Genomic DNA, 72089 nt, shown 5'->3' on the forward strand with positions numbered 1-72089 from the left:
GGGCTAAGCCCTTGACTAGGTAAAAGAAATTGAAATTTCAAGATTTTCATAAAAACAAAACTCACTCCAGTATGTATTTGCTGGACTCGAAATTCTGCTGTTACTTTCAATTCATTCCAAATTCGTATTGTCACTTTTCTTTTGGATGAATAAGATCATCATTAGTATGTTCCATTGACAAAGTCATGCTATACAAAGTGCTTAATCATGATATTGGTCATGAAGGAAGCTTGTTAGTTTTTCCTTCTGCTTGTATGTATCGCCCTCATCAGCCACAGCTCCTTAATATTGACGGCAGCACCTTTTACTTTTTGGATGCGCGAAGGCATATGGGTTTTGCTCCTTCCACTTGACAAGTCTTGATACTTAATTTCCCACAAGCTAGCGAGTATCTTTCTTACAGTATTAATTGCTCCATGCAGGCTGTTAGATAATGACAGCAGTGCTTGAAAGTGATAGTGCAACTGTGTAATGGCACTTTCCAAGCAGATCTTAGCCTCCTCTGAATTTAATGGAGGAAAGGCACCGTCTTTCTTTTCCAGATTACTCTGAATTGAACCCTAGGTTAATGAGAACATAGATATCATCTTCACTTTCAGAATGATACACCACACTTTCAGCCCATGTCGGCACACTAGTCTATTATCTTTGTGGAAGTGATTATTTGCTTCATCATTGACAAATTCAATTATTATAAAAAAATTAGTGAAAAACTATCCTTGATGGTCAAAAAAGAGTGGTAGGTAGTTTAAATTTTGACAATTAATTAAAGACATGGTTGGCTAAATAGTCTAATTTCAAAACAAATTCAGCATACATAGAAGGAAAAGGACAGGACAAACCAGACTAGAAATCAAAATGTAGAGGACGCGAAGATAATCCCCCAAGAGTGTGCCACAGACTATGAACAGCTAGCTATTCATTAGGTTTCAATTCTGAATGGCTCCCAGAAAGGAGTTTTGTTGCTGGAAAATCTTCCCACCACCCTGGAATCTAAAATCTTTAAGGCCTCCTCGGATTTGATGCATCTGGGTGTCTTGTACTGATTAACTGAAGACCCTTGAGATACACAAAAATCCATGAGCGCATCAAACGTTCCATGTGTCACCACCCTTACTTCCAAGGGTCCAATTGATTTGTCTTTCTTCCTACACCTCCTATAAACAGAATCGAGTGATTCTTCAACAATGGAGCAGCATTGCTCCATTATAACTGGATCAAGCTCTGGCAGATCATTAGTTCCTCTCATTTTAAGTTCCCAAAATAGTACATAATGACCTGGGATTGAGGCAGTGTCAGCGAAGCTAGTGTACTCAGTTAGAAGGAAACCGAGTGGCTCAAGGAGGACTTTCGCTTGTGTCACTGCCTTTAAGAGGTCTTCTTCATTGGTCTTGTCAGTATCAATGCTTAAAACCACATTTCGCCGGTGCACAAAACGAAATTGAGGAGCATTATTGTAGAAGCCGGTCACCATGAGAATGTCTCCAACTCTATATCTATACAATCCTGAGAAAAGAATAACAAAATAGTGAGAGACTGAGCTATAAACAAGGCATCATCTTTTTATCTGCAATCCATAATCAAAAGCATCTATAAAATTTGTTACTCTATTTAAAGGATGATTTGGGATCAATGAGTTGAAATCAATGATACAGTAAGTAGATGAGCAAAATTAGGCATGTTACAGTATCGAGATTCTGAAGAGGAAAAAAAAAAGTCAGCTCAAGGAAAAACTCACCTGTAAAAGTGGTGACAATCAGTTCATAGTAGTGACCAAGTTTGACATCCACAAGATCAACAGCTTCAACCTTTTCCTTGCCATTCCGATCTGTAACACTAACACCGTTGCACTGGACGTCCGGTACCACTTCTTTGTGGTTATTATCAACAGGCAAGAATTCAAAGTAGGCCATATTTGGAAGGAGGGTGTAAGAGACATCATAAGGGTTGCTCAGTGGTTTAAAGTTGATTCCCAAATAACATTCAGAAGAGCCATACATTGTTGAAACTAACGGAAGCCCACCGCTATAGAATTCAAGGGTTGGGATGTATTGGGCCATAGAACCTGTAACAATAACTTCAATGTACTTTGTTCTCGGCCAAAGCTTCTTGATTATTCCTTCCCAAGATTTCCCACTACATTCATCCTCGATTAAATCAGCCAATTCTGAATTGGGTTTGCTCAGAATTGACAATACCGCATTTCTGCAATTAGGGTCAGTAATCCAATCACTTACACTACCTGTTCTTATGTTGGAACATAATTCTTTCAAATATTCCTCCAAAAACTTGATAGCACGCAGGAAAGCTGATGCAAATATTGCACCTACTCTTAAAACCTCATCCCGCTGTACTAAACCACATAGCAATTGACAGTACATGCTCTGTTTGCTATCAGAACATAAGATGGTCTCATCAGGGCTTGTATAAACATTATAACGGTTAAAAGCCCGGTTTCTGAAGTTGTTGCTCTTATAGTAGCTGGTTAGGACAGGTCTTGCCATCAAGCCAGAAGGGGTGCTAATTTCGGGTTTGATAAACAAAAGATACATTGCTTTACCCTGGTCCAAGCCATCAACATACCTGAAAAAGAAAAATAAAGCTGTTTTAAGTCTACTCACCTTGCTTGCACTGTTCCATTATCTTATAGGCAGTAGCAAAATTCAAAAGAACAAGAATATGGAGAGAGTAATCTTACTTGTTCATTACAGGCACAAGGAGGTTATAAAAGAACGTCTTCCTTTCCAGTTCTTCAGCAGTCGAAGGCATAATTTTTGGCTGTCCTCCAGAAGTACCAGAGCTGCATATAATTAACTTGATCAATTTCTCAGAAAGAAAGATTGACTTGATGAGGACTTTCAAGGGAATTTATTGAAGAAATATGAGAGCATAATTGATAAATGTTTATACCTTGTGAGGAGCTCAGTAATTGGTTGAGTTGAAATGATAGATGAAGGCTCTCCGTTGGCAATTCGCTCGATACAAGGCTTGATATCCTCGTAATTCACAATGGGAACTTTATTCTTGAAGTTTTCCTTACCAGAATCACCATTGAGAAAGCTTTTAAGATACTCTGTATGTAAATTGGTGGCGAGGATTTCCTCCAATACCTGTTGTTGTATTTGGCATGCATTGTTGGTCAGGTCCTCCAAGAGCTTTAAGCCAGCTTCATTATCATTTGGATCAAAGACTGGCAACATTTTTTGCAACAATGGAAAAGCTAGAATGAAATGTAAGTTTTTGGTAAGAGTTTTTGCTAGCCTTACAGCATGTCATATGACTCTTTGGCTAGATGGTAACCAAATTAAGCTGTTACAAGTTTATGCTCTCTTTCTGTTCAACTAGATTAAAAAAAGAAGCAGCAGCAGCAGCTTGGCAGCGAAAGGCAAGAGCAAAGAGAATGGTCAGGACAGAACAGGAAGAGAACGACTTGATGGGAATTAATGCTTCTCATGCTTAAAAGGCTTCTCCCCTCTCTCCCACTCACAAGTCACAACTGGAATGTGTTTCTGAGTAGCTGGGAGGTGGAGAGGGAACGAATAAATAACAGATTCTGGAGGGGATTTTGGGAAATGATGTATATTCAAGATTTCCATTAAAAAAAAAAAAGAGAGGAGGAAATGTAAGGGAAGTAGAGGTTATGGAGGTCCTACACACGTGGCCTTGTCTTGTAACCTGCGCTTAGATGTAGCTCTTATTGGTCAAACTACCTATATAAGCTACATGTATTTTTATTTTATTTTAAAAAATTAAATCAGCCTCTTACACAATTTAATAAGAATAAATTCTTGTAGAATTTCAAACCCAATCACTGGCTTTGTATGTATGCTAAGATAAGCTTGTTCAGTAAGTATCCGATGTTGCCCAGAGTCCACCTCTCATGCTATATAATAAGATCAGGCAGGTGGAATGAGGCAAAATATAATGATTAACAATATTAATAAAGTCATGCATTAAATCTAAGGAGTAAGCCATGGGAGAAGAGGACAATGTTGTGATCAATTGGCAATCATGGAGACGATTGCTTTACAGCTCTTTTGCTGGTCAAAGAATCCTGACAGGGAAACAAACACCATTCTAGAGGGAGAGGGTGGGTTGGGCCGAATCTGTAAGTATTTCTATTGTAGAATTAGTCCATGATGCTGGTGTAGATTTTAGGCAGCCCCACGCAAGGAAATTTGCATGCAAAAACACCTCATGAGTCATGACTCTCTCTTTTTTCTTCTTTTTTTTTCCGGCAATGATATCTTTAATTTAATTTATGTGTCAATCCAAAGTCTAAGCTCGTAAAACTCAAGAAATGAGTAAAACCTCGCATAACTACTGTTATTTAGCATTTGCTCGTCACAATTTTGGCTAAACGTCGGATTAGAAAACGAGGAGGGGTCTGCTTGGAGTGTCTGTAATGGGACATGGAAGCAAGCATCCACAGCCAAGCATGTTGCTGAGACCCACATTATAGACTTCTGTGCCTCTAGGAGAATGAAAACCTTTTCAAGCTACTGACTTAATGTTCCTCGTTATTAATTGTTTATGCTCTCAAATCAATCTCTCGTGCTTGATCTAAAACTAGAAGGTATTCTCAACTTGTTAAAAAAAAAGAGAGAAAGAAAATGGATATAACTTGGTGAAAGGCCCAGCCTCTAGGAGCTGTTGCCATCTCTAATTCAACCCTCGCATACATGATGGTGGAATCCTTCTTGGGATGGTGAGCCTTAAATGAGGCGTATGGCCATTCCCATTCTTACCTAACTTTGAGGGGGAAAGTGTGCTTATATAAACCGCAATGCTATTTTAAGATAATTTTATCAAGTTTTCAGGTCTCTGTGGGCATCAACAAGGCATAATCAGAAAAATCTCAGTCATGAAATTATGAACAGTTTATTTACCACCACAATCCGGATATGTTTTTTGCAGAGGCGCTAGCTATCCATATGTAGATCTTCATTACTGGCATTAAAGAAGCAAACTCTGGCACAAATGGTCCCTTGAGTACCCTTTTCTTTTTTCTCTTTTCCAAAGGCTTTTGAAAAGATTATATATTAATTAATCTATCACCAATAATAAATTTGGAACCTCATGAATCATTTATTTGGGTGGACGAATTATATATATATATATATATATATATATATATATATATATATATATATATATATATATATTATGTGTGTGTGTGTGTGTATTGTCCAATTTGTCTCTAATTTGAGCAAAAACGAACGAATTGAATGTTGATTCCAGATAACTTCATACAGAAAACCAGATCTAGTCGTCAAAGATAACATAGAAAATTCAATTCAATTCAATTAAAGAATACAAGTATATGTTATACTATTGATTGCAAGTAATCTTTTAATAAAAAATAGAGGAGGAGGAAGAAGAAAATAAGAATGTGGCAAGGGTTTGTCATGGCAGTGAATCATGTGTCTTTTCAAGGACCCTACTCTGATATTAGCAAAATTATGATTGGAGGCTGACCAGTCGAAGCAAAATGTTGTCGGGATCCAAACTTGTAGCTCGCATTCAAGATTTGATCAGGATAATGGTACAAATATTCAATATGCTCAGTAATTAGATTTTCGCAGTGTTTGAATAATAAGTAATTATATTTTCATTTTAATATTTTTTCTAGATTTTATAAAATTAATGGTTGATGATTAAAAAAAAAACCTGATAATTATATGTTCAATTTCATTTTAAATACAAGTTTATGATGTATTATTTGTTTCGATTTGGTCTTCATTCTTTTAAATATTTTTTTTATTAAAATTATTTTTCTTTTCAATTTAACCTTTCAATCAAAAAAATTGGGCTATCCTCTAATTTATTTTTTATTTTGATTTTCACCCTCATTCTTTTAATTATATTTTTTTCAGATCCTTTAGTATAATTGATTTTTTTTTCCTGATTTCATCATTCAACGTATGATTTGTTAAGGATTGACCTTTATTATTTTTCTATGCGTGGTGTTTTCGATCTAATAACCCAGATCATGAGTTTAAAATGTTGATGTGGATCAACATCTTTTTCCTAACTTATTTTCTTTTTTGATTTCATTGTTTGCCATTATTTTGTTTTAAAAAAAAAGATTGGTTGTCGTTTTGTTCAAAAACAAATTTATATTGGTTTATTTCAATCTCATGACCCGAGTCACAAGTTTTAATTTATGTTTCAATTAATATCCATTTATTTTTCTTATTTAACATTTTTTTAATAGAGGTTTTTTAAAAATTATTTTGTATGTATTTAATTTTTAAAGATATTATTCTAATTCATTTATAATTTTTTTTATATTTTATATAGATAAAATATATTTGTAAAAATAAAAAAAATATTAGTTTTTAGATAATATTTCTAATATGTGCAACTTTGCATAATGTTTTTTTTTATTTTATTCAACCAATTTCATGTGTGTGTCTATTTCAATAATCATTTGATTGAATGAAAAAATGATTTTAATAAATAAATGTAGTAAACACAACTGGGTAAATGTCCAATATTGTGGGATCAAATATCTTGATCTATATTTTTCTTTTGATTTTTTAAGTTTTGTTTTTAGTTATCGTTAATGACTTCTTTTTTTATTTATTTACACATATGATTATCGATTTATTTAATTAGATGTCTAAATAAACTTTTTGTTATGCACCTTAAATCTTTTATGTGAGAAAAAATGTATCTATTTTTTTATTGGAAAAGATTATATGACCTATGAAATAACACATGTCAAATAGTTAGTTACAGAGAACTCTAACAAGCGAGGGGGGAGGGGGGCACACTGTAGACTAAGACTCATTGCACTATGCCCAAGAGGTTTTTTTCAATCTTTTTTTATATTTTCCCTTTAAGGATCTAATTGGAGGCTAATTTGGTTAAAATTCTTAATGAGTGGCGACATTGAAAGACAAAGGACTAGAATGAAACACGCGGAGAAGATGAGTGGTGTTTTTGTTCAACTTATTCTTTATTATTTACTAATTATAAAAATTAGATCCCTCTAATTTTTGAAGTTTCAACAAAAAATAATTTTGGTGCAAAACTTTATTTTCTATTTTTTTTTTGTTCCTAGTTTAAGAAAGGAGAGAGAAAATCACTAGATTCCGATGGTAAAGAGGGAAAAATGTTGTTGGCACCAATTCCGGTCACTAAAATGATCAATCTTTGTGTCAAACAATTTCATTTGACGAGGGGAGTTCAACTTGGGTGTTTTGTTTTACCTTGAAAGTTCCTAAAAAATAGATTTGAGCTCAAAAAGATTTTTTATTTTAGGTTTTGAGATGATTTTTTAGGTTTTTTAAGGCCATGAATGAGTTTATCAAGATGTCTAGGATGTTTTTCAGGTGTGTTAGGTCAAAAATAAAATTTTAGATCACCAAACCTTCAACCTTAATTTTTCAGCCATCACAATGGTCAGAATCTAGGCAAAATCAAATGATGTGTCATGAGTTTTTTTAAAGAAAACTTTGGGTAGACGACAACTGCCATGAAACAATTAAGGGCTCAAGCATGTGTGCCCTTACTAGTGGCTTATCAGGCCTAACAATGCCTGACCTTTTTATTTTTATTTTATTTTCTATTTTTTTCAAATTTATGCCTTTTTTATATGTATATTTCAAAATAATTTTTATTTCAAATTTAAGTTAATGGCTCTTCTCTCTTTTTTTCCTCTTTTAAATAACAATTATTGTTAATTATTTTATATACATTTATTTTTTGAAGAGATTATTCTAAGTCATCTATAATTGTTTTCTTTTTTATGCTATTACTAGTAGTATTTTAAATAAAATCTAGTTATCACACAAACTCGCAATCCTTTCAAACTCGCGATCTAGATCATAAGATTATGATTACCTAGTAGATGACAAATTAAAAAAAAAATCACAAATCTCAATTCCCTACCAATCTAATATTGAAAGATGAAATTAAAAAAAAAAATGGTTGGTAAAAATAGCAATCAAAAGAATGAAGATCAAGTTCGACACCAAAGAAATATGGCAATCCACTTTAGTTCTTAGAGAGTCCCCTAATGGAAATTGAGGTGAGGGAAAAAAAAAGAGAAGAAAAGAAAAAAAAGAAAAATGGTTCGCCAGAACCAAAGTAAAGCCTCTCCATCGACATATGTCACACATGAAGGTAGACTGCGATAAGATGATTTGGATGCATCAAGGCTGGGCAGAATCGGATGTAGTAAGACACTGCTTGCGCCGGCTAAGTATGGCGGCCTCTCCCACATGTTGGCACTTGATACGCACGCGCTATCTACTTTTCTAATTTTCTCCTTTCCCTTCAAACCAGTCCCTAGATTGACAAGTTTTAATTTCATCCCCGAAGCTTTAATTATTTTAAATCAATGAAATCAAATTTGTTTTCCTAAACCGAGCATCAACCATGGGCCAAATTTTTTTCTTGACATCACGACGCAAAGCTACCCGAAGCAAGCCATGAGGTTCGATCATGAATCAAACAAATATAAAAAGAATAAAATCGAAAAAAAACTTGACTAACTAAAAAACCACAATCAATTTACTATTTCACTATTGTAATTCACAATGCTCGTAACTCTTATGGTACAAGGAAAATTGCCAAATAAATATAACAACCACTTTAGTTTCTTTTAATGATTAAATAATATCATTAATTCACTAATGCAACATTAATTGGGTCGCAATGTGGCACTTAGTTTGTGGTGAACGCCAAAAAATAAAAATAATATATATATGGAAGGCTAAAAGGCTTGAATATTTCTTGCAAATGGGAGACTCCTTGTTCTGACTTGCAGCCAAAGGCTTAAGATTGTTTTCCCTAAACGCATTTTGTTGAATTAAATTAAATGTTACTCGGGCTTGCTTGTAACCTTACTGGATGGGGCTGGTTCAAGATGCATAAAAGCAATTAATGTTAATGTAACTTAAAAAAAGCAGGCAGTGATATCAAGGCAACGATCCCTATTAAAATCTGTGAAACGATGTTCGATAAGATCATTGAATTAGAGAAGAAAAATAGTACATTAATCCTTAATCAAAGATATTAGGACATGTATATCGGGATTTGCTAGATTTGGTTTCAGAGTTTTCATGTTCGAAGGAATAAAACAATGCAGGGGCGCTCTGGAGGGGACAGAATACCCTTGAAATGGGCAGATGAGGAGGAGGAAACAAGGGCAGGAGGCTCGTTGAGTTTTTTTACTTGGCCTCTCTTTATTAGAAATAACTATCATTGTTGACTAGCCAGCAAAACAATTGCAATCTGGGCTCTCTAGAGCATCCTCGAGTTTAAAGATGAAGGATTAGAGCCAGATTTCTTGATAAAAATGATCGGGAAAAACAATTGGAAAGAAAAATAGTTATAAACAAAACAAACCATGCTTAAAGCTGTAGAATAATAAATGATAAATTGTGGATCCCGAAAATAATAAATACATTGGTCAATTGCCTGTTTATTACCATTGCTCGATTGGGAAATACATACTGAAATAGCTGTTCCTTGAACCACATTAAGCTTATTTCAAAACCATCACATAGAGGTCGTTGGGTGAATGCTTGTTACGGGCCTATTTTATATTATTTTGCTTTTTTTTTTTAAGTAAAAATAAATGATAAGTGATTTTTAGTTATTATTCAGAAAAGAAAATATAAGGAAAATATATATAAAAATATATTTGATCGAAAAGATAAAAATATTGATATAAAAATAAATTTATTCCTATGATAATTTTTAAGTGAATTTATGTACTTTTAAAACAAGAGTTATGAAAGACATGTATCTGATATAATATTTTTTATTTTTTTTATTTCTAAAGTATCATTATAAATAATTTTCTAAAATTATTCAACTAAGATATGTAAGGACACAAATAATTTTTATCATAGTTTTAAAACTCAACTCGGCGGTTGATCAAGGGCAAAGCCTAGATCACGGGTCAGGTCGACTCGAGTTGACACGGGTTATAAGAATAAAAGTAATTATTATCATAGTTTTAAGATCCAACTCGAGGGTCGACCCAAGACAAAGCTCGAGGCACGAGTCGAGTTGATCGTTGATCCAAGCCAATATAAGAACAAAAATGGTTGTTATTATAGTTTTAAAAATTGACTCAGTAGGATTTATGGATTTTTCAATGATATAGTCAATAATTTTAAGTGGGATTGTAGTAAATATTTTTTAAAAAACTTTAAATTTTAAGAATAAGAGTGTTTGTTATTATTTTGTGTGATAAATGCTTTAAGAATTAAAACATAAATATTTGGGAAATAGAAAATACGAACCCTTTCTCTAGAGATATTTATAATTCCTAAACTTTATTATTTTGACGAAGTAAAAGTATGGAAGAGTCCTCGTAATAGTAATAATATTAATGAATAATAAAAATCTTTTTATAATCATGAAACTCTTTCGAAACATGAAGACATTGAGTTAAAAAGCCTCACTCATCAGTCATGCTTGGTGCAGACATCCTTAGTTCGTACCCTTTTATTCACATATTGCATATTGAAGTTTCAAAGTAGAACAGGCAACATCTGGTAATAAAAGCTAAAACATGTCTGCCCGTGGTTTGCATCATAATACGCCGTTTGATCGGAAAATTCTTACAAATACTATATTATATTAGCTAGTTCGAACTAGATTAATTACAAAACCTGAATCCAATCCTTGTTTTTACTCAATGTAACGTTAAGAACCTATCGAGTTCCTTACCATGTGCCGAAAGGCAAGAGGAGTGGCCTCGATTAGATGTTAGATGATGACATGATTTTTCAATTTCGCGTCAATGAGTGGTTTGGCATTGACATGGTTTTACTCTGATCAATATCGAGAGCACAAGACATGACGAAATTCACCAGATCCAAGACCCAGATGATCATAATATAAAATGGTCAAGTTGGGAAATTATGGATATATACAACTAAGAATCTGCATTAAAAAAGCAGAGTAAAGCATGATCACATGAGCATGGTGTAAGGTGACCCGTTGTATGTGTTAATGGCCATGCAGGACGGTGACTGAGAGCCAGTTGAGTTGATATCATGTGTATATGGACCGTTTGGGAACGCGGTTCAACCCATGTTTTTTAAAATTTTAATTTTTTTTTGTTTAAAATTAATATTTTTTTAATGTTTTTGAATCATTTAAATATGTTGATATCAAAAATAATTTTTTAAAAATAAAAAATATATTATTTTAATATATTTTTAAAAATAACTATAATCCCACCCTGAACACATAATTAATTAGCTAGGGATGGCTTTCAAATACAGAAGCTGGTAGACCCACGTTGCAGAATCTTGCGTAGCTCACTCTCCATAAAAGTGAACATACTTTAGCATAAAACATCAATAATAATATAGTAATAGCTAAGGTGGCTAGAAGTCTTTTCTTTCCGGCATATCCTTTTCACCAACCCCCCCCCCCCCCCCCCCCCCCCCCCCAAGACAGTGTTAAAAATATATCGGAGGAGTACAGCCAGAAAATTAAATTTTTTTCAATATCAATTTTAAAATTCAAACTTAAAAAGTCAAGAGAGGAAAGAAAGCTCCGGTTAACCCATTAAAATTATAAATTATAAAAAAATTATTTACTAAACTTTTCGTACTAAAATCTCATATAAATTAATGTATAAATAAAACAAATAATGATGAAGTGTGAATCTAATGATTGACCATGTAGACTTATAGGTTAAATAGATGATATTTTTTTTGGCATTTTCTTTGAATCAAGTTATATTTTAAATCTATTTTTTTAATAAAATAACATCATTTTAGAAATTTTTTGAATTGACTCATCAACTCACGAGTCAACATCCATAACCGAGTCCTTGAAGTAAATCAACCTCAAATTAGATATTATAACTATGTTCATACGTTAAGACGAGTTACGATTTAATCATTTGAACTGTGTACTTAGCCTTTTTAGCTATTACCAACTTTAGGCAGTGACCCAAATTCGAGGTAGCTGGCTGGTGCCCAACAAGATGGAAATGGAACTTCAAAATATAAAAAACAAGTTGGGCCAGGGTCCACTAAAGGATGGCCGATAGGATAAGGGGTAGGGGAGGTGGCCCAGGCCCAATAAACACCTATAAACAAGTTATTTTTACCCTTGATATGCAATACCATCAAACTTACAATATTAAGAATAAATAGAGATCATTATTTTTAATTTTATTTATAATAAATGTTATTTTCTAATTAAATTAAAATGATAATTTCTCTACTCACCAAAATTATATTTAAAAATAATTTGTAATTGTCATAAGAAACATAATTCATTGCTAAAAAGATTTCATCTAAATATATTTAATGATTAAATTAATTATATATCAAATAAAATATCTGTGCCCGTACAGAGTTTAAATCTAATATAGCTGGAAACATAGTTTTGAAACCCGACCCGGTAGTCGACCCGGTCTAATGATTGGGTCACGGGTCAGATGGGTTGACCAGGGTCAATCCAAAAAAAATTACAATGTTCGTGTTTGGTCGCTGTCATGTATTACACGAAAAGACCTAAAGCTAAAATCCATCATCCACTCTTGCATAGTCTTATCTTTATATGTCACTCTCCCAAATAAATCCAGCAGAGCCCCTATCCTAGCTGGAATTCAACAATCCACCATTCCCTCACCACAACAACTGCAAACCTGGTCAATAGCAGCAGTTCCCACAATAACCACGTAGCAGCTCCACCACCACCACTCTACATTCTCTACCGATTACAGTCCTTTTATCACCAAATCACAACATCTATTGCCCTTCTCACGCTACCCAAATCCTCTCCCCATAATAGCATTTACAAGCAATCCACAAAAAAACCCGAGCGGCCAGCCACCACTTTAAATCGATAGTCTCTCCACCATGGCCCTTCTCCTCCACCTCTCAGCTTTTTTACACACCCCGGTTCAGGGTATGGGTTCTTTCTCTATTAATAAAGTCCCGGTGTGAACTCCCCTACTGATCTGACTCCAGTAGATTCTCGAGAAGCCAATTCTCTCTCTCGATCTACTTTACCGACAAGAGTTCTGAATGAATGAGCAACGAGTTTGATTCTAGCTATTCAAAGTCAAAGCAAAGGAAATAGAATATTCTATAGCTATATCCTCAACAGTCTCTCGCTCCCCTCCCCTCTAATCTATTCTTATAAAGGCTGGAGAGAATTGTAATTGAGTTATAAAGTAAATGAAAAAAACAAACAGCACGGCCATTGAGCTATAAAGTAAAAAGCAGCACATCTGCTTGAATCTATAAAAAACAAAAAAAAAGGTGGCAGGGTCTCAGGCGGGTTTACTCGGGTCGACCGGGTTTCGCCGGGTCAACTTCCCGACGAGTTTTTACTTAGACCCGGACCGGTCCCAGGCCCGGGTCGGTCGGGTCCCGGGTCGACCCGCCGGGCCGATCCGGGTTTCAAAACACTGGCTGGAAATGAAAGGCAGAAGCTTAATCACAAATATATAATTTTTCATGCCTTTTGCTTTTATATTTTTCTAGTTATGGTGAAAATTAAATTAATTAAAATCAATATTTTAGATATGAATATAAGAATAGAAATTGAAATTACTGAATATTTAAAAAGATAGTAGTGAAAACAAAATAATTTGCTTTTTTTTGTTTTTTCCCCTTGTGCACCTCTTTTTTTTAAAGCCCTCTCATCAAGAGAGAATTGCCATCCAGATGGAGAGAAAAAGATACTATTCTAAAAATAACTCAAATAATTTTTTGAGTTACTTTAATGCCTTGCAATTGGAATAAGACATGATGACACGAATCATCACACGTACCCATTACAAGCAAAGGCTGGATTACATCTTGGTCCTCAAAGTCTATTCTTGTGTGATAAGGTCCTACCAACCAAAAAGAAATGCCTTCTTTTACTACCCTCTTGCCCTTAAAGTCTTGCTATTTTTACCAAAGTTTAAAAATGTGAAGATATTGACTTTTGCATTAATGAACCTAAAAGTTATTCATGCGAAGATTATAAGGTATGCAAAACAATATAGTACAATTTTTGTAGACGATGTGAGTAAATTAATGAATTATAGAGGACAATAGATGAGCCACTCGATAAAACTACAAGAGTTAGATCATCCAATCCAAATATCCAAGAAAATAAAGTGTGTGTGTTTATATATGAGATTATTATTTCAACTAGATAACTTCACTCGAAATTTTTAAAAATATTTTATCTATATAATATATTGATATTATATAGATAATACATTTATATTTGTCGATATTATAAAAAAAAATGGAAATGTTAGACAGACCATCAATAAAAAGAAGCTAGAATTTTTGTCAATTAACATGAAAACTAAATGAAGCTAAAGCAAGTTAATACCTATGAAGAATTATTGATGGGAGTGGTAACATTTTTATTGACTATTTTGAAAGTTTAATTATAAACATAAGAGATTATATTAAATAATATAAAAACATCCATTAGACTCGAAAAGAATATTAATATATGATAGTTGATTATAGTTGATCAAGAATCGTAAAATAATTAGATGATTAAACAATTGCATCTATTTGTTTAGTTTATAATTATATAAACATTAAAAAAATAATCTTTATAAAAAACTAGCATGCATATTAATTAAATATATAAACTTGTAAAAGATATAAGAAAAAAACAATCATAATATATAAACTAAACAAGTATTAAAATTACACTTGAATAAAACTAATTTAAAATATTTAATTGTTGAGGTCCTAAGAGAGTATCCAATCTAATTTTTTTTTCTTTCAAATTGAGAAAACAATAAATCCAATGTATTTCTTTCGTAACAATACAAGGACATTTGGAAGTTACAATATTTATAGACTTGAAAAACTTTTATTTTACAAACCCACACCAATTTTTATAGGAGCATTAACTTATTTTGAATTTTTTAAAAAAATACTACTCCGAGAAAATACTCATCAAAACCCCCTCAATAATTGAATTCCCAATAAAAAGGGACAAGTTTAAGGTTTATGTAATCAAATTAACACTAATTAATATAATAAAAAGGAGATTACAATACAACATGTAAAATTAATATGATACATATTTCTGGTTATTATTAATTAAGTGTTGAAGTAATTGTCTAGAAAATCTTTATGTTGTAAATTTTTAGGGTTATTTTATGTGGATGAAAGACATCTATTTTTTTTGTTAACTTCTTCTTGGTTAGACTAAAAATTATTTATATAAAATCTAACTTTTACACCTCTATCCATCGTAAAAATATTTAACCCATTACTATAATACAATGGATGCTGAATTTATTAGTCTCTAAACCTTAATTATCATTTAATTTAAAAACTAAATGACATATTAGCTCCCTTGAGGATATTTTCTAACACAATTATTAAAATATTACAATGTTATATGCTAAAAATTACAAAATTTTTGAATAACACATGCAATATAATAATTTAAATTATTATGAGTTTAACAATTCATTTGCACTTTTATATAAATAAATAAAAAGATGTTAATAAAATAGTATTTTGAGTCAGGATATAGAAAATATTATAATATTTTTTTACTAATATCTCGAGTTAGACCAAATTTCAATTCATAAATTCAAATAACCAAACGTAATGTTTTTATTTCAATAATACACTTGACGAAAAATATAGATTGCAGGGATAAATCTAAGAGAAAATGAAAACGACGGACCACATTAGCAAACTGCAAGGACTGCAGGTACCAAATACATTATCACTAACCGACATAAGTGAAAAAGAGTGGAATATCATTAAATGGACGATTATGCCCTTGGTTTTTTTATGTTGCCCTAGACCCTTCGAGATGAAAGGCCAAGATGTAACATAGGTCGGAATCAACGGCTCACAATCCTCATTCAGCCCTTTATATTTTTCTCTACCAGCCACAAAGCACCTCCTCTCTTTCTCGCTCTCCAGGGTTTCTAGTCCAGGGTTTCTCAATCCTGCGAAAGAAAGAAAGAAGGAAAGAAGCTGTTTCAAAGTTCAAAATGGTGAGTCCATGTGAATCAGGTTTTTAACTCTGCTATGATCTGTTTCGTTCTTCAACTGATCTGTTTTTTTGAATCTTGTTAATGAAAGGTTCTCCAAAACGATATCGATTTGCTTAACCCACCAGCTGAGCTAGAGAAGAGGAAGCACAAGCTCAAGCGTCTTGTTCAGTCTCCAAACTCTTTTTTCATGGTAATTAAAATTATCGTACATTTGCGTTTTTTTTTGCCGTCTGATTATATAGTTAATTTATGATTGTATTTTCTTGTAAAACCTTGCAGGATGTGAAGTGTCAGGGTTGCTTCAACATGTAAGTCCTGTCCTGGCCTTTTTATCTTTCTTGATGATTTTGTTTCTGAATAACAAGATTTAAGCTCTTATCTATTTAGATTGAAATTGGGTTGTGGGTGTTTGCTTAATTAAATTAATATGTTGTGTGCAGAACAACTGTTTTTAGTCACTCGCAAACTGTTGTGGTGTGTGGGAACTGCCAGACAGTGCTGTGCCAACCAACTGGTGGTCGTGCCAAGCTTACAGAGGGGTGCTCTTTTAGGAAGAAGAGCGAGTGAAGATTATGATAATTTACTGTCTTTATATTTTCGTGCCCTGTTTGGTAAATTGTTTTAGAGGTCTTTCTTAGGAATGATGACGATGCATTGAACACCTGGGGTTTTGATTTTGATGTTTAATGTTTGATTGTCTTAGGTTATCAATGACTACATGAGATTTTGGATTTGTTGGATTCAGAAATGATTTGAAGATCAATCTAAGTCTAATATGTAGAATTTGAGTTTTGTTACTGCCTTTTATTATGTTGTAGTTGATTATAGTTTGTGTATGCCTCTTTTGAGGCTCCAGGTTTCCACACTAAGCTGCATTGTGCATTTTAACCTTTTATCCGCTAGTTTGTGGTAGCTAGTTGATGGTATGGTAGTGAATGTAGATATTTAAATAGCCTTTACTATGGTAGTATTATTAGTTTAGCATGTAGTTTTTGGGCAATTTGTTTTGACGAGAGAAATGGGGTTCTTAGCATTCTAGCTCACACACTACTTGATTCTGGAGAATTACTTTTGCGTTTTATGAATGATGATAGTCCAGTCAAGGCACCTAGAAGACACATCTACTATGTCCTGTGCAATGTTCTACCTGTAATAATGTTTCTTGACTTTCCCCAGTTTACATGCCTCTGCATGGCATCTTTTGCATTGTTTATGGATTTCCCATTCTAGGGGATACTTGTTCCCCCAACTGAAGGTTAATGTATGTCTTCCTGGATTTGTGTTTCTTTGTGATATAGCCTGTATTGATTTGAGATTACTAGGTCCTTGCACAGTACTCTGGGTGGTAATTTAGGTCATGAAGAGTTTAGACATGACATGGTCTCTATGTTTCTCGATTAGGGATGGCATCACTGTCATTAGGGAATGAAGGTATCGAACTTTAAAATAGGCTGTTAACCTTGGTTGACATGTGTTATTTGATTTAGGTACAATGTTCGATTGTAAGTGAAATTAGGTTCCATGCCCCTTGGAGAGGACGTGTAGCAGGTATATCTATAAGGTTATGGTTTGCATCTACTGTGAAAACAATCCTACATGGATCCTCCCAACTATTCTTGAATTTAGTTCAGTTTTATTCTGTAATGGATTTATGTTTTTCATCCTGGAAGTAGGAACCATATGGGCATCGATATCGATCTATGTTGAAATCCCATGGAACTTGTTTAGAAAACAAATGCATTCCATCTAGGAGGAAGAGCATTGATCACGATCTGAATAGACAAAAAAATTGTCCTCTCTCAAGGAGTAGAATTATCGTAAATATCTTAGTATTTTGCAGCAGCTTATAGTTTCTTTTATCCATCGAAATGCATGCTGTGTGTGGTACTTAGCAATTGCATTTCTGATACGTAAATTTTTTCTTATTGTCCAAATCAATGTTGTTTTTGCCTGCCGTGGTAGTTTCTGTTTGGTTCAACAAAATGTGATTTCATTAATAACTTCCACAGTTTCTGCTTCCATTTTCTTGTAAGAGCTGCTTGTTTTATCATAGTTCGATGCACTTTGATTTGTATCCATGGTTTTGAACAGCAGCCCTCAGTGAATTTACTTATTTTCTTTTTCAACTTTTTGAGTGTTCCATCCTTCTTTTAAAACAGATGGTATCTCTAGTTTTGCATGTGTGAATGTGTGCTCTGGTTACTTTTATGCTACTGCCATTGTAAAACTATGGTTGTATCCAAACCCAAGTCCTGGCGATGAATCCAACGGCTTTAAGGAAAAAAAAACTCTTTTCCTGATCGGCTTGGGTATACTGTCTCTCAGACTAGCATTTTGCGGACGGATAACCAGAGTTCTGTGCCGTATGCTTAGAAGTGAGGCCTCATCCAAAATAATGGGTACGCTTTGTAGTTTCTGCTTCCACTTAGATGGTATCTTCCTTCATTTCGATGTTAAAGATGTTATTTTCTATATACCGCCATTCATGCATTCAATGAAATTTCTTTTCGATTTGAACTAAGTTGAATGCAAGTGGTATGTTGTGGTATTTAGAAAATAAGTGTAAAATCCAACGCACAAACTCGTGACATTTTGACTTGTCACGCGCGTCTTAATAAACTCAGTTATAATATTTAATTATTATAAAAAAAATTTAAAAATATATTAAAGTGTTTTAACGTTTTTTTTTATAAAAAAAGTGTGTAGGTAATTCGAAATGACAATATGAGACGCAAAAAGCACCCTGACAGTAATCCTTCCATTATCATACCTTAACGTTTAGCCTTTTTGATTTGATGAGCACTTAAAAGAGATCCACACGAGCCTATTCGATTGGTCCTTACAAGTTGTGATTGATTAGATGTGGACAGGGGCACGGACCCCCAGAATTCCCTCGTGTTTGGAATATTTGCACTTCTTTCTCGTCTCATGTGTGGAAAAAGTTGACCCACTATTAACGCTTTGAATGTAACCAGTTATTTAACCCGTTCATATTAATTATTTTTATTTTAAAAAAAACTTAGATGTGTGGAGATACATTTTTATATATAAAAAAACTCTAAATATAAATAAATAAAACTTATATAATCGTCTAATTAAATAAACCGATAATTATTTGTAAATAAATAAAAAAATTATTAACAATAACTAAAACTAAAACTGAAAAAATTGAAAAATAAAAACAGATAAGGATATTTGATTCTACTATATGAAATATTTATTCGATTTTATTTACTGATTTTTTTTTTCAAAATTAAAATTTTATTCAATAAAAAGTTAATAAAAATAAAAACACATGAAACCGATTGAATAAAAAAAATACAAGACTGTACATATTAAAAATATTATTTAAAAATAAAAAGTTTTTATTTTAAAAAATAAAGTTCATCTATATAAAAATAAAAAAATTAGATGAATAATAATAATAGTATTTTTAAAAATTAAATACATACAAATTTATTTTAAAAAAACCTCTATTAAAAAAGGTTAAATAAACAAAATAAAAAATCATAGAAGAGGGATATTAATTAAAACATAAATTAAAAAAATATTTTAAGAAAACACATATTAGAAAAATTAGTTTAAGAAAACACATATTAGAAAAAGGCGCCAAATAAAATAAAAACTAAAATTAGAATAAAAAAAGAAAAAAAGACAGCGATGGTCTAGGAATCACAAGTGCATTTTAAAAAAATTTAAAAAACAAATGCCCTGGTTTTTTTGGTTTACAGGTCTTATTGGATTTAACAAGTTGATTCTACTTTTAATTAGATGATAAAAAGGCAATGATAATAAAAAAAAACAAATTTTTTTATAATTAAAAGGATCATAATAACTTGAAAAGAAACCTTGAAAGTACAAAATTGAATAAAATAAAGACAAAAAAAGGCTAAGGTCAACTCGAGTAACTGTGATAGACATGTAACTTGGGTAATAAGAGGCGAGTCAACTTGGGTTAACCTGCAATACCCTTGGACCAGATCATCAGACTGAGATAACTTGATATAAAAGAAATTAAAAAAAACCATAAAACCAGTATTTTTTTTTAAATAAAATATTGTCGAACAATGAAATCAAGAAAAAACAAAAAATAAAGATGTTGACCTCCATTAACTTTTCAAACTCATGACCCGAGTTATTAGACTGAAAGCATCATAAATGAAAAATAAAGAAATTATAATTACAAAAAAGGATCTAAAACAAAAGATTGTAATTAAAATAATGAGGATGAAAATAAAAATAAAAAATAAATTAGAGGGAAACCAATTTTTTTTATTGGAGGGTTAAATTGAAAAGAAAAATAACTTTAACAAATAAAAAAAATTAAAAGAATAAGGATCAAATTGAAAAAAAAACAATATACCATAAACTTTGATTGAAGAATGAAATTGAAAACCAAAAAAAATTTAACAAAAATCCCAAAGAAAAAAAAAAATAAATAAGGACTGAAATTAAAATATTAAAAATAAAAAAGAACATCACATATTTTTTTTTTGAGGAGAGAGCAAACAAAAAAATGACTATCTATGATAAACTGTCCATTTGCCACCATCACTCGTCACACGAGGAAGAGGACGTGTAGGAGCCTCCAACGACATGATGAAAGGGTATGTTTGGTTACCAAGAGGCGCTGCCAGCACCACCTAAAGGGCACGAGCACCTCTCACTCTCTAATGCGTGGAGGAATATACACCATTACCTTTTTGAATATAAAAATCAATTATTCAATGTAAAAAACAAAAACATCGTTCATGAATCTAAAATCAACCAAAAAAAAAAACTATGTGAAAGGATGAAAACTCCCCTAGATGAATGTCTTTTTTTTTTTTTTTAAGGGCAAAAATATCCTTATACTATATTCTAAAAGTAAAAGATATAAATACCTTTAGTAAACAATTCTATTTTTTAATCAACAATTTCATTTTTTTTTATCTGGCAGATATATTAGTTATTTTACTATTATAAAAAAATGAAAAAAGTACCTACATCTATGACAATACTTTAATGACCAATGAACCATTGAAACAACCAAATAACCCCCACAACAAAGACTTTTTATTTTTTCATTAAAGGATAATATTGTAATTTTGTTATAGTAATGAACAGTTTTTTATATCTATTTGTACAACAATTTGCCAACGCATCTTAGAGTTTTGGTAATAATGTGAAGTTGATTCGAATAAATTCATGGTAAGAACTAGATGTAATATTCTTGGAGAGAGGTTGCAAGAATATAATGTCCGTGGAGCCGACCAGAAAGTAAATCCAAATTTTAACTTAGATATAAAAAAAAATGTTAAATTAAAGATTGGGACATAAAATATTACGTCTTTGACATTTATTCAAATTTGGAGGAACTTGTACTAAATTTAAGATATTTATATGACGTCTTTGACTTCTATTTACTTGACATGGATGTCTAGACGACAGTAAACTGATGTGGCCGCCTGACATGCTTTTGAGCTAATGTATAAACTAACTGTTGGATTGGATAAGTGCTTACGTCTTATGCCTCTCGAGGCTGGTGGTTGGGGTTGGAGGGAGCCACCCATCTATCCGCAGTTTTTTGTCGTCTCCTCCTCACTGCAAAGTGAAGTTCATTTTGTTCTTTTATTGTTATTTTTTTAATAACAATTTGCATTATTTAATTTTTCCTCCCTTGAGGGTGATTTATGCGGTCCACTATTGCATTATCTGTAGTGTTTGTGGTCATAGTTCCATTCACCACAGCATTCCAGCACTTGAGCCGTTTTATTTATTCCAACTTCTTGACTCTATTTTGTATAAAGCTCAAGGATGGAAAGATGCAAATGGTAGGAGAAATAACTAATATGGTACATTATTGAAAACCCAAGTGAGAGACTGCACATTGACGTGGAATATTGATAATATATATGAAAAATATAAAAAACAAGAAAAAATTTAATGATATCAAAGACGATCAAAATCGACTTTGATAGACCAATCAATCATGGTTGATTAAAATCGATCATAATTGACTCAAATCACTCATACCCATAGTATTTTTGTTTTTAAATAGGTACCAAAGTTTTATTTGGTTTATATTTTTCTAACAAGATTGGGTTAAACTAATGTTTAAATAATTTTATATGTTATTTTAGAATAAGATTATTATTATTGAATTTCAAATATTTTTAGAAGCTAGGAGATTTTTTTCTACAGTTTAGAATTACAATTTTAAAGGTTGAGAAATCCTAGTTTCTTTTTATGCTACATGCTATGTTATAGAGTCATGTATAAATATACTGCCTGACAAAAAGAAAATGGATTAAGATTTTCCGTGTCTCTCCAAATTTGTTGAAAACTTAACTATCAAGGATGTTATTTTAATTATAATTATATGTTAAAAATGGTAAAAATATAATTATTTAATATTTTTTTTAATAATTTAATTCAAAATAGATAGTGAAATTCGAAGGATGTAAATCCAATTTATATTGAGCCTCTTGAGAAACAAAACAACACATCTTCATCATACAGTAGAAGCTCCATCCAAAGTTCTTGTTTCTCACCAATAAGAGTTTCATTGGGTTTTCTTGGACGTGATCTTGAAGTTAGCTAACAACATGTATGCCCATAATCGTTAAGGCAAAGATAATTCAATAGAGTAAATTAAATCCTTCTTATTTTCATGACCGATAAATGAAAGGAAAAACAAAAATGTCAAAATCAGGTGATATAAAGGGAGCTGTTTTCTTTTTCCAAGTCCTAGTCATGCAGTTACCACACAACAGCACTATCTAGCAATTTACTAGTAATAAACAGCGACCAGGGGGCAGAGTTGATCTCTTCCCCTGAAGAAGCCTGCGAGCCTTTCCCTTTTGCTATTTGAGTCTAATGAGAATGCACAAACCCCTATTTCCCTGAAGGAGCACAGCCAACAACTCCATGTTGAGCAACTTGTTTGATACGTCGAAACGTTCAGTTTTTCAGTTGCCATTATTGACTGCGCGGCTACGTACTCTCCCTTTATAAACACCCTTAATCTCTTTCATTTAGCTTACTTCTCTCATATATCCTTGTCGGTGTCAACCTCTACCTTTTGTTTTTTGTTTTAATCCTTGGTTGCTACACACAGGTACTAGTTCTTCCACCATTAAAAGGAAAAGGGCAAGGCAAGCATTTAATTTATGCAGCACTTGAACTTGTTACCCCTGCTTCTTTTCATCTTCTGTGCTGCTATCTTTACTACTGTTAGATAAACTGAAGTTAAGGATATATCATGTCTACTTTGTTAGCAAGAACAGGAAGACACAGACAACGTTACGTTGATCAGTTTAGGCTTGTAGCCGGGTATGAGAACTTTTTCTTTAAATCTGTTTCATCTTTCATTTTAATTTTAATTTTTTGTTTTGGTTTAACGTTGTTTTGTGCATAATCCAGGCTAATTACCGCGTTCAAAAAGTTTTTAAAGAAATGAATATTTTAATGTGTTTATAGGAAGTTCAACTCTGGGGCTTGTCTGTGATGATTTTGTCTTTTCTTTAGAAGAAGCGATGTTAATACTGTTATTATGGTGTAATTAAGCAGATTCTTTACGTAAAATTTTGTTGATAAACATATAAATAGACCTGGACTCCAAGCATCGACTCCTCTTTACTCTGTTGTTGTACAAGTCTTTGGTTGAGGAATGTTAATCATTATAGAATTACGTGGCTATGTTCTTCCTCCAAAATCCAAATCGTGATACTCATATACAATGGACAGACAAGATGTCTCTCTTACTTGCTCAGATGGCTGTCCAAATCATTCTTCTGTGCTGTGAAAGACTTTCAGTGAAGGGTATATATATATTTTTGACTAGAGCTACCTTGTCCTTGTATGCAGCACTGATTTTAGTAGGAAAGCTACATGATGCGAAAGATTCTGCTAGTTTAGTCATGAAGAATGATTTCTTCATAAAAGAAAAAAGTTTTTCGTTTCAACAAGTGACATTAAGGGCTGATTAAAAATATATCTTTCTGGGAAGCTTCCGTCTGCCTAACAAAATTCTCAAGCTTAGTGACAGATCCCCCCTTAAATTATGAACTTTCTGGGATCTGAACAGTTTGGGAATCATAGTAGCTTTGCTGTCATGTTGTTCACATTGATATTGACAATTGACTTGGTGGACTCCTTGACACATGGCGCTTTAAGATCAGTGTGTGCTTCTTGTGTTAGTCGGCTTTTTAGGAAAATGTTAGATCTTACTTTTTTTCTACTGCTATTTTCTTTCATCGCTCCATTCTGATTGCTCTATGAAAAACAAGGTGCATTCCTTACAAACTTGACAAGAATGTCGAGGATCAAGGCTGCAATGGGGAGGACAGGGTTCTTATCCTCATGATCTCGACACCAAATCGTAGTGATCTTGTGTTCCCAAAAGTACATATCTTCTTCCTTTTCATATTCGATAATTGAGATAACAATTTTCACATTTGTAATCTGCATGGATTGTATTGTCAACGTAATTTTCAGAGTCATTAATTCTGATCTCATCTATCTATTACCAGGGTGGATGGGAGAATGATGAGACCCTTGGCGAAGCTGCATGTCGTGAGGCCATCGAGGAAGCTGGAGTGAAAGGAATTCTTGGTGTAGGTCTCTTTTCCCTGTGAGAGGCACAATTCTTCTGTTTCAAATGCTTTGTTATCATCAAATGAAAAATATTCATTTAATCGTCTAATTGGGGTGGTTTCAACATATTTCTATCTAGTTGCTCTTATTTCTTTCCAATGAGAACTACTTCTTGAGATGTTTAACCATTAAGATCATGTCCTTCCATGTTGCCTTTAAGCCCTGGATTTAGTTTGGATTGCTGGGATCAAGTCAGGATAGAACTTATTTCCCACATTTGTCGGTGTTGATCAATTCAGTTTCATCGGACACATCGGCTTCTTTGAGTAAAAAGAACAGCTTGCTGTTAATTATAAAGGAAACGAATACATTTCAGGTAGAAGACTTGCCTTGATTCCCTCATCTTGTATGTGAAATAATCCAAATGCTGCATATAAACATCTTACCGTATTACCCTGTTAAATATGTATTACTCTGAGAGGCACGGTAAAGTTACTGTGAAAGACTTGAGATACTTAATTGTCCGAGGCAAAACTTCTTCCATGAAGCTACTAGATTTCAGTTTCTTATGCTCTCAAATTTGTTATTAGTAGGATAGTACACCCTCTTTTAAGAGCCCAGATCAGATGATTGATTGCATATGGTTTGCTCGAATCATGTATAAACAAATGATTAATACCTATTTATTGAGAGGCCGGTTGACGAATTTGTGATGGAAATCTCACTCTTCTGACTGGTATATATACATCCAGGAGGTTACAACTCCAGGCATGCATCAAAATGAAATTTGGTTTATGTTTACTACAGGAAAACCCATTGGGAGTTTGGGAGTTCCGAAGCAAGAGCAGCCAGAATAGCTGCAGCTTGGCAGGAGGTTGTCGAGGCTACATGTTTGCGCTGCAGGTGACCGAGGAGCTTGACCAGTGGCCAGGACAGGCTAGTTACAATAGAAAATGGGTTAGTGTTTCTCGTGAACTTGTAATGGAAATATGAGAACTTACAATGATTCCTTATCTATATGAACTTTTTTTTTAATTTCATCTGTTACAGCTTACTGTAAACGAAGCATTTGAATGCTGCCGGTATGATTGGATGAGGGATGCTCTGAAACACTTTCTGCTTCTCTTTTGAGAAACAAGGACCTTGGCAGAAGGGAAGATCTGGGAGAGACTCGTATGATCCCAGTTTCTGATAATGGGGTAGAGAGCGCAACGCATAGTCCTATGAGACTGAGACCATCAATTGTCAAAATGTCGATTCCATTTGTACAGATTCCATATATCATTCAGACGGAATGAAAAAGACAATTCTCAAAATGTCAATTATTTCGTGAATTATTATATCTAAACTTAATATATAAAATTTAATTTTTTTCTCATAAATAAATATTCAACAAGAATAAGATATCTATTTGTTAATTTCTTATTAAAAGTTCCTTACATAATTTTTTAGATTATTTTTTTTTTCTAAAACCACACCGGAATTATTGAGCCATGTTTTTTTTTTTTTATATTAAAACTTACTTTTCAAATCAAGATAAGTCTTTATTTATAATACAATACTTCTATGCAATGACATAGAGTTTTTATTGGAGAGATATGTTTTTTTTTTAAAAAATTAATTTATTAAAATCTTTGTGAATATTTATTTGAATTGCTTTTAGTTTTTTTTTCAAAAATATTTTGCTAATAAAAACAACGTGTTATATATATATATATATATATATATATATATATATATATACTTGGATAAGAAAAATAAAAGTTTCCCAAAAAAAAAAATATTTTTTCTCTAGAATCTTCATCTTGACCGTTGCTTTCTTGTACAAATAACTATTTTTAATTATCTTAGAATTAAATAAAATTAGATTTTAAAAACTACCTGCAACATCACGTGGGCACACCGACTAACATATTTCAATAACATGACTCTCTGGTATGGGCATCACATCGTTCTATGCTAATACCAGCCAGTATTTTTCTAAAAATATTTGATATACAACGACCAATTCAATTTTTTTACTCAGGGATGAAAATATATTTTTCAAAAAATTGAGGACACAAATCTTTCAATTTGAGAACTAACATGCAAGAAAATACTAAGTTTAAGGACCAAAATAACTTTCACCCAAAATTCTAGGAACTAAAATGAAAATTGGCGAAGCGTATAGGCTTCGAGAGAAAACACTAAACAGGCATGAAGTATGAACCGGGGATTTTCATGATCTTCGATGCAGAATGACCTTCTTCATTACTTCCACGCTCCCTCAAAAAACCTTCTTCGATTACTAATATTTAATAGCATGGACGAGTCTCCAGATCAGCTTGCATGTATCTCGATTAATCCCACGTATCTTGAAATTAACGATTATATAAGTATCATGTGACTCTAAGATTTATGGGACTCGAACTGGTAACTTCTAAAAAACAAATCTAGAATTTGATCAGTTTAAGTACATCTTTTAGGGTTAATTATTCATATTTTTTCTTGACTTTGAACTTTGAAGGCTGAGTAGGGTTAATTTGCCAAAACGTGTTTCTAGCTACAGCAATCGTTTTGCAGTATAGTTGCAGAGAAGCCAGATGTAAAAGAGCAACAAAGGCAAAGGGGGCAAGGAATTCGGCTTTGTGTAGATGGATTTCCTCTTTCTATCAAGCTTCTTTGCCTTTTGTTTCGTGAAACCAGGCAGTTCCCTTTGACTCTCTTACGTTTTTAACACAAGTGATCTGTTCTATGCATACATTGGAATTGGAGATTCATGGGATTCAGCACCCATCATGTTCCTTGGCCCTTTCCAGTTATTATTAACTTACTTCGTTCCAAAAATTGATTTGAAAACTTTACCATCGAAGGCCTATCAGCACCAAATTCTTACCAAAATAATACTTGATGAAGCTGTGATTCCTTGGAAAAAGAAAACCCTCCAGTATTCTAGCTAGCAATACCTACCACTCGGCACAAACTCATTAAAATTAAGTTACATGAACAAATTATCATATCATATCATATATATATATATATATATATATAGCTAGTGAGTATCTATATATTATGCTGAATGTAAAGCATTCTTCTCGTTAGAGTCTTTTTAAATTAGATAAGATCTCTACTAGCCATGTACTTCTAATGCTTGAGCTTGATCTTTTTTACTGGAAACCAAATTTAGTCTTGGACAATTTTTTTCTCGGTAATTTGTCTATACCGCTTAATTTAAAGCAAATTGTACCAAATGGTGGATTTCATTGCAGTGGTGGAGTTTTTGTCGTGAATCTTCATATTCATCTAGCATATGCTCCTTTTATACAAGACTGTTGCTTTCCATGCATACAAAAATGAAACGAACCATCTTTCGATATCAAGCTTAACTCCTGTGAACTTTTATTTTTTGTTTTCTAATTTTATGAGAAAAACTAAGTTTCATAAGTGAGATTGTTAATATAAAATTAAAAGAATAAAATGAAAATAAATTAAAACAAAATAATTATTATTGAAGGGGTCAAATATATAGTTGTCAGACTTAGCTTGATGTCTGACTCTATTTAGAATGTATGGTTTTTGGGTCAACTCACGAGTTACAGGATTTTCAAGTCAATTCATGGGTCATCAAGTCAACTCAGGTCATCATTTCATTCAAAGTTACATCGTTTTTTTTTTTTAAATTCTTAGAGTTGACCCGACCGGATCTCACCGTGTTTGGCTAGGTCAATTGCCTAATATATTCAAGTTTAATTGGATCAATATCCAAAATGGTTTGAAATAAGACCCAGCTCGAGTTAGGTTTCAAGTTGCCGGGTTGACCTATAGGTCCTGATTGAGTTCAATAACTATGGTCAAATGTATATTCTCTATGAAAAAGTCTTCAAACATAAGGACTAAATTAAAAGATTTCAAAACTTTGGGAGTGACATTTTTCCCTCAAGCCATGGCTAGTTCCGCCCCTGCATTCGTGGGCCAGCTATGGTGGAGGTGTGCAGCTCGTGATTGCGAGACTCCTGAATCATGATTATGGAGCTACACCACCTTTTCGTTTCATTACACAAAAGGGCACCTTTCTTTGAAGTTTACTATGTTTTTTTTTTTGGTAAATAGGATTCATAGGAGGACTTAAAACTCAAATCTAAAGGGAAGGAAAAATACATCCCTAGGACGTGTTTTTTAGTATTTTTTTTAGAATAACAATTCTTTGCTGTGAACTTCTCCTATCTAATACACGATAGTCTCTCAAACTATCATGTATATATGAGCAGCATTCATTATTTTATTTTATCATACCTTTGTTTATAAAAAGATTTACTCTTTTTTTTTAATTATTATTATGATTATTTGGATTTTTAATATATTTGTTATATAATAAATATAATCCAATATGCGGATATTGATACAAGGGACTCCCGTGTATTGTACAAGAGGATTTCCTATAATTTTGAGCAGCATGAAATTATTGTTCTTTTTTCTATTTGTTTCTAAAAAGCTTGAGAAAATCTAACACTATTTATTTTTCAAGGAAGACAACATTTTACACCAACTTGTGCTCAGCTGTATTTATAGATTTATTAAATAACTTCATGGATTGTGGTAATTAATTTCAAAAAAAAAAAAACTTTATGGATTATGGTTGGAGTAAAAATAATTTCAACCGCATTACTATAAGCTCATTATAGGTGTTGTTAGCAATCCTGCCATATGTATTGCTATCACTCTCTCACAGAGGAAAGAAAAAATCTAGTTAGTATCCTAGTGCGTCAATGGATACAAATTCCCAGTCAAATGCACCATTATTAAATAAAAAGCTTTCCTCAAGGGAATATCATTCAAGTGCATGCCCCATATATCTTTTAATTATTGTTAATTAGAATCTTTATATATATGAGTCAGTAATTACAAGGTAAAGCTCTCTTTTGCCAATTTCCATAGCCTCCCAGTTTTCGAGTAAGGTTAGGCATCAAGAGGAGGCAGATGGATATCGTATGCTTTGTTTCTCATTACTAGTATTTTATTAATAGTTAGACTTCGATAGAATATAATTAGAATTTTGAACTTCTTCTACCACTCTCTGCTGTATCCTCCTTATAAAGGAGCTACTTCTTACTGGAAACACGGTGGTAAATGCATGGGTTCAAATCCTTATCGAGTGAAAGGACCGCATGCGTCATCATGATCTTTTCATTGATGCGTGTTTTAACCTCTATAATCACCTCAATTAATTATTTATGGATAAATGTATTTTATAAATGTGATATTTTTGCTTAAAAGACCATAATTAAAAGGTCAAACACATGTTAATAACTCAACCGTGAATAGATTTGACAAAATATAAAGTCCGAATAACATGAGTTTGACTTGCTTTCAGGTTCGACATCCTTGGGTTCAGCTATATACCGAGCCCAAGCATACGTGGGTCTGACAAAATGCTAGACCAAACACTCTTGAGTTCAGCACGAGCTGAGCCCAAGTATGTGCGGGTCTGACAAGGTGCCAAACCTAACACCTTTAGATTTACCATGAGCTTAGGCTAAGTGCATGAGAGCTTGACAAGATAATAGATCCAATACCCTTGTGTTCAGCCACACGCTGAGTCTAAGTGCATATGAGTTTAACAAGATACCAGACCCAACACTCTTGAGTTCAGCCGCGCTTTGAGCCTAAGTGCATATGTGTTTGATAAGATGTCAGACACAACACCCCTTGGTTCAGTCACGCGCTGAGCCCAAGTGCATATGAGTCTGGTAAGCTGCCATACCCAACACGCTTGGGTTCAACCACATATACTTAGATTTGGCAAAATACCGAGTCCAGATGACATGAGTTTGACTTGCTTTTAGGCTCAACATCTTTGGGTTCAGCTACGTGCCGAGCCCAAGTATACACGGGTCTAACAAAATGCTAGACCTATCACCCTTGAGTTCAGCACGAGTTGAGCCCAAGTGCATGCAAGTCTGTCAAGATGCCAAACCCAACACCTTTAGATTTACCACGAGCTTAGTCTAAATGCATGAGGGCTTGACAACATGCTAGATCCAATACCCTTGGGTTCAATCACGCGCTAAGTCCAAGTGCATATGAGGGTGACAAGATGTCAGACCCAACACCCTTGTGTTCAGCCACACGCTGAGCCTAAATGCATGTGGGACTAACAAGATGCCAGATCCAACACCCTTGAGTTTAGTCACGTGTTGAGTCCAAGTGCCTATGAGTTTGATAAGCTGCCATACCCAACACGCTTGGGTTTAACCACGTGTTGAAACCAATTACATGTGGGTCCGACAAGCTGCAAGATCCATCATCCTTGAGTTTCGAATCATTCTATGTCCAAATACACGTGAAGTTGATAATTTTTTAAGCCACATATTGGGTTATGAAGATTCGTTTGTTTATTCTTATGTCTGTTAACATAAAATGTTAAAGTAAAGAATGATTATCTTCCTATATCTCTAGGTGCACAAAAGTCTCTTAAGCGTCTACCATATTTTCATCAAGCATTAATATAGTATAAGAGATATTTGTCCATAATTAATATTGTGTAAATGATATATATCTTTAATTAATATTGCATAAGAAATATATATTTTCCATTAATGTTATCAGGAGGAAATAATGCTCCAACCCCTCCATTCAAGCAACATGACAAAGTTCAGAGGCTATATATACGCTCCGAACCACCCAGGTAAATGATTCATATTTTTTCTATTCTCTAAGCATTCATAGTTTATTTTTAGAGCACTTATCATACACAATTAAGAACAAACACTCTTATTCTAAGAATTTAAAGTTAATTCTCTCATTTATTGCAATCTTTTATTAAAAGTTACTGACTTTATCATCGGATAGTTCCTAAATCCCATAAAAAAAGACTATTTTACAAGTGTCAGGTTTTCCATCACCAATCATCAACTTTGTGAACTCTGAAAAAGGGAATATTGATGTGAATGCGTGATCACCCTCCATCCAAACACTCAGAGCCCTCATTCATGAGCATATTGAATTTTAGAACATCATTAATTATCATAATTAGAAATGACTTTGACCACACTCTCTCTACCTTTATTTATCTTTATCTCCTTATTTGATGGAAAGCTTTGGATTATAAATCTAGTCTGTCATGTATATTCAAGTATAACATTGCATAGGGTATTTGTTTAACAAGAAATAACCTAATATTTAGGTATATATAGCTAGATTAGGAATCATGTTTTCCTTTAACTCTCCATTGTTTGTCTGCATGGTTAAGGAATTCTAAAGAAACTCTTGTTTATATTGTTAGTGTATATGTTCTGTAACCAATTAATTAGTTGCATGTGACATTGACTTTGTAAATGTAAATATATTTAATTTATTAATAAAGATTTATTTATCTTTAATATTTGGTTAATGAATATATAGTAAAGGTAAATTTATTAGGTTAAAATGTTTTTTGCAAAGAAAATTATAAAGTTATAATTATGAGATTTATATTGTATCAAAGCATTAGTCCTAAAATATTTATGGTAAATTTTCTATTAAGACTAGATATTAATTAGAGCTATTGAGACTAATACATATTATGTTTTTTTCTTTATAAAATGAAGCAGTTGTTCTGATAAATTAAGGTATAGGGGACACCTATACATTATGTTCTTTTCTTTATAAAAGGAAGCAATTATTCTCATAAACTAATATGTAGGTGTTTATCAAATGACATGTATACTGAACTGGCTTGCATGAGAATTCCATATAAAGAGATAGCATGTGTTTATGGAAAGACTCACGTGATGGTTGTGTAAGTGATCTCCAGACTTAAGATCACTAAGTTATCTTATATAGGAAGAGTTATGTTTTGATCTTGCTACACATTATCCTTATCAAGGGTAATAAATTGATAAATATTGGGTATAATATGTACTATATGAAAGTGTTTAAGTAATCAAGAGAGGATTCATCACTCTATGTGAATTAGAGAAAATATTTTATCTATTCTTAAATAGTATTGATTGTAAATCCTTGTGTAAAGTGGGATGAGATTTGAAAAGAGTTTCAAATTGTTTTCAAAGAATCAATGACTATGGTATTGAGAACAAACATGATTTGACAAAGTAGACACATCCTATGCTATAATGTCTAAATTGGAATATTGTTGATGAATGAATAATAATTACACTGAGAAACTGGTCACTGAAAAGTTAAGTCAAACCACTCATGACTTTTTTAATATTTATGAGATTTTGACATGTTGCTAGATATTGTACTTGATCTTCAAATATAAATCAATTAATTGTTGAATTGATAGTAAATTAATTTGTTTAATTTATTTAATCTTATTTTATTTAGGATTATGACTTATTTTTGGACCAATATATTAGGAAATCTAATGGGTCACATACACAAGAACCATTGGTCAAAAATTAAAATGAGATGATCAATCAAGTCACTGATTGTAAATAAGTTTTAGAAATTAAAAACTAGAGTTTAATTTATACAAAGGATTACAATTCTAGACTTAGAAAAATAAAGTAGGGACTTGATTGAATAAATTTCTAAAATTATCCTAAAATAATAAATGTGATATTATTCAGGGGAAAATTGATATTTTCTATTTATAAGGTTTTCAGTTTTTTCTATAAATATAATGCTATGCCTCTTATTTTCTAATTAATACATGCCACAATACAAAATACTTGAAAAAACATAAAAGAAAAGAGGTAGCACTTAAATGCATAACAACTCATCTCTTCCAAAAGGATTTAGGAGTTTCTCACAGGTGGTTCGTGTGTATTATTGTTAAATTTTGAATATTTAAACGACTTGTGGTTTACGACAATTCAACCGTGAAGCAATTATTCAAAGCTGAAAAGAACATCTGATCTTCAAGTCATCTTGATATAAACCCTTAACAATCTTGGATGTGTTTAATAGGATCTTGGGAATCTTGAATTTTTTTTAAATTTATCATTTTCACTTTATATTTGTGTTTCAGAAAACCCGAATAGAGATAGTGATCTACTAATATGTGCAAATGGAATTCAAATATGTACAAATAATATTCACGATCACTGATGCATAAGCTTAAGGTAACTTTCATGTTCTCCTTTTCTCTTTCACCCTCTTTATTTATATTCTCCCTTGTACCCTTGTTAGGCTTCATCTAAATGGCTAATTTTAATGAATAAAAAGTCTACTATTATCCAAATAATAATTATAATACAAATAATAATAATCAGATAGCAACTACAACAATGCTCATTTACTTAGCAATGGTGTGAGTCCTTTCTAATCCAAGTTCCCATGCAGTGTAGTGGGCACTCACTTATAACTTTATATCAATTTTTGAGCCTGATTGGAATATAAGTATTCCGTCCAACCTCAAAAGTCAGTGTCCATTTTTGACCTGTTGTGACCTCGACAACAAGTGGGGAACAAATTTTGCGATCAGAAGTTTGACTGCAGCTCTTAAACTTGGGATACTGAAGTTTCTATTTTGTTTGAAAAACATTGAAATGGAACTTCCTAGTTTTCAGAGATGTCATTCGGCATCTGAGCACTATGCCCCTCAGTGATCATGCATGTTCCAAATTTGACCAAAATTTACCTCAAAAAAGGGAGCGACTACTATTAGATACATAAATGTATAGATATTGGAGATCGGCTAATTTTTCCTTTTTTCGGTGATAGATCAAATATTTGACTCGAAGAGACTGATGATCCTGTAGCAATAATAGCGCCAATATCCATTGAGATGATGGAGTTTCTTGATCAACATCATATGTGTCAATTGAGATGGATCATGAGGCCGGGCCATGATGAGTTCTTTTTTCCTCTATTTTATTAATTCCTGTAAGTAGGTCGTCTTCCTAGTGATTGTTTTAGTCGAAAAAGCATGCCAATCTATATGTACTCCTCACATGCAACCCAACATGCCTTCCCCTCATTTGGAGGTCTATGAGTGATCGAGTTCATATTTACCAATTCTCCATGCTTCACAAAATTATAAAATTATGAAAAGATATTAAAGCAAAGCCATTAGCTTTGAAAAGCTGAGAGAAGGATTGTGGAACATATCATTATATTTGGCTCAGATTGGATGCACATGGCCGAGACAATCATATTCCCTTTGTGTTCCACGTAAAAGGCTCCATATATATGCATTACTATAGGCATAGGGTAACATGACCTTTTATACCCGTGCGTATATTTTCTATCTATCTATAAAATAAATACTGCAAGTTTTATGTGTTAGCCTTAAACCTACTGTACAATACTTATAGTACAATTGTAAGTTTAGTTTCTTAACAGAGGGTATATACTTTCGCTAGCTAGCTCATGTGCGTGGAGACTATCACGCAGGGTTTAAGAAGACGACTCTATGAAGTATGATCCCTTTTTAACACTTCATTAATGGAACGACTTGCGATAAATTAAAAGAAGAAGAAGTTATACTGCTATATATATATATATATATATTCGGCAATAAATTAAGAAAAAGAGAAAAAGACTAAGGAAAAATAAAGCGATCTAATTGTGTTGGGATGATGAGTTCTAACTACCGAATGATAATGGGAATGATAGCTTGATTTGCTTCCATGCATTGAGCAATCATATGGTGCAGGGTTGGTCTTTGCGAGACCTTTTGCGGTTTGAATAAATTAAGTACTTCTTTTCAAAGGCATGCACTCTCTAATGATAATAATAACAATAATAATACAAGTCATTTTTTGAGTACAATCCATGATTAGTCCCTGATTCAGTGATTTAATTAAGCAAGGCCCTTAATCTCTCTCTCTCTCTCTCTCTCTCTCTCTCATGAGTTCACATGTGAGCAACTTTTATTTAGATATGCCAATATTATAACTCATGATATAATTAAGGAAATTAATCAAGTCCAATTAGATGGAACTTTAGGAGAAGATGAACTTGCAAGAAAAGTACTTATTCAATGTGAGAGCCAATGATTGTTACGAAGCCATGCCGATTATTACATACTTTATTGGGTAGGGATATGATCGATAGCGACTAAAAAAAACATCTCTCTTGATCGATTGGCGCCCCATCTCAGCAATCTAGCTAGTTAACGCGTCAATTTCATGCTTTGCTTAGCTAAAAAGTTACAAATATGGAAATATATAAAACATTTCTGAGTTAATTATTAGTCTAATTAGTATTTAATATCATGAAATAGAGAAAATAGAAACTAACCAATATGTATGGTAAAAAAAAAACAAAAGAAACGAACCAATATCAATCCCGTTCGAAAATCGAAATGTTTTGCAAATGAAAGTTCTAGTTTTCAATTGCTCGATAAGAATAATTAATTTTTTTTTTTAAAATGAAAAAGTAGTCACAATATAATTATGTTATTATTATCCATTAATTTGCATTGAGATTGATACCTAAATATGCATAAAATAAAATAAAAAGATAAACAATATATATAGAACATATTTATCTAAACTAGATTCAAATCATCAATATTAGGAGAACATGAAGGTGAATTTATTATTATGAATGCAATTGCTTGATGCGAGGATCCATTTTTGAGATTGCTTGGGGCAAAAAAACTTAGTTACTTCTAATTGATATACAAATTTATACATAAACAAGTTTACAGGCCTGCACTATGTTGTAGGTTGAATTATTTTTTTTAATTAACAAAAAATATTCAAGTTGTTGAAAATTATTTAGTATTGTTATTAAACTCGACCCAAGAGAGATCAATATTGAAATCTCTCGACCGGCTCCTTGTCTAGAATGAGTTTAAAATTTATCTATATGAAAGTTGTCCTAATATAACTTAATCGACTTGGATGAATAAAAAACAACCTGACTGATTGGTAAAAAAAAAAATCTAAAAATAAAATTGAGGAACAATGAAGTAAGTGCACTCAACTTCTTTTAGTATAGAACTAGCCTATTATCTCATGCTATGCCATAGTTTAGAGTAAAAAACTTTTTAAGCAAAAAAATTATATAAAAACATTGGTAATGTGTCTCCTAAAAAAAAAGATTTTGACTATGAATTGAATGATATTCTTATCTAATTTTGAGATGGAAACATATTGGATCTACATGGATAAACTTGGCTGACCTACAAAATTCGTGAGGATAATCTTAAAAAAACAGATTGGAAAGCTCAATCTTGAATTAACTCAATGTTAAATGGTGAGATTATTAAAAGAAACAACACTTATTTTTTTTAAAATAAAACCTAAATGAGCTCGAGTCAAAAGCAAACTCCCGACGCTAGTCATGCATGTCATCAAATTCAATAATTTTTTATCCCATAAATTATTTTTCATTTAATTATATGACAATAAAGTACATGGTAATTATTTAGCATGAAACTTTTTTTTAAAAGAAAAAAAAATTGTGATAGGCGTGTGAGGGGCCTGGTGGGCTAACATGCTTGGGCATTAAACAACCAGCCCAGTTGCATGAGCCTTCTAGGCCGCTTTAACTTTTTTTTTTAATTTCTTTATCCACCATGATTTTTTTGAGAAAGAATTAGACGACGTGTCATATGCTTCTGGCAGAATCCAACCACTAAAGGTCGTCAAAAACAGGTGCCTCGAGTTATTTTTTGCTAAAAACCTCATTTTCAATCTATTTTTAACTCAAAACACTTTGATTAATCTATTAATGGCCTTAAAAAACTCAAAAATAGCTAAAAAAATCAACCCAAAAAACTCTCACGATCATATCTGACTTCTCAAGAAAGTAGAATGAAAAAAATATCTAGGTGAAACTCCTATTGACACTGTCATCGATTATTTTTATGACTGAAATAATCATCAATTACGACTTTCTCTCTACACCGAAATCTGACGAGTCTCTCTCTCTTTCCTCTCACAAAAAAAAAAAAAACTAAAAATAAGGGAAATGAAGTGTGGTATTAAAATTGAATTTTTAACAACTAAAGGGATATACGACCTCTTAATAACTAAAAAAGATGAGGGACTAAAATAAGCTTTTCAAATGAAATCCGAAGTCGCCTTTTATTTTATCAATCATTTTCACTTTGATTCTCTATCTTTTAATCCAACACTTTCTTCCAACAAAAAAAAGTAATTTGGTGTTAATTTAGGTTAAAAATTGCTTAATTGCGTAAAAATAAGTATGAGAATCAAGTTAAGAATTTTAAAAAAATCAACCATTCCAATCTACATTAATTAATTTGTAAGAGAGTGCACAATGAAAATACTATAATAAAAACATCTCACAACTTAATTTTTTTTTGGATAGAATTGATATCCAAATCATTTATCTAACACATATATCCCTAAATATATAAAAAGTATTTGGTAATATATATTACACACATTTAAATTAAGGACATCATAGAGTTAATTTAAAAGAAAATCAGACTCTCCACGTAAAAATTCTCTCTTGAAAATTAACCAGGTGACTAGGCAAGTGTGTCAAGTGAATAGTAACATTAAGTAATAGATTAAAACGATTTTCATACTAAGTAATTAGCATTGATGACAAGGATCCGGTGAAATTCATTAAATTACAGGAATTATATGCATCAGGCATGAATGGGCCCACTCTTAGATTATTAGCAAGCATGGATTGAAGTCATCAATTATTATCATCATTTGGTAACGGAGGATATATTATTATTAATAATTTAATACCGGTATATAGTAATGTATGTATGTATGTATGTATGTATGAGGGGCAACTATGGTGATTAAATACAGCTTCATCTTTTTTTTCTGGTGAAATTATATGAAAGGTTGATAGCACAGGCACAGTCTCTTCCAATTCCTTATTTATACCGCCAACATGCAACGCTTGATAAACAAGCCCTACAATTTATTCATTCTTCTCTCCATCATCTCTATCTAATCTTCTGGCACAAGAAGAGAAGCGCCACTCTCTCCCCCTTCCTCTCTCTCTCTACACAGAATCTCCCTTTAATCTGAGCACAAAACCTTGTCTAAACCAACTTACATATCCTTTTTATTTATCATGGATTTTACTTACTCGACAAAAACCAACTCATCACCCTCTCCTTCAAAGACCAAAAGAAAGCAGCAGCAGCAGCAGCAGCAGCAGCAGCAGAACCAGCAAGAACAACAAGAAGTGAGGTTCTTAGGGGTAAGGAGAAGGCCATGGGGTAGATATGCTGCAGAAATAAGAGACCCTTCAACAAAAGAGAGGCACTGGCTTGGTACTTTTGACACAGCTGAGGAAGCTGCCTTGGCTTATGACCGTGCAGCCAGGTCCATGCGGGGCTCCAAAGCACGCACCAACTTTGTCTACTCAGACATGCCTCCTGCCTCCTCTGTAACTTGCATTATCTCACCAGACGAGTCACAACATGACAATTCGGCCCTCTTTGCTCCTCCTCCACAACACAATACTCATCAAAATGACACCAACTGCCAGCAGCTCTACTTCTCTCAGGATCAGCATCCCTTCAATGCTCATGCTTATGGTAACAGTAATAGCAACTGGTTAGCAGGTGGAGCAGGCTGGGTTCAAGGATTTGGAGCTGGGGCTGGAGATGGGCCTTGTGGGTCTTATGAGCCCAACAGTGCTGGCAGTCTGGATGTCGCTAGTGGGCTTAACTATCTCTCTAACACGGACAACATTGAGCTCCCGCCTTTGCCTCCTGATGTCAACTCTAGCTGTTATGGGTGTGATATGGGTCGTGAATTTTGGAATGACACAGGGTTTCTCGGGTTTCAAGAGGAACAGCTAGATGATGTGAATGGGCTTGAAGTGAGTGGGTCCATATTGGGCTTTGATTCTAATGAATTTGGGCTGCACGGCTCGTTATTTGGGATCGTGCCATCGGTATCGAATACGGTCACAGACGGGTTTGATTTGGGCTCATCATCTACCTTTTATTTTTAACTACCATAGCAGCGCACACACATATTTATAAACCCACCTATCATAAAAATAATCAATGTTTTGGGGGTTGATGGTGTTTTTTTTTTTTTACCTTAAAGTTTCTTGTCTTCTGTTATCTTGCGTTGAGAATGTTAACGGCGTTAGATAGCCTATTGCATCCACGAAGCATTGATCTTGATCAATTTGTATGCCTTATTCTGGATTTGTAAATGTAAATCGACTTGCTTCGTACGTATAAATGCAATTCCATTGCTGCGTATAACCTCTTTGTAAGTGTATTATTTTGATTATAAAAGGTGTATTTCGTCTCAACCTCTCATGTGAAGTCAGTCAACTGAATGGAAACACTAATTGATATTAGAAATTATGAAGGAATAGCCGGCCAGTCTTCGTTTATTTTGCTCCACAATTTTAGTTATCTCTGTCGATTAGGGTCCTACAAGTCTCAGCTACGTGTACGACAAGGTTTATTTATTTATTCTGGGAATTTAAATGTGGGATTGGAGACTACGGTCAAATCGTGTGTTTTTTTCTTAATTTCTTTCTATTTTTTAGTTTTAAATTAATATTTTTATTGTTATTTTAATATACTAATATTAAAAATAAAAAAAAAATTATTTTAATATATCTCTAAATAAAAATTACTTTACAAATCAATTTACATCATAACTCTAAACCCAAAATATTATAACAAAAGAGATTTCATAACATCAAAATATTATTAATTTTTTTTATATATATTTTAAATAATTTTGATGTGTGATCTAAAAAATATTTATTAAAAATTAAAAAGATATTATTTTAATATAAAAAATAACCATAATTATATTATCAAATAGAATGAGACGATGAACATGGGGCTCGAAAGCGAGTTGACGCAATTCTGACAAACTCCATGACGTGGGCAATTATGTTACTCTTATTATTATTATTATTATTATTATTATTATTATTATTATTATCATCTGACGCGTTCATATTGGTTAAGTGACTCTCGTCATCGCCATTATAGAAACGCAAACTCAGTTATGGAAAAACCCCAACCCTGGACTTTACCAGGAAATTCCTTTGTCTGCTGGCGAGAGGCTTTGGATTTTTTATTCTAATATTGTCGCTGACATTTTCAGCCCTTTTGTACATGGTCTCTGCTAATGGGCTGGATGGAGAGTACTTAATTTACAAGCCAAGGAGATTCTATCAGAAAGGGGGCTAAAACACTAATAGTGCATGATGTTTTTATGGAATGTTTTTTTTTAAAAAAATATATTGAAATTATATTTTCAGATTTTTTTTATTTTTAATATTAGCATATTAAAATAAATAAAAAACATCAATTCAATATTCTTTTCAAGACAAAAAACACTTTGAATAACTTGTGAAAAAAATATTGTGAGCTTCAAGTTTTTATTTTTAATTTATTGTTTCAATCAAATAATTTGAGTCATAAGTGTTTAATGGGTAAATACGAGTTATCATTTTTTTTCTTATTTTCTTTTTTGTTTTATATTGATTTTTTCTTTACTTGACTAAATATAATTTTTTTTTCTACAAATAGCACGTCATATAGCTGGTGGAAAAATGGGAACAAATATTTGAACGGTATGTAGTTGAAAGGTGGAAAAATTATAAGGTTGATCATATTTGATACCTAGCAAAGGTACCTCTTCCATTCCAAGCTGCGTCTGCCTTCGCAACTAAAAAGGAGGCGTCTGGTTTTTGGACATTTCGCGGTAAATTACCCTTCACCTCTCACGAGTCACGATCACTCCTGTCATTGGGCCTGATAAAACTTTTTGAGCTTTTATCCCCAGTCAACATACACAAAACGAGCGCACCTCTTTGAAGACTAAACTTCTGACATTACCAGTCTTCTATTCAATTTCTGCTCTCTTTCTTCCATGCAACTGGAGACCAAATTGTTTCACATTTACTTTATCTGTCTGTTCCCTTCCTTCACGATGACGAAGAAAGGGAATTCCTACAAACTGATCCCGTACTCGTTCTGCTGTTGATATTAAGGCCGGTTTGGCTTGAGCTTCTCATCAGGTCAAAACTTGATCCCTCTTTTATTTTCCTCTTCTCTTGGATGTGCTTAGTCCCTTTATAGCGTTCTGTTTCATACAGCTTTCTGCTCAACTTATTTTGAAGTCACGACCAAGTCTTGTGACTTCAAAATCTTCCGGTTAATGATAGATATAAACTGCATGGCTGATTATTCATCGGCAATAATCAATAGCTACAGACGGCATTATTCATTGCATGATAACCAGAGCAAATATTGTAGCAAACTACTTTGTCAAGTGGCAATAATGGTGCTTCAGGGAGGCTGGCTGACAAAATTTCCCTCGATATCATGCTGCTAAACTGCAGGAATGTTACTCAATCCCTCCCAATCCTAAGTTCTGATCAATACCCCCAAAAGAAGAAGAAATTAAATTCTTTCTTTGCCCCATCATATGGAAACCTGCTAGCTCCACCCTCCACAAATAAGAAATAACTAGGCAAATTGGAAAAGATTTCTTCTGGTTGTGGTGGAAGGCCTTCATGTATCCAAATTTTTGTTCCACAGCTTCATATTCTAACCTGTCCTGGATTCAGTGGATTATAGGTCAGGATGCCAATGGAGAAGCCACTAGTTGTTGATTGAATGGACTGATATAGCAGGAAATCCATAAAACTGGAATCAAATTTGCAAAGAATCAGCAGTTTCCAACGGCTTCTATGGATTTCAATAATGGAATTGAGGATGTAGGGGTGGCAGTACTGCAGGAATTGTGGAACAAGGTGGCATTTCAAGCAATGGAGATCGTTACCGAAACAAGGGATGTGGTTCTTGAAAAGGACAGCTTGCAAGAATTCTCTAGAAGCATCTTAGAGCTAAGCACCCTCCTTCGGGCTTTGGACGCCAAAAGAGTTGAATCAGCAATGGGTTTAGAATCTACAAAAGCTGCATTAGAGACCTTGAATTCTCAGCTGAGAGAAGCTGCCAAGATTATCAAAGGCTACAAATCTGGGAGCTGTCTCCGTCTTTTACTTCACTCACACTCAATACGTTTGCAGATGCAAAACTTGTCGAAAGAGATGGCCATGACTATCTCCTCATTCCAGCTGGTCAATCTTGATATGTCACTGAACCTGAAAACCATGATCAACCAGATCATCAACAATCTGAGGTCAATCGAATTCCGATCAACAGTTGCAACAGAAACATTAGCTTTTGAGATTGAAAATTCAATATCTCAGCATAGCCGAAACCAAGAGAATTCCATGAAACTTCTTGAGAAGATTGCAGAAGCTGTTGGTGCAAGAGAAAATGCATCCCTAGTGCAAAATGAGCTGGCTCTTCTGAAGCAGGAAAAGGAGGAGATGGAAGATCAAAAGAAGCAGGCGGAGGCACTTCAATTAGCTCAACTGATACAGTTGTTATACAGCACTGACATTGTTACAAGGCCGCAAAATGAGGAAATTTCTATGTACCACCAGCAATACCCAATCAACTCATTCATATGCCCACTGTGCAATGAGATGATGACAGACCCTGTTGCAATTTTCTGTGGTCACAGCTTTGAAAGAAAGGCAATTCAGGACTGCTTCAACAGAGGAGAGAGGAATTGTCCCACCTGTGGAGAGGAGCTACAATCTTTGGAGCTCACTCCAAATGTTAATCTCCGAAGCTCTATAGATGAGTGGAAGCTAAGAGACTTGAACTTAAAATTTCAAGCTGCAGTCTCAGGAATCAATAACAATGACCATTCTCGACAAAATAAGGCCTTAGAGAACATGCAATTTCTGATGGAAATTCCCCGTTATGCAGTCAAAGTTGCAGAGGGTGGACTCGTTCCAAAATTAGTGGAATTCTTAAAGCACAAGAGACTGGACACATCGGCAACTCTGAAATGTCTTTACTACCTGGCTAAGCACTGTGATAATCACAAGGTATGCAGAGCTTGAACATTGACTATCTTGCATTTCAAATTTGACCTGTTGTGTAAATTCCTGTTATGTGGAATTGCAGGAAGTCATGGTAGAAGCAGGTGTGGTTCGCCGCATTGTTAAGCAGATCTACAGAGGTGAAAAAGGACCAGATGCTATTGCAGTTTTGTTGGAGTTGTCCAAAAAGGAAACTCTTAGAGAAAAAATAGGGGAAACAAAAGATTGCATTCCTCTTTTGGTTTCTTTACTCCACAATGACAATCCAGATGTGTCGCAGAAAGCCCAGAGCACGTTGCAGAATCTTTCTTCCAGCACCTCTTTTGTAATCAAGATGGCTGAAGCTGGGCATTTTCAACCGTTTGTTGCTCGTTTCAACCAAGGTTTTTCTTCTTCTTTCTCTCTCTCTCTGTTTTTTTTTTAAAGAGACATGCCTGGCATAATACCTTTCTACCACTGTTCCCATGAGTCACTCAACCAACATCTTCACGCAGGACCACAAGAAAGCAGAGCATTGATGGCAGCCGATTTGATAAAGATGCAACTTAAAGCAAATAACATGAAGGACTTGGAAGATGGAAAATTTATACGAAGTCTGATACAGATGCTCTCTTCAAACTCTCCAGCATACAAATCAGTATGCCTCAAATGCGTTAAGAAGCTAATGGTATACCCTCATATTGTACAGCAGCTTCTATCAGATTCTGTGATGATACCGCCTCTTCTAGGCCTCATCTCATATGTAGGATCTGGTTCACACTTGAAACAAGAAGCTGGTGAGATCCTTGCTCTATTGGTTGGAGCCTGTCAGCATCCTGAATTCGAGATGCATCAGGGCCTGCAGGAGCTGCAATCAGAGCACAATGTGAGCCTCTTTATGCAGTTGGTTTTCAATTCTGATCCTGAAACTAAGATTCAGTTCTTGCACCTGCTACTTGAACTTAGCTCTAAATCTCATACAGCTCAAAACCTAATCCGATCAGATCGGGATGCAATCGTTCAACTATTCGCTGCACTGGATGGTGATCAGCGTGAGGTGAAAAGATGGGTACTGAAACTCGTAAGCTGTATTTCTGATAATCACCCTGATGGAGTTCCTCTCCCACCATCTCCTTGGAAAGAAACTGCCATCAACACTTTAGTAGCCATTCTCACTTGTTCACTGGATATTGAAGAAAGGTCCATTGCCGCTGCAATCATCGGTCAGCTTCCCAAGGATGATATCATTATTGATGAAATACTGAAGAAATCAGAAGCATTAAAAGCCATTCGTGAGGTGATTTGCACAGAAGAGGAATATGAGGGAATCCGCGCATCTGCTAATGTAGACTCATCTCTTCTGGAGAATGCTCTAGCGGCACTTTTACATTTTACAGAGCCCACCAAACCGGACCTTCAAAGACAAGTGGGCCAGCTTGAGGTGTATCCATCACTAGTTCGAATCCTCTCCAGTGGCAGCTCACTTTCCAAGAAGCGGACAGCCATTGCACTAGCCCATATATCCCAATCAACCAGCTCCTCAAAGCCTGAAGCAACCCTCATGGCAAAGGAACCCAAGAACTCCATGGCATTGCTACATGTGATGAACCTGTTACCCAGCATGTCCTGGTGCTGCTCAACCTCAACAGTGAACGAAGGTCTATGTGCTGTCCATGGTGATGGCTGTTCACCAAGAGACACCTTCTGCCTTGTCAAGGCAGATGCAGTGAAGCCACTTGTTAGAGCACTGAGCGAGACAGAGGATGGTGTGGCAGAGGCTGCTTTAACAGCACTTGAAACATTGCTAACTGACCACAACACACAATCCCATGCAACTGCTGCAATTGTAGACAACCAGGGAGTGGTGGGCATTCTACAAGTTCTGGAGAAGGGAAGCTTATCGGCCAAAAGCAAAGCCCTGGATCTCTTCCAGAAAATCATAGAGCACACACAGATCAGTGAACCATTTTTTCAAAAGTCCGAGAGGATCCTCATCCAGCTTCTCCATGAAGATGTACTTAAAAAGAAAGTAGCTCTAGTGCTTAGGCAGATGAGCATCATTCCAGAGCAATCTTCATATTTCTGAATTTACCTCTTTTAAAATTAAATAATGATTAAGTTAGCCTATGAAAACTTAAGATGGCAACAGATATTAGTATAATCCTCAAATTGACATGCTCTAAAATGTGTGAATTCTCTTCTCTTTTCTTTAAACCACAAAACACATGTAGGAGGAGGTCTTGAACGACTTTTAACTATAGTGTATAGGAACCAACACCGAGCAATTAAACATGTATAATTTGAGATTTTGATATTAATTCGGTACTTTTTGAGGCCATCCATGTGTTAAATGTATTGTAACTACAGGTTCTTAATACTCACCATTTATGCATTAATTTCTAGTTTCTCTGAGATTACAGATGATATGAAGTGAGCTAAACTTTCCACTCATAAATAAGCTTTTAAAATAAGAAAACATTACCGACTACATATTGTGAATGCACAAGGCAACATCAGTAATTAAAAAAAAAAAAAACAGAGAGAGAAGGAGAGTACCACTACCAGCTGCTATCAATCCGAAACAGGGGACGTCGCTGCAGAAGAACCAGATACCATGTCTTTTCTGTTTGAATATAGAGGCGAGGCCCGAGGGTAATGACTGATGCGCCATGTCTTTTCTTTTTGCATATCCAGGTCCTGGCCTCATCCGTTGGATCCAGAGATTTGTAAGCCTTTGGTAAAAGCACTGCCCGAAGAGCCAGTTCCTCATTGTCCAAAAGAACAAAAATCATGTAAACTTGATTCATATAAACTGAGATTACAGATGGTATTGTAAATTTTCTCTGTTCAATAATGTTTTTCTTTTTCATTCTTTTTAAAGGCCAAGTTACAAGAGAACAATAGGAATATGAAAAATTATAATCATGTAAACTTGATTCATATGTGTATTATAATAATTTGAATGGTTGGATTATTCATGCACACTAATCCACGTGATGCTAGTTGTATTCCACCCAAATCCGCATGTTTTGATCTGAAGATTTAAGAAATCTAGGCCGTTCTATGTACCAAATATATAGCAAAAATAATCTAGAGACTTCAGACACAAACCCTAGCCTCCCTCGACCCGTCCTTCTCTCTTGTCTTTTTGCTATAACTCCTCCACCCATCAAAATCCTTGTCCTTAAAGGTGAGGATATGCTTATGCTAACAATTTCCTAGACACCTGGCCTTCATCTTCATCCTTTTATCAATGCCAAAGCACCAAAACTTTCTTGATGTTGCCTAGCACCAAAACTTTCTTGATTTTGCCTCGATGATTCATCTTCTCTCTTTGGTTAAGTATCTCTTCTGGTTCTGGGTGGGTAATCCTTCCTAAAAAGCTGACAAGTCTTGGACTACCTGTGTGTTATTGCTGATTCTTTTCTTCAATTGAGAAACATGGTACACTAGATGAGCTTTGGTTCCTTTGAGAATTTCAAACGACAAGCCACAACTCTAACTTTATTTTTATTTTTACTATGTTGCACGCTGAGTTGATGATGTGGCTAGAGCTTTAGATACACCCAACCGTTCTCTTTGAGTTTATGCTCCTTTCTGTACTTGTCTGCCTGTGATTTTTATCTGTCCTGAGCTTTCAATATATTGATTTTATGTTCTATCATATGTTTTCTCTGTCTATGAGATGATCTGCTACTACCCGATTCTAAGTTCGTCCTAGTATATAGTTGATTAGGTTGGGTAGGTCATATCTATAGAAGATTTGAAAGATATCTTCTATGATGATAGGTGGAAATTGGTGCTGTACCACCATTCCATCATTGACAGCCACTTAGATCAACTTCTAAGATCATCCCCTATAAAACATAAAACAATGTAGGTAAGTTTCCAAGGTTTTATTAGTTACCTTTGTTTGTCCATTTGTCAATGAATGATAAACAATTGACATGTGAGCCTGTACTCCTTGAATGCTAAAGAGTTATTAATATCCCTTTAGCTGCCATTTTCTCTGATAACCTATGCAGTTTCATGACTTATTGTGCGGAAACATGTACCACTTTAGATGTAAGATCGTCATTTAGTTATGACATATCTATACCTCACTTCTCAAAATCATTTATTATCACAAATCCAGTTACATCAAGTCTCATGGCTCCACTTGAAGTTCATCAACCCATACCACAATAAAGGCTAATATAGCCCATAGTTCCTCACCTTCAACACCCTTCATCCTTCTGGATAGTGTATCTGCAATAACATTATCCATATTCTCCTTGTATTAAACCACAAACTCATACCCTATAAGTTTAGAAACTCATTTTTGTTGAATGGGTATCCCTATTGTTTACTCTAGCAAGCATTTAAGATTTTATTTGTCAGTTTTAATTTTGAATAGCTATCCTGGTAAGTAAAGTCTTCATTTATATATTGCCATAACAATAACAAATAATTACATCTTATAAGTAGATCGGCTCAACTCCTTATCTTTAAGAGTTTTGCTTAAATAGGACAAAAATTTCCCTTTTTGTATTAAAACAACTCCAATACTAACTCAGAAGCATCACACTCAATAATAAAAGTCTTAGAAAAGTTAGACAATGCCAAGATTAGAGGATATGAAGTTGTTTTTTTTAGCTCATTAAATATTTGTCTAGCCGATTCATTCCACTCAAATTCTCTTTTTTAAGTAGTTGAGTTAATGGACCAACTATTGACCCATAACCCTTAATAAATCTCTTATAATACCCTGTTAGTATTAAAAACCCTTTTAAAGACTTAATACTAGTAGGTCTAGGCCATCTAACCATAGCTTTCACCTTGTTAGGATCTGTTTTAACCCCTTCATCAGATAAAATATGATCTAAATACTCCACCTTCTTATAAGTAAATTTGCATTTTGACATTTTAGCATATAATCTATGTTGAGCTAGTGTTTCTAAGACTTTTTTTAGGTGTTATGTTCTTTATTTGACTAAACTATACACAAGAAAATCATAAATATATATATATATATATATATATATATATATATATATATATAAGCATGAATTTTCTCAAGTAAGGTTTAAATACCTCATTCATAAGGTCTTGGAATGTAGAGAGTATTTTAGTCAACCCAAAGGGTATGACTAGGAACTCATAATGCCTTTCACGAGTCATCAATGCAATTTCAGGGATATCCTCCTACTTCATTAAATTTGATGATAACCTGACATAAGATCCAACTTTAAAAAAATACTATGAACCATAAAATTCATCCAAAAACTTTTCCATAATAGTAACAAGGAACTTATCTTTAATGGTCTCTTTATTTAAGGCTCAATAATCAACATACATTTTTCATGAATTGTTAGCCTTTTTTACCAATAAAACAGGTGAGGAATAAGGGTTTGACTAGGTTGATTGGTCTTAGCTCAAGTAGCTCCTTCACAATCTTTTCAATTTTTATGTTTTAGTAGTAATTGTAGCAATAGGGTCTTACACTAATACGAGGGGTGCCTTCTCATAGAATTATTTGATGGTCAGGGCTCCTGGCCGATGGTAACCCTTTAAGTACTCTAAAATCCTTTTGAACTTTTCTAATAACTTCAATACCTTTTCTGGAACATCCTCGAATAGCTTGTAAGGGTTTTCAATGGCCTAGATTTGTAGCTCCAATCCTTGGCTCTTCTTTTTAAGCTCTTTAATAAAGTCTAGCCGGTAATTGATTTTAGATTCTTAAACTTCCAGCCCATTAAGACAGATTTAAGCTCCATTAAAATTTAATTCCATAAACAGTTTAGCGAAATCCCATAATATAGGCCCTAAGCCTTTTTAACCAATGGACTCTCAAAACCATATTATATCCTACCAAGGGAATAAAAAAAGCCTAAGTTTGGAGTGTGGAAAAAAAGTGGGAAATTTTGCAAAGCATGTCTGCTTATTCATACAAAATGCAAGTTCAAATTATAGTGGCATTAATGACACTACATAACTATATTAGAAGGGATTCGCCAAAGGATGTGACATTTGTAGAATTTAATTGTCATCTCAATTTTGTTCCCGATAACTTTTTAGTCGATGTTGTTCCATGTTCGGAGAGCCATGGATACTAAAGGCCTTCTCGTATGAATTATGTACATGATGGAATTAAAAATAGTTTAATGAGACAATAAAAATAGGACCTTAAAAAAGAATTGTTGTTTTTATGATGTATTAATAATCCAATTTATAATAATATAATTCAAAACTATAAAATTATTGCATGTCCTTTCTAGTCATTTTATTTTCAAAATCACTTTCAAAAGTAGTTTTAACCAAACGCATTTGAGTTATTTTTTATTCAACAACAATTTAAACTACAGTTTTAACCAAACACTACTTTTGATGCCGACGATACTTCGGGCCATGAGACCTCCCACTTTAGTCCTAGTGTAGCAACAGTTCGCAAAGCCCCCGAGGTAGGCCTATGGGCGCCAGGCCAGCACGCCCAATGGCTAGTCAGGGGGCACCCCTCTAAAGAGCAATAAGTGTTATTACAGCTCTGGCAGGGGTAGACACTACTAGATTCCAGTTGTCACCCCCCTCTAAAAAAATTAATTTCTTGGTATTTTGAGCTGAAATTTTGCACAGAGGTTGGAAAAAATCCAATCCACCTCAAGAAAAAATCCCAGAATTTTTCGAGGTCAAGAAGTATTTTATTTAATTTTCCTACCATTAAAAATCAAGGAAATTTTCTCTCTCTTCTCTCAAATCCAGGGATGTAAAAATAAACAAAATAATTTTTTGGATCAAAATAGAAATTTAATTTTTTTTAGTTTGGCTATGTATTTTCTTTGTATTTTTCATTGTGGTTCTCTTTCTTTTAATTTTGTATTTTTATTACAATTTAAAATTTTATTTCATGGAATTAGGTCCTAAAATGATTGAATAAAAAATATTGAAATTAAAATTTGAAAAAAAAAAAAGAATGAGGTGAGGAGTTTCGCTGTTTATATATATATATAGTGAAGTGCATGGAGAAAAAACCCAAGATCTAGTTATATTGATAATGATAATATAAATAATCAAAATATAATTTAAACAAAATTTTATTTTAAAAGGTCAATTATTTAAGAAATATACATGATGAAAATAAAAATGTAAGCATATATAATCACGTTCAGATTGGGCTTCTCATGGAATAGTAAGCATGTTTCCTTCCTTCATCCTTGTTTGCTTATAGGAAAGAAAAACCCCTCGTACCCACCTTATCGGATCAGGTTTCGATGGGTATCATCAAGGCGGTAATTTTATCATCCTTAATTGTAACCCATAGACCTGACCAATTTCGTACTAATTTTATATTTTGTACTATGTGCATAGTTTTAAAACTTGGTTTGATTTGGTGGATTGATTCAGGACCCGATTGACCTGAAACTAGAACTAGGCTGAATTTATAAAAAAATAAAGGTAGTTAAAAACCCGGCTGACCCGGTTGACTCAACAAGACCCGGTCAAAAGCCTGGTTGAAATCCGTTGATTTTTTTATTTTTTATCAAAAAAACATTGTTTTGATTTATAAAAAAATTAAGATCGATTCGGATGACCGGTCAAAACCCGTGATCCGGATCCTAGTCCAGAATGACCACCGAGCTGGATTTAAAAACATTTACTCGGTGTGTAAAGTATCTACAGCATGATTTTGTTTGGTTTCTTTTTAATAAACTCGAAATCTCGAGCTTGTTGCAGGCATATTGAGGTCTAGGTACTAGAAAAATAGGGAGAGCCTAACCTAGGCATGGCAAGAACCCAACCAACTCTCATGAACAATTTTAGTTCTTATCCAATCTTGGCTTTCGAGCATCCAACAATCATGTCTCGAGCTAAAAAAATCTAAGCGCCTTGTGATGTCCAAAATATTAGATTAATGAACATGAATTGTTTAGCTTATCTTGACAAAAGCTTACTAATTAAAAGGTTAGGCAAGAAAAGACCAGTTTTCAAATATGTTTATGATTATAAGTATGCAATATAATAAATTAAGGTAAATTTACAATCAAGATATAAGATTACATAAATATTCTAGCGTGGATATTAAATATATATTCAAACTTATAATTAATATCAAAATAAAATCTTAATATACATTCCAAGCATACAAAAAAATTAAGAATTTGATTTAAACAAATAAAAACACTTACTTATTATTACAGTTATTCAACTTCAATTGAGTTGAAAGTAGTTGTTATCAAGTAATTTTTTTTAAAAAGTTTTATTGCTCTTCACTTGGTGCAACTAAGATATATGCAATAAATTTCTCAAAAACCAAGCATCACTATTTTGTTTAGATACACTTCTAAATAAAATATATACATTAAAGATAATGGGCTAAGTGTCGCCAACATAACACAATCTAAGCTCTAGATTAAGAGAGAGAAAAAAAAAAGATGAGGAAGAGTGTATAAAATCAGGAAAATAGTGCAAGAAACTCTTCATTCACCCGGTGTTTTATAATAGATTTTGAAACTAAAATTAATAAAGAATTAATTTTAGTAATTACCATAGAAACTTGTCTCAAGCCTTGAAAGAAAACCCATGTTTGGTGTGCCTGGTAATTTCTTTTTATAACTCCCCACTATTAATAGATTTGATTACTTGCTGTAAATCTAGAATTAAACCTAAATATTTTAGCTTTAAATCTTATGTTTTTTTAGCTATTTGTTCAAGTTTAAAGAAACTTTTCTAGAAGAAAACTGATTAGATTCATAAGTTGGACTAGATAAAATAATAAACTGACAAAAATAATTTTGTATGGATCAAAAAATGATTTTATAATAAATCTAAATCTAAGATTAAAATAAATTAGTAAAAAATAAAGTCAAACTCTCAAGGCTTGTGGCCCGAGCCAGTGTACATATGAATTAAATACATACTAATTTACTAAGGATTAGGTACCATGACTCTTCAACTTTCCAATATAAAAAAGAAAATCTAATATAACATCTTAAATTTCACAAGAACATATGATCAACTAAATGTTTTTTATATCAATTTTTATTTACTTCTAATTTATTTTAATCATATTAAAATTTTATATTTTTATTGAACAAACAATTTTCAAGACAATTTTAATCTTAAAACATAATTTTTAAGACAATAATTATAAATAATTTTTAAATTAATTTTTTTAAACCACAATCTCAAGAATTACTAGAATACCAAAGAAACACTTCACTAAACCAATACAATCTTGACTCTCTAGCAAATAGAATCCACCTCGGCGCGCTCGACTCCCGGACACATCAGACCCAGTCTAATCCATGTGTGTGTGTGTATACACAGATAATTAAACGATCACTGGACCCTATAAGAAATATTTATTTAATTTAATTACAGGATCCACTTCCTGACACGCACACATGCATGTGGAGGTCGTGTAGATGGAGATAGTGAAGTTAAATAAAATAAATTTATTGCGTTTAAAATAAAAAATAGTATCCAAGCCTCTTCGCTGTAAATAAACAAAGGGTCATAAATAAACAAAGGGTCATAAACAAGCCTCTTCGCTGTAAATAAACAAAGGGTCATAAAAGCTAGATCCCAACTGAATTAATCAACTTTACTGAGTTGAATATGTAGGCTAATTAACAAGCCAATTAGACGATGCCGGCTGGGGCCATAATTGGGTGCATCTCTTTTCCGATTTGAAAGAGTCACTTCAGATCATCGAAAAACACAAATCGACGTCTTTTGGCATCAGCTAACCTTCTTCTGAAATTAAACAATGAAGACCTAAACCGTGTGAAAAGAGTGTGTCGACGAGCACCGATGAACAGATGATGGGAACCACAGTACATGAATATTATTGCTTTATTCAATGTTTGGTTAGTAATTATTTTGTTTTGAAATCAAAGTAGGGTATCACTTCCTTTTAATTAAAAACAATGTTTGGTTAATAATTATAAGGTCCTTTTTTTTAATTAATATAAACACTTTCTCCGTTATTTTTTTTAAAATTATACATGTCAAATTAATATGTAGTGTTAATTTTACATAATTCTATTTCTTATATATATCATTAATTTTATTGCAATGATGTGTCTATATATATTATTGCTTTATTCAACTTTTCTAACTTAATAATTATTTCATAAAAACTATGAACACAAGTTGCTTTAGTTTAAGAAGTCATGAATTATTTAAAATCTGTTAAAATATTTTTAGCCGAGTTCTTAATTATAGATCGTTTTATATTTTAAACTATTTCTATGCGTAAAATAGTAATTAATTACTAAATATTATTTTTATCCCACAGCATAACATCGAACAACGCAACAAAATAGTCAGTCACAGTACAACACAACACAACACAATAATATTAATAGTATAGTTTCGAAGCAAATAATTTTATACAACTATTTGTGATAAAAGAATAATTAGTTTGAGAAAATAATAACTAAAATAGAAAATTAAATATTTCATTCTTATTGGATATTGACAAGTAATTTGTTTTAATTTTTTTTTTTGCATGGTAGATTCATATATAATTATTAATAAAGTAATTGTTAAATTATCATAAAAAAACTTAAAACTCATAAATTTCATGTAAGGTGATATGAAAATTCATAATGCACGAATGAGTCCGAGAAATCTTAGGTGATTTTTTTTTTTTTAGAAATAAAGCTTGTATAACAAACTTAATTTTTAATACCTTGGCATAGTTGAAAATATAGAAGAAGACAAATCATGAGAGATAAAGAAAAGGAAATTAACAGCTTGATGCATGAATCTGACAGTTCATGAAGTTTCCCATGGATGCACCTTTAATTGGCATGAATGGCAGAATATCAACAAGTCAACACACACACAGAGATAGCTTATGACAGAACCGCCCATCTTCATGAATTGCAAGTTTCAATTCTCAACTCTGATGTCCTGTTGTCCAACGGCACGGGTGGTTTATTTTAAGACATAAGTGACTCTGACTTCGCTACACTACTATAATATTGCCAATTATTGCAATAATGTTTCATTTACTAATAATATATATATTATTATTTTAAAAAAATAATTACCGATAGAATTACATACGGTTTGTTTCCGAGGGAATTACCGACGGAATGAAATATTTTTTTTGCTCATTTTTTTCGTTAGTAGATCCATCAGTAATAATTTTTTTTATTATCAACGAACTTACCGACAGACAAAAAAGTATCGATAAAAGATTCATCGACGGAGACTTTCCATCGGTGATTTCGTCGGTAATTGTTTTACCAATGAAATGGTAGTGCAAATACCAACAAAAAATTCTATTGGTAAATCTAAAGATTGTGGTAGTTATCGAACAACACAACACAATAGTCACAATACAATACAACACAACATAATAATACAAAATAGGTCCATAATGATAATATTATACCAACTAACTTTAACCATTGAAACTATCTTAAAAGAAGAATAAAAAAAAAACCTAGTTCAAGAAGGACACCAATTACATCCAAAAGTTGGAATTTAGTAAAACACTAACGTCTACAGACTGTTATTTTAGTCTATGAATATATTGAAAGAGCAGGTAGAAAAAAAAATGATAATTATTTTAAACAGATGTCTTTCTAATTAATAGTATAGTTTTTTGGAAATTTCAATTAAAAAACAAAAAATCATAGTTTTATTCGACTATATATGATAAAAGAATAATTAATTTGAGAAAATTGTATAAAAATATAAATAAAATAGAAAAATTAATACTTTATTCTCATGGGATATTCACAAGTAATTTGTTTTAAAAAATTTTGTATGGTAGGTTCATATATAATTATTTATTAAGTAATTATTAATATTATCATAAAAAAACTTAAAACTCATAAATTTCATATAAGGTGATATGAAAATTCATAATGCACGAATGAGGGAGGTTAATCAGGTCCGTGAAATCTTAGGTGATTATTTTTTTTTATTTTTTTATCGAAGTAAAGCTTGTATAACAAACTTAATTTTTAATACCTTGGCATAGTTGAAAAGATAGAAGAAGGCAAATCATGAGAGAGAAAGAAAAGGAAATTAACAACTTGATGCATGAATCTGACAGTTCATGAAGTTTCCCATGGATTGAAGAATATCAACAAGTCAACACACACACAGAGATAGCTTAGACAGAACAGTTTCAATTCTCAACTCTGATGTCCTGTTGTCCAATGGCACGGGAGGTTTATTTTAAGACATAAGTGACTCTGACTTCGTTACACTACTATAATATTGCCAATTATTGCAATAATGCTTCATTTACTAATAATATATATATATATATATATATATTGTCCCTGTTTTTGCAGTGGTAGAAAGTATGAAAAGTTGGCTTGTTAGATTTATAAGCTACAATGACGTCTTGAATTAGGAAATAATACTTTTTTTTTGGGGTTGATTTGCCGGGTCTTGACTTCTCAATTCAAATAATATATTGAATACACGTTGTTTTGTTCTCCAGTATTAGTGTTATTTTTGGATTATCCCCTACAATTTATCCTTTTTTAAATAAAAAATAAATAATAATAGCAAGAGAACTGGTGATATGACAAAAGCTAACCGAAAAAGATTCCAAATACATACAAAAAAGTCATGCTAAAATTTGGGATAAATTTAGAGCATAATTACATCCCGTTATACCCAAGACTGAAAAGATAATACAGATTCAAGGTTAAATTAAATGATTATTAGATGAATCTGCATAAAAATTAAATCCAGTGATATAATTAGGTTCTTAATAGGCCAATTTGATTTAATTATGAGCCAAATTAAAATTTTAATTATGCTTAAGAATTAATTTGGGTCAAATTAAAGGATGTAATTAAGTGCAAAGACTTTATTATACTTTAAATTGGTCAAATTAATTTTATTAGGGACTTAATTGGTGAAAAATTAAGTTTGAGATCCAATTTGAACTTAATTTAAAATTTTGAAATTTTAGAGGACCAAACTAAATTTTTATAAAGTCAATCGGTTCAAATCAGGGGTAAAATTGCAAAAACAATTGAAATTTAGGGTCAATTGGGGGCTAAATTGAAGAAATTCACAGTTAATGACCTTTGTGAAAAAGGCACCAAACTCTAGGGATTAAATTGATTGATATTCCGGGTGAAATTGAAGAGATTTGAAAGTTTAATTGTCAATTGAGGGTCGATTTGCATAAATTCAAAACCAAGGACTAAAATAAAAAAAGGTGTTGAAATTCAGGGCTGGTGTTGAAGTTCGACAAGGGTAAAATTACATAAAATTAAAAATTTTATGTCAATTAGGGGTGCAATTAAAGGAATCAAAAGCCAAAAGACTAAATTGGACTTTTGCCAAATCTATAAATTAAAACTATAAAATCCTAACAACACCGTTTTATTTAAATAAAACGGCGTGTTTTGTCCAAAACGACATTGTTTTTTACCCAAACAGTAAGAAAAAAAGACAGACCAGACAACACATCGCCTGGTTACTATTCATCTTCTTCTTCTTTTGCCTGAAAAAGACTACTTAGGTGACTACTTTTTAGGTGCATTTAATGCTTCATCTCTTCATCAAATTTGACAAAACATACACCATCATGATAACCTGACATTTGACTACACCTCGATATGGTTCTTTCCGGTTGATTGACATCACAGTTACCACGACACCACCCCAAAGGGCCCAACTCATGCAGTCTTTAGCTGCTACCTTTTTTAGTTCATGATTGCATCTTTGAGTCAACAATTATGATCCTTATTGGTTGAATTAAGGGCCAAGAGTTGTTTCTAATAAAGAAAAAGTATCCCTCTTCCACCTTATATAAATAAGGTTGGATTTCAAGCATTGAGGGAGGACAAATTTGGGTGCTAAGTTGGCCAAAAATCATTTGTTTCCTAGTTTTTTTCTTCTCCGCCAGCCCTCTTCTTCCACCATGCCTTCGTTATCGTTGCCACCACCAGTTACACGTTGGGCTTCCCCAGCACCACCAATTAGCCACCCCTTACGGCAGGTAGCTTTCTCCCCCCCCTCCCCGACTACAAATTTGACAGTCATTTGCATGCAGAACCAATGTTGGGCCGGGTCCAGCCCAATATTTTTTTAAAAAAGGAAAAAGGTTGTTGGGCTGTCAGTCGACCTAATCAAACCAAGTTTGATCTATTTTAGCCCATCCCGAATGGTTGGGCAGGGTCCCCGCATGTTTTTCCAACAATTTTGCATAATATTGAGTTGTAGACTTACACTATAAGATACAAAATTGATATTAAAAATATCTGATTTTCTTCGAAAATTAAAAAAAATAAAAAATTCAGAAAAAAATCAAATTAATTTTGTCTTTCAAAAAAATATGTTTTTGTCTTCATGCATACAACCAAATCCTAAAAGTTTTCATGCATATTTTCAAAAAAGATAAAATCGCATTTTTATTATGTTTTAAAAATGTAAAAATAGATATCGTAATCAGTTTATGATTATTCATTAGAGTTTGTCCAAAATACAAAAAAAAAAAACCATCACAATTATTCTGTTTGGAATGTTAGGAATTATTATATTCAGGAAATAAATATGAGGCTAAAATTTAGACCTTAAAATAGTTAAGCTTTAATCCAATAAGGTAAAGACTTCCTCACGAAAGGAGATTTACTTTGAACTTTAGATAACCAATAGACAGAAACACGATCTAAAGAAACAATCAAATAACAATACAGTTTATAATTACCCCAAAACCCCTCTTTTTAACACTATCTCAGAAGACAAACCTGTCGTTCTTGACATTACGCGTGCCGTGATAATTAGGATCACACAAGCGTGTGTGTGTGTGTGTATAATTTAAAAATACACCTTCGAGTAAGTGTTCCTTTATTAGCATGTGTATCAATAAAAATTAAAATGTAAAAATCATTACTAGGAAAATGAAAAACAATTCAAGAGTTTAAATCTAATAAAATGCTATATAGGAATAAAATTTGAATAAAGCTAAACGTATTTTAATACTCATGCACTAAATATAATTGTTGAAAAAGAAATGTGAAAAAATAAATAAAAGTTGAATACATTGTTATATAACTTCTTTCTTTAATCATTAAAAATTAATGATCACTAAGTCCATTCTTAATAATAAAAGAAACCGTGGAGTTTTATTACAATCGATCTTTATAGAATGATAAGTTCATATTTGATATTTAAAAAAAAAATCAACTTTTTTCATATATTAGTTTTCTTACCACGGCTTCACATGTGTGATATTCAAATTTTAATTTTTCAGAAATTAAAATAAAATAATTTTTATTTATAGAGACCTCTTTTCATTAATTTTACATGCAAAAATTATTGTGCTACTGTCGTGACTCTCCTCGCAAAGAAATAATCGAAAACTCTTATTTAAATACTTGCTTATGTCAGTTTTGTATTCTAAAATAATTCAAATCCAATTTTGAAAAGGAAAATTACAAAATAGTTAGTCAAAGTATATTAGATGATTATAATTACCCCATAATTATCTTATCTTAGGCTTGATTCCACAGACTTTATATGTGTCTATATATCTGTAAAATTATAATAGAAATCTCCTTGATTATATTTCCAATATTAATATCATAATAGTGTAATAAATCCCTTGTATTCATAGAATTCAATACATCTAATAAGGAATGCATTTTCTCTTTCATTTAGTAATTAATAGCAATCTCTATTATATTATTTTTTAATTAATATTAAACCATACTACATGTACTTCAAGTTAAAATCATAATTGAACAGCCATTAATTATGCCGTGACTTGCATGCTCGGCACGTTAATTTGTTTATGCTTGTATTCTTTTGTTCTTCTTTTTTCGTAATTAGAAAAATGGAAACCAAAAACTCATTATTGTGTCAAGCGAGGAGTATTGTGGAATGGTTGATAAAATAAATCATCATCATATGCAGTATTTGACTTCAATATTAGTATAAATTAAATCATTGGGGTGAAATGAAAATAATAATATATACCACTAGGATCTAGCTATCCGACACGTCTCTACTGAATGAGACTTGAAAGTGGCATTGGAAGGGCTCATTAGAATAATGATTAATACATTAATTTCTGACCTCACAATCTAGAATTTGGAAGGAATCATTGGAATAATGGTGAATTAATTAATTATCATCTCTGATTTCAGTACGCCTATAAATCCAAGAAGCTGAGCAGCTTCACAGAAACACAGCAGTTAAGGAGGATGTCGGAGCAAGAGTTAATCGAAGAAGAAACAAAGGTGGAAAATAAGCTGAAAGGTCGAAAGATATCATGGGGAAACCTGCGTCGCGTCGACTCACTCAACCTGGAGGCTGGTAGAGTTTCCATGTCTCACAGCCACGGTGCCCACACCTCTAAGGTCATTTACTTGTGCTTTATAATATATGCCATTCAGAAATCCTCGTTAATTATTTAACCTCTGTTATATGCGTAAAAATGTGCAGACTGATTGGAAGAGGACGTTGAGTTTGGCATTTCAGAGCATTGGAATAGTATATGGAGATATAGGAACTTCTCCGCTTTACGTATATGCAAGCACTTTCACCGAGGGTATTAACCATGACGAAGACATTCTTGGGGTATTGTCCCTAATAATCTACACCATTGTGCTGGTGCCTATGCTTAAGTACGTCTTCATTGTTCTGCGGGCCAACGACAACGGTGATGGTAAGCTAACCGAAATCTCATTAATATAAGATCCCCAAATCATTGAAGTTAAATCTTGGCTGCTTAACCATATATATACAACTCTAAGTGTTTTCTGACATGATCTTTGTCATCTGTCTCTGTCAAAGTTTGTGATAAAACGACAGTATTCACTTTGGAACACTATATATTTAGTTCATTTCCTCATAGAATTAGCTGGGGTTTTTTCATGGAAATTAAGGAAATGTATGAATCTGAACTTTATTTATAGTATTTCCCGTCACCGGATATATTAAAGGAACGGAAAACGGAAGGCACCTAATTATGTGATGCATGCCATGTATATGTTATTTGTGTAGATTCCGATTAACGAATCAATGTACTAAGATGACATGTATGCATGACTTGATCATATAACAGTATATTTTTTATTATTTATTTGTCAAGTGCCGTTAGTTTATTGGCCTACTTGGTATTCTATTATGTTTTTCTCAAAAAGTCGTTCATACCGTCGAATAAAAACAAAAAATAAGGTGTTATTTGTTTATAAATGAGTGTACTATAGAAGATGTGTATAAATCAGTAAGTATACGCGTGTGTGTGTGGTGTATTCATGTAGACAAGTGCTATTTGTTTACTAGAGGCTTGCCTTGCTAATATTTTTTTTTGGCTGTCAGTTATTCATTAAAAACCTGACGATTTCAATAATTAATAAGTATCATGTTGATCAAATAGCTATAGAAGTAATATCGTAGGGGATTTAGGACTGGAGTATCTACCTTCAACGTTTTTTTAAGCAGAACTTCGTATACTTAACGGAGTTATGCAAATAAAATTTGATCACTATTATAATTTTTTTTTATTTTGGGTTTATTTAGTTTTTTTGTGCTTCAAAATAAACGGCTGTTTTTGAATATATAATCATGGAAGCGAGGGAATGGATGCTTTCATAATCTGTTCTTACACATGTTAATTTCTGTAAATTAATTGTCGTAGATTATTTATCAAATATTTTTTCTATCCAAAAAACTGTTTTACATGGCTAGCTAGGAAGTCCATTTACGTTTCGGTAAACCTAGTTATCATTCGATCACGAGTAGCTGTACCCTTTAACAGGTGGAACATTTGCACTCTATTCATTGATATGCCGATCTGCGAAGGTGAGCTTAATTCCAAATGACCAGCCAGAGGACCACCAGCTCTCCAACTACAGACTCGACACACCATCCAATCAGTTGAGGCGTGCTCACATGATCAAAGAGAAGATGGAAAGTAGTAAAACAATTAAAATCATACTTTTCCTAATCACCATCCTAGGAACTTCCATGGTTATTGGAGACGGTGTCCTCACTCCATGCATTTCAGGTTTTTCTGCAGCCAACTATGTTTTCAGCTTATCTGAGCATATTAGTAACTGTACTTCAGAGAAATACTGACTTGTAAGATTAACAAATTTTCTTTTGCAGTTCTTTCAGCTGTGAGTGGGATCAAGTCTCTTGGAAAAGGTACTATTATGCATAGCTCATAGAGAGAGGGAGAGCGAGAGAAAATATACATGATCTTCAAAACATGCAGAATTTAATTTTCTTCCATCACACGCTTTATAATTAACTTCACTAATACTACTGGTCTTAATTTTTTAGCATTTGGGTGATAATTATTATCAAGGACTACTTCTTTCAACAACGTTAAGCTTGTTTAATTATACGTGCAGATGCTGTTGTAGGCATTTCAATAGCAATCTTGATTGTTCTATTCTCTGTTCAAAGACTGGGCACCGATAAAGTGGGCTTTGCATTTGCTCCAGTTATCTTGTTGTGGTTTTCATTCATCACTGGAATCGGTCTTTATAATTTGTTCAAATATGAAATCGGTGTACTACGTGCTTTCAATCCAAAATACATGATTGATTACTTCAAAAGAAATGGTAAGCAAGGATGGATTTCACTTGGCGGAATAGTTCTCTGCATAACAGGTGAGTAAGAGTTTCGCAGATTGAGTCGTGTATTTTTAGACGGCATGTATACTTTTTGTCTCTAACTGATTAGGTGACAGGAACGGAAGCTATGTTTGCTGATCTGGGTCACTTCAACGTGCGAGCGATCCAAGTGAGTGTCTGTGCATTTCCAAATTTCTTTCACCTCTCGGTTTTAGCTATCCAAGAATGCTTAGAATGGTCCACAATTGTACATGAGAGGACACCAAGCAAGCACCCAAACTTACAATGATTAATTAATTGAATCACGGACCATGTCCTTGTGCTACAAACTCATGATTCATAGTCGGTGTTGCCTTAATCATGATTACCAGACTGTTTATATAATACTTGTGTGATGTATTCTACTTGTTAGACTCCACTATTTTGCCAATTTAAGGTTACAACCGCCTCCTCTTTTCTACTCCTATGCAGATTAGTTTTTCCAGCATCGTTTTTCCGGCACTAGTAGCTGCATATAGTGGGCAAGCCGCATACCTCACCAAATTCAAAGTTGACGTGTCTGATACCTTCTACAAGTCTATTCCAGGTATTTCCTGATGAGTAGGAAAAAACTACTGCAACCATGTCAAATTACTTCTTGGTGTAGCTAAAATACTTTATACATAACTACAGCACATACAAAACTTGCAGCATAAAACAACTGTCCTCTCTAGGATATTCGATGAAATTGGAATGGTACTAAGAAATATAAGCATCGACTTTATCGAGAAATGATCCGATTTTTCTTTATCATTTATCAGGAAAAAAAACATTAACTGATTTGAGTTGTTTATTTTAACTGGCATGCAGATCCATTGTATTGGCCGACATTTGTTATTGCTGTAGCTGCTGCAATTATTGCTAGCCAAGCCATGATATCAGGAGCGTTTGCAATCATCTCTCAATCCCTGAGTCTTGGTTGTTTTCCTAGAGTCAAAGTTGTTCACACTTCTGCAAAGTACGAGGGTCAAGTTTACATACCTGAGGTCAACTACTTGCTCATGGTTGCCTGCGTTGTCGTCTGTTTTGCATTCAAGACTACTGTAAAGATCGGCAATGCATATGGTAAGCTCCTAGGATCTTCAAACTTGAAAGCTCTATTTATTTTACTGAAGAATTTATTAATCTTAATTCTCGGGTTGAAGAATTCCTATATAACCAACAAAACTCATTGAAATTATCGACCCACTTTGTATAGGATTTACATTCACAGATGGGTTGGGAACAAATGACTATGAAATAAAGTATCATGAGGAAACACTTCAAGGTTGTGGTTAATGATGACTTGCCTCTCAGAATCAAGTACAATTGGTTCAGTAAAGTAACGATTGGGAACAAATAGACATTTCAAAATTGATTTGGTTCGCACAATCCAAAATTTATCTCTATCTTAAAGTAACGATAGTTCAAGGGAGAACTAATATTTGAATGCCGTATTGGTCTCTACCACTAGTGTAATTGCTGTGGTGAAATTCTCTGAATGCAGGAATTGCTGTGGTTGCTGTTATGGTAATCACAACTTGTTTGGTTACACTCATAATGTTAGTTATATGGAAGACAAGGATTTGGTGGATTGCTCTCTTCTTCTTCGGATTTGGTGCTATAGAGGCCGTGTATTTATCATCTGTCCTATACAAATTTAAACAAGGTGGGTACTTTCCACTGGCATTTTCACTTATCCTAATGATATCAATGGGGATATGGCATTATGTGCACAGAGAGAGGTACATCTATGAGCTTCAGAACAAGGTTTCTAGAGAATATGTCAGAGATCTGGCGGAAAGAACAGATATAAACCGGCTACCAGGAATAGGACTTCTGTACTCTGAGCTTGTGCAGGGCATTCCTCCAATATTCCCTCACTTCATTTCCAACATACCTTCCACACACTCGGTTATAGTGTTTGTTTCAATTAAGTCTATTCCAATAACTAAAGTGGCACTTGAGGAGCGGTTCTTGTTCCGACAAGTTGAGCCAAGAGAATACAGGATGTTCCGTTGTATCGTGAGGTATGGATATAAAGATTCCATTGAGGAGCCCCACGAATTTGAACGCCAGTTGGTTGAAAACTTGAAAGAATTCATCCGCCATGAACACTTCATTCGTGAAGGAGGCAACAACGAATCAGCACCAGAAGAAGATAACATCCAACATTCCACTCTACTAGCAGTGAAAGATGGAAAAACCAAAGGATATGCAGCTGTTCATGTTGAAGAATCGCCACAGCAGCCTAATCCACCCCTTATTTCTTCAGTTTCCATTCAATCAATCAATGCATCATCACGTTCCAATCAGTCAGTGAATGGGATTAAATCAGCAAATTCTTCTGGTGGAATGATACATGCCGCTGTCCCACAAGGTGCCGAAGAAGAGATGCAGTTTGTGCAGAAAGCAATGGAGAAAGGCGTGATTTATCTCATAGGAGAAGCCGAAGTGGTGGCAAAACCAGAATCATCCTGGTTCAAGAAACTAGTTGTTGATTATGGGTATAGTTTTCTAAGGAAAAACTTCAGACAAGGGCAGACAGTTCTGGCGATCCCTCGAACCAGACTTCTCAGGGTTGGAATGACATATGAAGTATGATATAATTAAGAAAATGCTGGTCTGCTTAATTATAGTTGCCCTGTTGTTTGCTGCCGTCTGCTTCTTAGCAAGACGAAGGATCTTGTACCTAAAAAGGAAAAGCAGTTCATGGCGGGTCTGCTAGGCGTTGGTTTGTTGTTGTACTGGTGTTCTTGATAAAAACATGTTGCGAATCTAAAGATATCTTAACAAACTCTTGACTTTTATTAGCAACAGTAGATTGTTAATAATAGGCATGGTGATTGGTACAGTTGAACTAGCTTACAGATGACGAAATTTTTTTTTAAAAAAGCTAGATTGGTGTCAGTGCCACACGCCGAAATTTATTTTAATGTGAAAAAAAGATTTTCATGTGTTGGTGGCATTTAATTTTTTAACTAATTATATTATTGTAAAAAAATATCCACATAAAAGACAATGAATAATATCATGAAGTATAAAAGTATTTCAATTTTCAAAAACATCTTAATTTAATGATTCATGTGATATCTCTTGTTTTTTTACTGAAAAATATATTTTTTTCATAAGAACCATAATTCATCAAACAAAAAGTAAAAAAAATTTAAAGAAGAGTGTTTGTGATAATTATAATAAATTAAAATTTATTTTTATATAATTTTCACAGCCACTAACATAAGAAAAAATGCATAGCAAGACCATAAAAAAAATAATTAACAAAATTATCGCTAACATCATAAAAAAGAAAAGGCGATAATATCATTGAAAAATTAATATTGAATTGATTGATATCTAATAAAATAAAATATCAAATATAATTTAATTTATTCAATTATAATTAATTTTGATAAAACAAATCATGAAGTGTTGTATAAAAAGAGTGTATGTTAATATTATAAGAAAAATATTATAATTTTATTTGATAATAAATTTAAAATGACATTTAATGAAATAATTTTTAAAAAATAACTTTAGTTGTTTTTTTTTATTTTTTAAAATAAAAACCTTCTTAAAAGAGCCCAGGACGAGTCAGCTATGCTTGCTAAGTTGCTAGTGTCCCAAATAAAAAGCAGGACAAAATGCATGTCCCTTTTTTTTTGTTAAGTTAGTCAAATAAAGCATCATGCGTCCAATTTCTTTTAAAACAACTAGACGAAGTGTCTTCTATGGTCTGATTTCAGCTATCCAAGGTTGCTGAAAATTCAAGCTTCCAACTGCAATGACCTTGAAAAACCATTTTTAAACTCATTTCCTACTTTAAAATATCTAAAAAAAAACATATAGAGACTTTAATAAACCTAGTATTAAATAACATTTAGGGGGTGTTTGTTTGATGGAAAGTGGTTTCCTGGAAACTACTTTCCAAACTTTTCAGTGTTTATTTGTCATTAGAAAAGTTGGTCGACGGAAAACATTTTTCAGTCAAAGAAAAATTTAAGTTAGTTTCCAAGAAAGTGTTTCCTTTTATTTTGGACGGAAAACACTTTCCGGAAGTTGTGAGAAATTTAGAAATGTCATATTATTTGCTGATTATATCAAATTTGATCCTCAAACTTTTGATTGCTATATATATTTTGTTTTAAATATTTTTTTCAATTTCATTTTTATATTAACTTTGGTCCTCATTTTTATAATTGCTATTTGCTTTTCCCTTATCATTTTTTAATTTAAATTTTTTATCTATCAAATTTGTTCCTCATTCTTTTGATTGTTACTTATTTTATTTGAAATAATTTATGAAATGGTAATTATTATTATTTTAATTTCTTCATCTTTTAGTTTTTTTATTTGTTAGATTTGATCTTTATTATTTTGTTTATTATTTATTTTATTTGTGATAATTTATGAAATTATATTTTTTTCAATTTCATTCTCTTTCAACTTTTTAATTTGTAAGATTTATTCCTCGTTATTTTAATAAACTTGAAAAAATTATAAGCTATTTTCCAGCTAATTTTTCATGACATAATCAAACACTAGAAAATGTTTTCTAACTTATTTTTCATTACACTACCAAACATTGAAAAATAATTCACTTTCCCATAATTCACTTTCCAAAAAGAAACAACTTTCCAGCAAACAAACGGAGTCTATTAGAAAATAAAAAATGAACCTGAATTTAAATAAATTATGAAATCTCAATCTACTCTTTGTAAAAAAAACCACTTTAAGATAACTCTCATCAATAGCATAAAACTCATTTACATTAAGAATTTTTGTTTTTTCACTATAATATGGCCTTAGCTGACAACTCTTTCTCCTTCATAGTTTTCTAACTAGTTTCTCTCTCTTTCCCAAATATAAGGACAAAATAATAAATAAAATAAAATTTTGGATTGAAAAAAAAAAAAACAGCAAACAACAGGGATCATTTTCAAAAATGAGATTTGCCAAATCCTTAAGGCAAAAATTGCCAAAAAGGCGCTAGACAAACAAATGCCTCAAACAAAATCATTCTTTGCCTCATCCTTATATGGTCCCCAATTTATATTTTTTTTCATAGTTATCGTAGGGAACATGGAGAAAAAGTACATGTGAAAAAGAGTAAAAATAGAAAGAAAAAAATTGCTGCCTAAATATTATTTTTACCCCACAACATAACATCCACTACCAGAAAATCGATAAATACAAACAGAAATATCAAGGGAATATTTTCGTTGGTAAATTGCCAATGGATTTTACCGACAGAAATATTCTCTCAGTATTTACCGAGGGAATTACAGTGGGGGAAAAAATTAAAATAAAGCAAAAAAAAATGATGACGTGCCATTTTTACCGACGGAATTTTACAGTAAAATCATTGGTAACACTATTCATCATGTTAATTACAAAGAGAATCACCGACGGAATATTTCGTCGGTATTTTACAGAGAGCTCTAGAACTATTCACTTTCCAATTGCACTGTTAATTACTGTTCTTTACAGAAAAAATCACTGACGGATTGAAAAGTCATCAGTGTTATTTGGCGGTTTTTTGAAAAATTTAAATTAAATATTACAGACGAAATCACCAACGGATTGAAAAGTCGTCTGTGATAGTTGGCAGTTTCTGAAAATTTTTGATTAAATTCAAAATTTAAATTAAATTTTACTGACGGAATCACCGATGGAATGATGAAAAATATTAATATTTAATTATCCGTCGATAAAACACCCCAATAAAAAGCCCTAATAAAAAGCCTAGAATCCGTAATTTCACAACAGATCCGTCTCCTTTCTTTTTCTTCTTCTTCTTCTTTTTCTTTTTCTTCTCTTCTCTCCTCAACTCCTTCTCTTCTCCTCTATGCTCAGGTATGTCTTCTTCTCCTTTCTTGTTTTTTTTTAATTAGTATACTTTATGAATTTGTTTTTTTTCTCTTATTAGCTTCACTTGCAACTACATTAAGGTAAAAAAAAAATATTTCTTCTTTTTTCGTGTTTTTTCACTATATTTGTTTTTTATTTTATTTTTAATTGTTTTTGTTCTTAATAATTGTATGAATGTTGTTGTAGGATTTTTTTTCATATGAGATCAATTTTTAGTTGATTTATTTATAGGATTTTTAAATTTTTTTCATATGAATTTTTTTAGTTGAATTTATTTTTTCGTGTTATTTATTTGTTGCAAATTTTTTTGAGTTGATTTTCTTCTTCTTTTTTCCAAGCATTTTGAGTATTATAGAGTGTTGATTAATATTAATTTAATTATTTTATAGTTTTGTAAAATACATATTTTTTTTAAATATTTTTAAATAATTACCGATGGAATTACATACGGTTTGTTTCCGAGGGAATTACCGACGGAATGAAATATCTTTTTTGCTCATTTTTTCCGTTAGTAAATCCATCAGTAATAATTTTTATTATTATCAACGAACTTACCGACTGACAAAAAAGTATCGACAAAAGATTCATCGACGGAGACTTTTCATCGGTGATTTCGTCGATAATTGTTTTACCAATGGAATGGTAGTGCAAATACCAACGGAAAATTCTATCGGTAAATCTAAAGATTGTGGTAGTGATCGAACAACACAACACAATAGTTACAATACAATACAACACAACATAATAATACAAAATAGGTCCATAATGATAATATTATACCAACTAACTTTAACCATTGAAACTATCTTAAAAGAAGAATAAAAAAAAACCTAGTTCAAGAAGGACACCAATTACATCCAAAAGTTGGAATTTAGTAAAACACTAACGTCTACAGACTGTTATTTTAGTCTATGAATATATTGAAAGAGCAGGTAGAAAAAAAATGATAATTATTTTAAACAGATGTCATTCTAATTAATAGTATAGTTTTTTAAATAAAAACTTATTACGACACGCAAAGGAAATTTCAATTAAAAAACAAAAAATCATAGTTTTATTCGACTATATATGATAAAAGAATAATTAATTTGAGAAAATTGTATAAAAATATAAATAAAATAGAAAAATTAATACTTTATTCTCATGGGATATTCACAAGTAATTTGTTTTAAAAAATTTTGTATGGTAGGTTCATATATAATTATTTATTAAGTAATTATTAATATTATCATAAAAAAACTTAAAACTCATAAATTTCATATAAGGTGATATGAAAATTCATAATGCACGAATGAGGGAGGTTAATCAGGTCCGTGAAATCTTAGGTGATTTTTTTATTTTATTTTTATCGAAGTAAAGCTTGTATAACCAACTTAATTTTTAATACCTTGGCATAGTTGAAAAGATAGAAGAAGGCAAATCATGAGAGAGAAAGAAAAGGAAATTAACAACTTGATGCATGAATCTGACAGTTCATGAAGTTTCCCATGGATTGAAGAATATCAACAAGTCAACACAAACACACAGAGATAGCTTATGACAGAACAGTTTCAATTCTCAACTCTGATGTCCTGTTGTCCAATGGCACGGGAGGTTTATTTTAAGACATAAGTGACTCTGACTTCGCTACACTACTATAATATTGCCAATTATTGCAATAATGCTTCATTTACTAATAATATATATATATATATATATATATATATATATATATATATATATATATATATATATATTGTCCCTGTTTTTGCAGTGGTAGAAAGTATGAAAAGTTGGCTTGTTAGATTTATAAGCTACAATGACGTCTTGAATTAGGAAATAATACTTTTTTTTTGGGGTTGATTTGCCGGGTCTTGACTTCTCAATTCAAATAATATATTGAATACACGCTGTTCTTCAGTTAGCATTACATATATACACTAATCACTGCAATAATTTGAGTTTTCTAATAATTGCTGCTCCAAAGTACATCCCTGTACGTTTCCAGCATTCACGAGCGATAACGACATCGACCCTTTGAAAAAATATAGTTTAGCGTTTTTATATAAAAAAATTATTTTTAATTATAGTTTAAAAAATTATATATTTAATTGAAATTATTATATGAATGATTTTTTCATGTAAAATAAATTAAAAGTAAATTTTAAAAAATAAAAAAAAATTATTTTATTTTTTATAAAATTAAAATTTAAAACATAATTATATACAAATTTCAGTCTAAAAAATAAAAATTATTTAACTAATCAAACAAATTTTCTCTTAATTTAATAAAAAAACTCTAATATCAGTCTTTCTCTTAACTTCTAAAAATTGAGAAATGATTACGTAATTAACACCTTTTCCTGACTCAATGTTACCGATCACTTTAGCAAATCCAGTAACTCCGTTAGCTGGATTTAATTTCTCTTCTTCTTAATAGCAGGGATTTAATTTTTTTTATTATTATTATTTTTATGATCTGAATCCGAGATTTTCTTATTCAACTTAAATCTTAATTGTTCAATTGTTCTATTATTAAAATTAAAAAAAGGTACTATATATATAAAGTACCTTTAACAAAATTCATCAAATTTACTTATTTTTTCATCACATTTCATCAAGAATATCCAATTAAATTGAATTATAAACAATATACTTCTCTCTGTATACAGTAAACTCTTCATATTCTGTTGATAATTTAGTTCAGTAGGGTTGAAATTGATGAAGTAAAACAAATTATAAAGATAGATTTGATGAATTTTTTTCGTAGGATCTGATTTGTCGAGTTAACATAAACATAAAGTATTAAAGCGGGTGAATTTGTCAACAGAAACCGCCTGAGTGGCTAGAATCAAGAAATTGGTGCATCATAAGACAATAGAAATCCAATTTAATGTGCTTAGATTTTCCCTCCCCATAAAATCTTATAGTATTGTTAAATTTCTCTAGCGAAGTTGTTGGGAGCTGAGTTATATCAGCATAAAGGACAAAACATCAGCTTCAAACCTACATTGTTTAAAGGAATGATGATATCAGGGTATCACAGCAATCCAGGAAAACAAACAGGCCGTTGGAAGCCTGATACCCTGATATCATCACAAATAATGCAGTTATAAATTAACAATGATGAACCAGTCATGGAAACGTAGGACATATCCAATCTATAATTCTACCAGGCCGTCGTTGGAAGCCTCATACTGAGATATATAAATATATTCCTCTGCAATTATTCTGATTTTTTCGTCTAAAAACTACAATAATATTGAACAATCAAATAATGGTATCAGGGAAACATCTCATACTTAATCATGCTCCTTTGAAAATATTTCGCCACTTGATTTTGGATATAATCATAAAAAAGAAATTGTTGAATTACATCAATGAACATGAGATTTCATGTATTTAGAAATGGGAAGCGTGAATAAGTGTGAGGCAATCGTGTGAAAAGTTACATATGTAATTCAATGGTGTCTATTATTATTTCAAAGTCTTTGCATGTAGATGCCCATTAAAACTGGCTAAAGTAGCGTTGTAGTATTTCTAGCCGACTCCTTTTCTGATACAAATCATAAAATTTGAACCCTGAGCCAAACCCTAAATTAAAGGTTAAAACCGTTTTGTTTCTTGGCCAAGACTAATTGTGGTAGCAGCGCAGCGATAGTCATGCGAGAAATGCTATTGAAAAGCTTGTGAGTTGTCCGGTTATGTTAGATCTCAGGACAAAGTTACAAGTTTTGGTGGCTGAAAAGCGTAGTTTACTGATTGCATTAGCAATGGCTTTATACAAGCCTGTTACAAAGAAAAAGGAAATTAACAGAAAAACAAACTCCACGTCTTCCACTCCTAAGAACGTGTACGTGAATATAAGACTAAATCAAATGGCAACTGATTGCCCTACAAACTAGGACATTATCAACAGAACAAGTAAACAACTAAGCAGTAAGTAAGTCTTGGAAATTCTAATACTTCAACATCCTCCCGTAAGCTGAACTGCACCAGTGCATTCAGTTTACTCAAGGCATTAGACACATGCCAAGCTTATCTCGCAGCTTCAGAAAGACCTCTAGTTTGAGAGGTTTAGTCATGATATCAGATACCTTCTCTTGTGTATTGCAGTACATTAATTCTACTACCCCGTCTCTTGTAAGTTCACGTAAGAAATGAAACCTCACGTCAATATGTTTACTTCGCCCATGCAACACTGGATTCCTTGAAAGTTTAATGGCAGAGCTATTGTCACAATAGATAGTGGTGCACATACCTTGAACGTGACCAAGTTTTTCAAGAATTCTTCTTAACCAGACCCCTTGACATGCACACGAAGCTGCTGCTATGAACTCTGCCTCCGTTGTAGATAAAGTCACCACTGGCTGCTT

The 72089-nt window shown here is 32.7% G+C and overlaps 6 protein-coding genes across 7 annotated transcripts; 5 read left to right on the forward strand and 1 right to left on the reverse strand.

The window, feature by feature from the left end:
- Positions 1-744: 744 nt before the first annotated feature.
- LOC7491441 (indole-3-acetic acid-amido synthetase GH3.17) lies at positions 745-3592 on the reverse strand. Its single transcript, XM_002299325.4, has 4 exons — positions 2911-3592; positions 2699-2800; positions 1739-2583; positions 745-1506 (listed from the first exon to the last, which is right to left on the reverse strand). The coding sequence occupies exons 1-4, from the start codon at positions 3198-3200 to the stop codon at positions 923-925; spliced, it is 1821 nt and encodes a 606-aa protein (XP_002299361.1). The 5' UTR covers positions 3201-3592; the 3' UTR covers positions 745-922.
- A 12217-nt stretch (positions 3593-15809) lies between these two features.
- Positions 15810-16768, forward strand: LOC7491442 (40S ribosomal protein S27-2). Its single transcript, XM_002297848.4, has 4 exons — positions 15810-15976; positions 16065-16166; positions 16256-16284; positions 16417-16768. Exons 1-4 carry the CDS (start codon positions 15974-15976, stop codon positions 16541-16543), a joined length of 261 nt encoding a protein of 86 aa, XP_002297884.1. The 5' UTR covers positions 15810-15973; the 3' UTR covers positions 16544-16768.
- A 5885-nt stretch (positions 16769-22653) lies between these two features.
- On the forward strand, positions 22654-25869 carry LOC7482830 (nudix hydrolase 12, mitochondrial). Of its 2 annotated transcripts, XM_024609444.2 has the most exons (6): positions 22654-23075; positions 23196-23290; positions 24247-24361; positions 24490-24573; positions 25361-25510; positions 25604-25869. In XM_024609444.2, the coding sequence occupies exons 2-6, from the start codon at positions 23220-23222 to the stop codon at positions 25682-25684; spliced, it is 501 nt and encodes a 166-aa protein (XP_024465212.1). In that variant the 5' UTR covers positions 22654-23075; positions 23196-23219; the 3' UTR covers positions 25685-25869. The 2 variants fall into 2 exon arrangements, with proteins under 2 accessions (XP_024465212.1, XP_002297885.2); XM_002297849.4 differs by having other exon boundaries at positions 22660-23290.
- A 12381-nt stretch (positions 25870-38250) lies between these two features.
- Positions 38251-39697, forward strand: LOC7482831 (ethylene-responsive transcription factor LEP). Its single transcript, XM_002297850.4, has one exon. The coding sequence runs from the start codon at positions 38495-38497 to the stop codon at positions 39383-39385; it is 891 nt and encodes a 296-aa protein (XP_002297886.3). The 5' UTR covers positions 38251-38494; the 3' UTR covers positions 39386-39697.
- Positions 39698-41186: 1489 nt separating this feature from the next.
- On the forward strand, positions 41187-45632 carry LOC7482832 (U-box domain-containing protein 43). The gene is made up of 4 exons (XM_024590528.2): positions 41187-41431; positions 41994-43321; positions 43401-43698; positions 43810-45632. The coding sequence occupies exons 2-4, from the start codon at positions 42107-42109 to the stop codon at positions 45378-45380; spliced, it is 3084 nt and encodes a 1027-aa protein (XP_024446296.2). The 5' UTR covers positions 41187-41431; positions 41994-42106; the 3' UTR covers positions 45381-45632.
- A 13793-nt stretch (positions 45633-59425) lies between these two features.
- Positions 59426-64720, forward strand: LOC7482833 (potassium transporter 5). Its single transcript, XM_024600494.2, has 9 exons — positions 59426-59622; positions 59708-59930; positions 61026-61274; positions 61376-61414; positions 61624-61884; positions 61965-62017; positions 62320-62434; positions 62698-62952; positions 63374-64720. Exons 1-9 carry the CDS (start codon positions 59467-59469, stop codon positions 64468-64470), a joined length of 2448 nt encoding a protein of 815 aa, XP_024456262.2. The 5' UTR covers positions 59426-59466; the 3' UTR covers positions 64471-64720.
- The last annotated feature ends 7369 nt before the right edge of the window (positions 64721-72089 follow it).

The sequence above is a fragment of the Populus trichocarpa genome, chromosome 1 (assembly GCF_000002775.5).
Source record: "Populus trichocarpa isolate Nisqually-1 chromosome 1, P.trichocarpa_v4.1, whole genome shotgun sequence".
NCBI lineage: Eukaryota > Viridiplantae > Streptophyta > Magnoliopsida > Malpighiales > Salicaceae > Populus > Populus trichocarpa.

What these genes read in the sequence shown, in the direction of transcription:
- LOC7482830 (XM_024609444.2), top strand. Translation starts at nt 23,220, where the DNA reads ATGTCTACTTTGTTAGCAAGAACAGGAAGACACAGACAACGTTACGTT. An exon ending in CAGTTTAGGCTTGTAGCCGG is followed by an intron (nt 23,291 to 24,246) that starts GTATGAGAACTT and finishes ATGAAAAACAAG; the next exon opens with GTGCATTCCTTACAAACTTG. An exon ending in GTGATCTTGTGTTCCCAAAA is followed by an intron (nt 24,362 to 24,489) that starts GTACATATCTTC and finishes ATCTATTACCAG; the next exon opens with GGTGGATGGGAGAATGATGA.
- LOC7482833 (XM_024600494.2), top strand. Translation starts at nt 59,467, where the DNA reads ATGTCGGAGCAAGAGTTAATCGAAGAAGAAACAAAGGTGGAAAATAAG. An exon ending in GGCCAACGACAACGGTGATG is followed by an intron (nt 59,931 to 61,025) that starts GTAAGCTAACCG and finishes ACCCTTTAACAG; the next exon opens with GTGGAACATTTGCACTCTAT. An exon ending in GATCAAGTCTCTTGGAAAAG is followed by an intron (nt 61,415 to 61,623) that starts GTACTATTATGC and finishes TTATACGTGCAG; the next exon opens with ATGCTGTTGTAGGCATTTCA.
- LOC7491442 (XM_002297848.4), top strand. An exon ending in CTCCAAACTCTTTTTTCATG is followed by an intron (nt 16,167 to 16,255) that starts GTAATTAAAATT and finishes AAAACCTTGCAG; the next exon opens with GATGTGAAGTGTCAGGGTTG. An exon ending in TGTCAGGGTTGCTTCAACAT is followed by an intron (nt 16,285 to 16,416) that starts GTAAGTCCTGTC and finishes TGTTGTGTGCAG; the next exon opens with AACAACTGTTTTTAGTCACT.
- LOC7482832 (XM_024590528.2), top strand. Translation starts at nt 42,107, where the DNA reads ATGGATTTCAATAATGGAATTGAGGATGTAGGGGTGGCAGTACTGCAG. An exon ending in AGCACTGTGATAATCACAAG is followed by an intron (nt 43,322 to 43,400) that starts GTATGCAGAGCT and finishes GTGGAATTGCAG; the next exon opens with GAAGTCATGGTAGAAGCAGG. An exon ending in TGTTGCTCGTTTCAACCAAG is followed by an intron (nt 43,699 to 43,809) that starts GTTTTTCTTCTT and finishes ATCTTCACGCAG; the next exon opens with GACCACAAGAAAGCAGAGCA.
- LOC7482831 (XM_002297850.4), top strand. Translation starts at nt 38,495, where the DNA reads ATGGATTTTACTTACTCGACAAAAACCAACTCATCACCCTCTCCTTCA.
- LOC7491441 (XM_002299325.4), bottom strand. Translation starts at nt 3,200, where the DNA reads ATGTTGCCAGTCTTTGATCCAAATGATAATGAAGCTGGCTTAAAGCTC. An exon ending in CTTGTGCCTGTAATGAACAA is followed by an intron (nt 2,584 to 2,698) that starts GTAAGATTACTC and finishes TTTCTTTTTCAG; the next exon opens with GTATGTTGATGGCTTGGACC. An exon ending in GATTGTCACCACTTTTACAG is followed by an intron (nt 1,507 to 1,738) that starts GTGAGTTTTTCC and finishes TTCTTTTCTCAG; the next exon opens with GATTGTATAGATATAGAGTT.